Source organism: Lactuca sativa, chromosome 9, assembly GCF_002870075.4.
Source record: "Lactuca sativa cultivar Salinas chromosome 9, Lsat_Salinas_v11, whole genome shotgun sequence".
In the NCBI taxonomy this organism is placed as follows: domain Eukaryota; kingdom Viridiplantae; phylum Streptophyta; class Magnoliopsida; order Asterales; family Asteraceae; genus Lactuca; species Lactuca sativa.
Window position 1 is genome coordinate 33,769,365 of NC_056631.2, and position 72,089 is coordinate 33,841,453.

Sequence of the window (72,089 nt, forward strand, 5' to 3'; positions counted from 1 at the left end):
AATAAAACGGAATGTGAAGTTAGTACCTAATAATGTGCTCATAAATCCTCTCATCACATCCTCCAGTGCCACTACTGAGACATCCACACAATCACCTTCTTACACGCCTTCTACAATTCAAACGTATTATTCTATTACTAATGTGTGTTCTTAGTTTAGCTTTAAGCTCTCCGTTGATGGTTTCGAATATAAGATGTGTCATCGAATCTTTATGAATAAGTCTAAGGGTGTTAGAGTACTTGGTCATATTAATGGTAACTCCAAACTAGACCTGGAAATGGGGCGGGTTTGGAGCGAATTGACCTTGATCCAAACCCTTTTAACAAATTTCAAAATCCGATCCAAACCCACTCCATAACCCGCAGGGTTTTGAATAATCAAATCCATACCCTTATCCACCGAATCAACGGATATCCAAACCCACCCCGTAACCCATAGGCTTTTTGAATTATCAAACACATTTTACTAAATTCATAAAATAATATTTCTTAAATAAAAAAAAATGTTGATTTAGAAAACACATTACGTACTCGAGGACTTCCGATTGGAATTTGTAACATCCCAAAAATACGAGCCAAAAATTTCATTTTTAAAACATATTCTTAGCGAACCTTAGAAATAAAACGTTCACTGATCATATTATTTCATAAAAGTTATCGCATGTCTTGAAAAACATTTCAATAAAACATAATAAAGTCAGAGTACAAATTCCCAGGAGGATCTCATAGTGCGGAATACAAGGCGTGTGTGTGATGGGCCGCTACCGCGCCAGCTCCTTCCCCTTCGAAGAAGAGGTACCTGAAACCAAAATTTAAAACTGTAAGCACGAAGATTAGTGAGTTCCCCCAACATATCACACACCATACAATCACATAACATACAAATATTGTCAGGCATATCTGGGTGCCCGACCTACCCCTTCGGTCCTCTCGACCGGATACTGTCTAGTATGTCTGGGAGCTGACCTCCCCTTCGGTCCTCTCGACCGGATACTAACCAGTATATCTGGGAGCTTGCCTCCCCTTCGGTCCTCTCGACCGGATACTGACTAGCATATCTGGGTGATGGTCTCCCCTTCGGTCCTCTCGACCGGATACTGGGGACTATTTCACCCCTACTACTACCACGTAACACATATATCTCATAAACTATCTAGCATGGCTGGGCATGACCGCCCCTTCGGCCTTATCGACCGGTGTTCTGGGGGACTATCTCCCCCTACTATCACTAGCACATAACATCATATCATACTAGCACAATAACATATCACAGGTAGTAGCAACCCTAGATGAATATCACAGAGACAAACATCTATCATACAATCCTACTAGTGGGCCGGCATTGTGGCCGTAGACCCACCGCTACTGGAAGGTAACTCACCTCAAAGTAGCTGCTGATTCGCATGGGAACTGACTGTCTCCTGCTGCTGCTGCCCCGGAAATCCTCCGGCTATAATCCCCACAAAACACTCAGTCAAATGCTGCTAATCGACCTCAGGGTAAAATGACCATTTACCCCTAACTAAGCGAAGAGTCAAAGTCAAAGTCAACTTCCAGTTGACCCGACTCGCCGAGTTGGCCTGCCAACTCGCTGAGTCCCTATCCCTTTGTCTGACCACTGTCCCGTCTCTACTCGTCGAGTTTGGCATCGACTCGACGAGTTCTCCTTCTAAATTGATGTCCAAACGTCCTTCATCCTACTCGTCGAGTTGTATGAACAATTCGTCGAGTTCGTCTTCATCCGAAGAACACTCTATGCTGAGACTCGCCGAGTTGTATGAACAAATCGCCGAGTCTGTTCTTGAGGCAAGAAGAATGCCTTGGACTCGCCGAGTCAGGGCATTGACTCACCGAGTTTCTTCATGGGTGAGTCTGGCTTCCGACTCACTGAGTCACACCCCATGACTCACTACTCCACTCCGCAAACACGAAAAGGGGGAAAACTCGGGGACTCGCGACTCGACTCGCCAAGTCTGCCACATGCAAATACTATATACTCGATTCTACTTGAATCCAGCTCATACCATACATAGATCTGGGTTTCTAGGGCCTGATTAACATGTAAAGTTTCCAACTTTATGTGTAAATAAACACCAATGAAGGTTTTAGGGCTCAAAATGCACTAGAAGAGTAGATCTAGTATGACATCCCCAAATTTCACAGCCAGAAAAGACCGATTTGTTTATGCTTTATTTTTTTAAATCAGAGCAATCGTTTAAAGAAAACTGTTGCGGAATTTGTTCCCCAAAAACAAAAATATGATAACCATTGATCAAAACATTTCTCAAAGAGAATGTATTTTTATTAAATAATAAAACCTCGGGATGCATGTTCGATACAGACCAAAAGCATAAACAATATAAAATAAACCTTACAACAGTTATTTATAACTACTGATCTATAATCTAAAATCTCTCGTCGAGTCCACCAACTTATACCCTTGTACCATTACCTGTAATGCAAAGAAAACTGAGTGGGTCAGGCTTGGGAGCCTGGTGAGCATATAGGGTTTTCAACCCACAATAATACATTTATTATATTCAATTATCAAACAATCAACCCAAATACCCATCCCCATATCTCCTTTATTTTCTCAAGGGTTTACCCTAAGAATCCACTATCCTTCATTCATTCATTCCTTAGGATTTACCTAAGGAACGGGCACGAAGTCCACTGCTGCCAAAGTTTATCTATCAGGTACTAAGTCCATAGTTACCAACGATTTATCTCTCAAGTACTAATTCCATAGCTATCAGGCGCTAACTCCATAGTCACCAAGGTTTACTCAACAGGCGCTAACTCCATAGTCACCAAGGTTTATACAATAGGCACGAAGTCACATCGTCACCAAGGTTTACTCGATAGGCACTAAGTCGCATAGTCGCCAGGGTTTACTCAATAGGCACGAAGTCACATCGTCACCAAGGTTTACTCGATAGGCACTAAGTCGCATAGTCGCTAGGGTTTACTTAATAGGCACGAAGTCACATCGTCACCAGGGTTTACTCGATAGGCACTAAGTCGCATAGTCACCAATTATCCCATTTACCCTTGTTCTACCCAACATTTTTGTAGATCTAAATACTTACACAGTTTAAATCATTTAACACTTGTATAAAACATCAATTCCATGCCCATTTCAAATAGACAAATAATATATAACACACAGCACGTATTTCGTAGCTAATACTTTATATTTATGTGTTAGAAGAAAGTAACCACACACTGACACATATAAACAACAATATATATACACATAGCACATATTTTATAAAATACTTCATATCTATGTGTAAGATGAAAGTGACTATACACTCACTTGGTTAGACGATGCTCGGACAGCCCTACAGCTCTAAGAGTAGTATTCTTCGGTGAAATCAGGATCACTTCGCACACCGGGCTTCTCGTGGGCAGAGCTTCAGCTCGGAAACTCTTTTCTTCTCAGGATCTTCGGGCTTCGGGTCTCGGGGTTGATACCGGGGCTTCGGGGGGTTAAAATAAGGCTTAGAGGGTGTATCGGGAGTGGGAGAGAAGGGATGGAGCAACCATAGTAGGCTGGCCCTTCAAATCTATTTATAGGGAAAATTTGGCCCTTGCCACGTCGTGGCACCCTTTTTCCACGTTGTGGGCTTGGTCGTCACTGCATACGTCATTGCAAGTTGCATCTGGGGGACTCCCGGAGGTTTCAGGAGACTTGCCACACCGTGGTCTCTGACAGTTTTGGGGTTTCGCGCCCCAAACTTCAGAAATTCATAACTTTCGCATACAAACTCCGTTTTCAACGTTCTTTATATCGACGCGAAGGTGAGATTATGCTCTACAACTCTTGTTTAGACTCCATTGGCTAATTTTGACTTTATTTTTAATATATTATAAATATATTACTTATATATTTTCTTTAGTAGGCCGGGACAGGAAAACTCCGTTCGAAATTCATAACTCCTTCATCTGAACTCCGTTTTCGTCCGTCTTTCCGTCGTTGCACTACTATCGATGAGTTCTTCAATTCTCATTTAGATCACTAAGGATAGATATCTATATATCTTAAATTCACTATTTACGTCGCGCTGGGTCGCGTTGGGTCGTGCCGGTTCTGTCGCGAAACTTCGACAGGTCATAACTTCTTCGTTATAACTCGGATTTTGGCGTTCATTATATGCACGAAAACCTTGTGACATATACTACAACTTGGTTAAGATTAATCCTTCTAAATAATCTTCAATCAAAAAGTCATTTTTGATGCTTATCGTCTTAAAACTGACTAGCTCTGATCTACGGGCGTTACATCTAGGGCTTTCATGCAATATGGATCCATAAAGGCTGTAGATCTAAGCTCCTGGAGCTCAATCATGCCTAGATCTAAGGGTTAATCAGCTTATTACAAACCCTAATTCGTGATCAATCTTGGAAATGGCTCAAGGAGGACTTTAATGGAGCTATAAGGGACTATAAGCATGAAAACAGGGGGAAACTGAGTTATACCTCAAGGAAATCACTGAGATAACACAAGGATGTCTGGCCTCCTTCTTCTCTTCTTGATCTAATCTTCCCTCTTCTCAAAATCAGGAACCAGGTGCTACAAATTAATCAATTGTAGTGATAGAGAATAGCAATGACAAACTATCTTTCCGTTGATGAATGAATTTATTGATTTATGAATGAAATATGATGATTTCTTGATGAAATATAAATGAAATGACATCATAATTCTTAGTAGAAGACTGGAAGTCTAGATGTTGACTTCTTGATTCTTATGTATAAAAAGTTTGGACTTTGGCATTTTCCCTTTGCACTTTCGATTAGAATTAAAATTACACTTTAAGCAATATAAAATATAAACCAATCATTCAAAATTATACGGGGCGGGTTATAATGGGAGCGGATCAGTGATGATCCATACCCGGCCCTTTTAATAAAAGGGTTAGCAGGTATGGGTCGTTAATGGGTAAACGAATCAAAAACTATGCTCCAAACCCATATAATTCTTAAGGGTTTGGATCGGATCAGCGTCAAAACCTGCTCCATTGTCATGCCTACTCCAAACCTATCAGAGACAATGATGAAGACTGAGAGGCTATTGACTTTTGAATCAAATATCGGCTCTACTGTACGTCTAACCCCAATCTTCTCCAAATACATCAAATAACCTTTGTACTATGAAAGACTTATAGGACAGACACGATGAGTTTTTCCTCAACAAAAAGTATCTCACATGTTGTACAACTCCATGACCAATTCCACAACACATGAAAAAGTCCCCTCTTCCATCACATATTTCCACTCTCTAATTTTTTTTATGATGCCTTATTTAATGTCGACTCCCGTGTCACCAAAATCAAACTAGGAATGCAAAGACTATGTTGACTTCCATCTTTTTATCATAGCATCATAGACCTCATCACAAATATAAAACATTTCCCCTTATTCTTAGAATCCATAAACATGCTACTTCTACATGAATCTTGTAAAGAAACCATTGAACTGTCATTAAACACTCACTTAGCTTCCTCCAATGCCCTTAATCCAACGCTATGCAACCCCATAGGACAAACAATATATCACTAAATCACAAAATATGGTAAAAATGTTCCCGGGGGAGTAATAATAGTGTTTCTACTTCTACTAATCTAGTTACATGCAATAAAGGCATGAATCAACATACTAATGGAAAATTTCAAGCTTATTAAGGTCATTTTCATCCATAATGCAACATATATGGCCAACCTCAACAACAACAAGGCCTAATCGACCCAGTTTTGCAGCTTGATGCTACCTAGACACCTACATATAGGTCCAAAAATAGCTTGCTGATGACAAATTTTGCTTCAACAATAGCCATCAATCGGCCACTTTAATGGCTTTTGAGCCTCGATCCAACCCTTTTATCTTTTGATCCATAAATCATCTCATTTGCAGCCTTACTTTGCATCTCTTTAGCTTCCAAATATAGATTTTAGTGGTGACACTATAACCTAAGAAGGACCATTCCCTAAACTCACCTCAGTTTTCTAAGCTATGTCTATTCAACAACCTCAAGATGCTATTTCCCTACATGGATTCTAGAGCAATTTTACATATGTCCTTCAAGCAAGGTAACAAGTTTTTCATCATACCATGTAAATCGAAATATATCATGGTTGGTAATGTTTCCTTACTCTTAGTTAACTATGTTGGCAGCTCATTTTTTCTATTTTTAAAAAATCATTTAAAAAAAACCTTATTTAAAATCAAATGGGAAAATTTTTGATTTCGGTCCGCAAATTCTCTACTCATAACAATGTGTCTATCAAATTTGAGTCTTTTTGTTTTTCTGTTAAGGATTTTGACACATTTACTGTTATACAATGATGTGATAGTGTTTGCAAATACATTTTCTATTTGTGATACTTGTCAGCTTATAGAAAAATTCTCATTTACCATTTTCTTCTCCTATTTCAAAAACTACATGTTTATTTGAACTTATTCACTTAGATATATTGTCTTCACTAGTTACAAGCTTATGTGGTTACAAATACTATGTGTTATTCCTTGACGATTTTCTCTTTTTTTTTTTGGATTTTTCCTTTGCAAGCAAAGTTTGATATTTTTAACGTGTTTTGTAACTTTCATGCTTAGATGCTAAATCAATTTAAAACTAACAATTAACTTTTTCAATGTGATAATGGTCGTGAATGTAACAACCAAGCTTAACTAAACTACTTTTTAGTCATACAATCAAAATTTTCTTTCTAGTCTATACACACCTCAATAAAATATAATGGACAAACACACCATCCGTACAATCAATAACATGCTTCGCACATAGTTAATGCAAGCATCCCTTCCTCCAAAAATTTGGGTTGTGTCTCTTCTCACTTCTATACACATTCTAAACTTGCTACCTACTTCTACTATTTCCTATAAAAATTCCTTTGAGGTTTTGTTCTGTCTCTCCCGGGCTTACTTATACTTACGGGTGCATGGGCGACTATGTTATTCTAACACTATGTCAATAGCAGCCTACAAGTTGATGCCTTGGTCTACGGATAATTTGTACCTTGGTCCATCTTTTGATCATTATGGCTATAGATGTGTGGATCTTCTTACACAAATAGTCATCATCTCGCGTCATGTTGTCTTGATGAAGATCACTTTCCTTACAAAAGACTTTCACTCTTCCCTTAATTCTTTCGACTATGACTCATTCATTACTGGTTATATCCCTTCATCTTTCTAAGATAACTCAACTAAACTTGAACCCACATCTACAACACCACTCTTGATGCCTCAGTTGTATTATCTCCATCTCCCACTCTACAGAAACACTCCCTTCACTTTGACCTCATATTAACTCAATCTCAACTTCCTTTATTGTTCCTTATATTCCTACCCCTCTCACATGTCATCCTATGACTACTTGGCCACATACTGGATCCATAAATCTTAGGCAAATGTTCAATATATTTGCCATTTCTGACGTGTCCCATATTACACGATCTATTGTGCAATCATTGTTCGATCTAAATTGGGAAGTATCACCAAGGATGTCGAAATGTACACCCTTTCAACTAATCAACTCCATTGCTCTAAAAGTCAACTTGTAGGCGTTTTCACTGTCTTGACTTTGATGAAACATTCAACCTTGTTGTTAAACTAACAACCATTTACACTAGCCTTGAGCATTTTCATTTCTTGACATTGGCCTATCCATCAATTTGATGTGAAAAAAGCCCTTTTACATGATAATATCAACAAGGTTTTATTTAAAAAGCTTTTGGTTATTTGCATCCTCAAATGCCAACCCATGTCTGTCGACTTTGTAAGGTCTTGTATGGTCTAAAAAAGGCTCTACGTTCTTGGTAACAACCTTTTACTATTTACATCACGTCTATCGAATTTAAAAATAGCTAATCTGATAGCTCTTTATTCACATATCATCATAATTCATATACCATCTACTTGCTTTTTTATGTATATGATGTCATCCGTATTGCTTATTCCACCGCCTTGATCACTCGAGTCATATCCTGACTTGACTCATATCTGAGTTCCCTATCTATGAATTAGGATCTCTTTCTTTCTTTCTAGGAATTGAAGCTAATCACAATTCCTCTAACCTTTTTCTATCTTATTATCATTTTGTTTGAGAGAATAGTGATTGTGCCAATATGGACGCGTGCAACCCTTTCGTACTCCTACGGACTCGAAACCCATCTATCTTCTAAAACCAAGCCCATTTCGGACCTGAATCCATATCAGACTCTTGGTGGGGCCTTGCAATATTTTATTTTCACCCGTACATATATTACCTACGCGGTTCAACAAGTATGTCTCTACATGCATGACCCATATGAATCATACTTTCTTGCTCTCAAGCATATCTTATGTTACCTTGTATGGTCTTCATATTGGTTCATCTCATATTGATTGTTTGGTTTCTTATTCTAATGTTGATTTGCTGGTTTTTATTCCATTTTTTTGGTTCTGTGTGTATATCTTGGTGACATTTTTGTTTTGTGCCTCTAAATGTCAACCTGTCGTCTCAAGATCTAACCCTGAAGCTTAGTACTAGAGGATGGATAATATAGTCATTGAAGCCACTTGGATTCGAAATCTCTTACTCGAGTTATGTTTCCCTCTCTCTTGTGTTACTGCTTCGTAATTTACATACTCCCCACATGATGATGAGCCAGGTGTCGGGCTCGGCACGCCTGGTGAAATGATGCAGTTAATGAGTTAACTATTTTTTTTCTTTGTAATTCTTTTTAGCACCTTGCTAATTGTTTAATAAAATCATGACGTTAAAAATATTACTACAACATTTTTATTAATTTTATAGCCATTATACTGTAACATTATAATTACATGAAATCTTGGGATAAATTAATTGAGCATGTGCTCATTTTACAAAACTCGTAATTCAAATTATCAATTGTGTGTGTATTAATATACAGATATGAGAAGACGAATGATGTATTTAAGACTAATAATTACGTTTTGGCAATAAAATTTAAACATAATATCATTTAATCAGATAAATAATAGATCTTGCATCAGTGACAACAAGAATCTAAAATTTTCGTGGTGGCACCTTATGCTTAAAATATCTTATCCACAGTTCCACGCTGCTGTCTTTCCTTCAATATTTATATAGCACTTTTTCATGAATATAGTCTAATTAAATAAAGAAGTAGAAGAAACTAGACACATGCCTTGGTTGTAGAAAAAACATGAAAAGTGTACATATTTTATTTGTAGATCTTATTAGAGTGATTCATTTTGAAGGCATGGATAATAAGTTTAATACTTTTCATAAAATTAAATATCATCAAACGAATCTTCCCATCATCTCATAAAAGATCAAATAGTTTATTGTGAGAGTTAGAAATTTTGTTTTAACTTTGAATTACTAACAATATTCTTTTTTAAATGATAAATATATTTAATCAGATAAAACATAAGAATAAAATATTTTGCAAATAAAAAGAGTTGCGCCAAGCTTGAATATTAGAAGCATCAGTTATGTTTGTAACTAATAAATTAACATCCGAAATTTCCTTCACGTCTAAAGGTTCACATCAGGGTATGTAAACAAAATAACCGTCCAACCGTCTATTAATCTTATTTTTTTTCATCAAATTGATTGATGAAATATACTTTTTTCTTTTTAGAATTATATCTATTTGCTCGTAATTATATCATGAAAACCTTTACGGCGGAGATGCTACGCGTGGCACAAGACACAATGAAACAAGACGCGTTATCAGTGACGACTCTAGAACATAAAACCACATTATTCACTATTTAAATGAAACAGATAAAAAGTGGAAAACTAAAAAATAGGCTTCAAGAAACTTGATTTATACACGTATTTCTTTTGCCAAAAACATTAATATGGTTCATTTAAAATATTTAAGGTAGTTCGTAAATTTTATTTCTATATAATCTTTTATAAAAAAAATAGGTACGTAAAGTAACTCAACTTTCATCTATCTAGCCTCGCAAGTGCGTGTTATGCCAAGAGTTTTTCATAAGACGCATTTTTCTTTTTTTAAACTTTCGGGAAAACAACCACTATTTTTTTATTGAATTTTGGTAATTAGTTATTGATATAATATTTTTATAAACTTGATATATCTTATATAAATTTATAATTATATTTTTTTGGATGACTAAATCACACACCCCTTAAATCTATATAGTTGTCTCAAACCATACGATAAATCCTCTATTTCAACTAGGGGTGTTCGTTTGGATGGATCGGTTTGATCCGATCCAATCAAGTGAATTCAAATTGACTTCGGTTTTCAAAACATGGATCCGAATAGTCCAAACTAAATTCAAGTCCGATCCGATCCAATCCAATTACAATTCGGTTGGATCGGTTTTTATAATTTGGTTTTCAAAAACCGAAACATTTTAAAACGACAAATAATTATAATATTATCAACTTTACACAAGAAACAAAAATAAATTATTTACTTGTGGTTTGAAATTTATAAAGAATTACTACGAAGATATATTATAGTTAAATATTTTACAAATATAAAACTTTTGAGAAAAAATGCATATTAATATTTTTTTTATCGGATGAGACGTTTTGAACCTATTTCAAAAAATAAATTACAAAATTAATAAATAACTATAAATATATATGTTATAAATAAATAAATAATAAATGTTTATTCGGTTTTTTTGGACTATTCGATTCTTATTTTATAAACCAAAACCAATCCGAAATCCAAAATAATAATTCGGTTTTGTTGAAAACTAATCCAAAAATCTGAATATCCGAACCAAATAGTCCAATCCAAATTGTCCAATTGGACAATTCGGTTTTATCCAAATAGTGAACAGTCCTAATTTCAACAAAAAAAAAATGATACAACAAACTCTTTACCTGTGTTGTAAAATTCGTCAAGTTCGCAGATTACTCAACCGAGTACTCCTTATTCGGTCTCTTACCGAGGCAAGTTATAGAATCCGAGTACTCCCCGATTGACCCCTTATTGAAACGAGCAGTGTTGTAAACATCGGCTAACTCGGAGATAAATGTATAATATACTTAATGATTTATCATTTAACAAACATGTGTGTGATTATTACTACATATATATCTTAAATTTTCAGTAATTATTCACAAACTGAGACCATTGTGTGTTTTTCAATTTTTGTGTATTCACATTTATCTAATTTTGTTATATATTTCAATTAACTTATGATTTTGACATAAATAATTTCTCTAAAAATATTTCTTCATGAATTACCAAATCCTAGTATTCACCGGGTACTTCCGAGTACTCGCTACTAAGAAACCAGCCGAACAGGCACCAAATAGTAAGTTCTACAACCTTGCCAAAAACTTCCTATGCTTCTTGGCTATATGCTCTTTGGTAAATTTAAAGTTATGTGATTTCTTTTCTTGTTGTATGAATTTAAGGTGTTCAGCATGACTAAGTAATAGCAGCGAACATATATATGTATATGTAGCTATAAATTATATATAAAATCATCGTTGTAAGTTACGCCTTATAAAACGTAATGAACCTGCCTCCATATCACACATTCAAATTTGTAGATTAGGTTGTTCTTGATAGAATGCCCGAGTTGTAAGATAAAAATAAATCTAAATTAATATAAGATAAAAATTACACAAATGGTTTTTGTGGTTGGAGGAAATAGGGATGTTATTTGGGTCGGAATCGAACCGAACCGACGCGAACCCGAATAAACCGAAAACCGAATAAGGGTAATTATATGAACCGAAAACCGAACCAAATAAGCAATACAGGTTTGGTTCAGTTCGGGTATTATTCGATTCGGTTCGGTTCCGACCCAAATAATCCAAATAACATGTACAAGATGATTAAGGAGCCGAATAACCCGAATAACCCAAATAACATTTACAATGTGATTATAAATATTGTATTTTGTATGACTTTTATAGCTTATGATAAACACAAATAACACGGATAACACGGATTAACTATTCTTGATATATAAAGTGTAAAATCCAAATGCCACATTCTTAAGATATAGTTATTAAGCAACATATTAAACACTAAAACATTAAACATCTAAAACACCCAAAAATCTATCTATAAATATATAAGTTAAACATTAAACATTACGTGAGTATTTTGGGTAACGACCGATAGAACACAAGACCGAATAAACAATTGTGCAAGTGGAATAAAAATATGACTTTTCATATTCGGTTCGATCCTTTTTGACCGAATAAGTCCTTATTCAGGTAACCCGAACCGAATAACCCGAAAACCGAATAAGCTTATATAGATACCCGAAAACCGAATCAAATTGTTTATTCGGGTCTAATTCGGTTCGGTTCAGTTCGGTTTTCGATTCGGTTCGGATTTTCGGACCAAATTCTCATCCCTAGGATGAAGTATATATTCGTTTTCAGATTTAAAATAAACATGATGAGTCATTTTGACTAATATAGTTGGTCTTTTTCAAGTTTAACAAGGCACACGGTGGGTATTTATGGTTGGAAAATAGGACTCATCATGCGTTATAAACCTAAAAATAATCAATTATGTTAAAAATTTCTTAAAAGGATTTGCAATGGTATTTTTAATGGGCATAAAGGACCATTCATGTAATTTAGTCTTAATATAATGTCTGGGGTTTTCCATATTTGTAGTTTCCACCTTTGGGAAGAGCTTATTTCTAACTCGTCATTCTCAGATGCTAGTAAACCGTTGTTCCAAAAAATGGTCTTTCCATGTGCTACAGGTAGTCGGACATTTCTCACTTCCCCTATGTTTTTCTTTTTTAAGTAATACGTACGTGCATGTTATTATATGATCCCTTCTAGAATGGACACGAAGACAAAAATGGTCTTTCCATGTGATACAAGTTGTTATCCTCTTCTTTTTGAACTCCGCCGATATTTGTCTTCTCAATATTAATCCAAGTCCACTTCAGATTTCAAATGTTGTTTTTTGTGCACATGGACATGGGAATATTAATTTTTTTTCACTTCTGATGCCTTCTGATCATATTACATCAACTTCCATTCAAACGTTACACAGCGCAAGAAATAAGTTTTATTATCGGCTACTCCTATAGTGACAGTGTAAATTCTTTTACGTAAGTATTTTTTTTGCGACGACATGATTTAGGGGATGTTTGGATAAGAAAAAAAAAAGAGGTGTTTATTGCTTATTCCCACAATAAGCTAATTTGAGTGTTTGGATAAAATTCAACTTATTAAGCTAAATAAGCTAATTTTAATAAGCATCTCTCCCCATGCTTATTGCTTATTGCTTATTCCTACCACAAATAAGCTATAAGCAATAAGCTAAAAAGCTAATCCAAACATCCCCTTAGTTAATTGTTAGAAAATCAGGAGATAGAATAACAATAAATATACACTTTGATAGATTCAAGGATCGTGTTGATCAAACACTTTCTGAAATTTGCAATTCGTCCCTTTCGCCTGGGGTATACAAATTTTAAAATGGGATAATCCAAGAATTAATCAATCTGAATTACATGTCTAATTTAGATAGATAAACATAGAATATCTGTTAATTGTGTTCTTGAGAGATAGAATAATTATGATATAATTTCAAATACATGAATATCCAACATTTTTTTTGAAACCAGAGAAAAATTCTTATACTTGAGGGAAAAATGGTTAAAATCAGTTAAAACAAAATTGACGCCAAAACATGGTAGTTATTGGACACAATCGATACCTACATCATCATAAGGTCATCAGTGGATTTTTGGCGTGAAATTGCATGGCTGAAGTCATACCCAAGTAAAAATCCATTTAGGTTTTGGGACGTTGCCTCTAGACCCCACCAAGGGGCTGCAACCCCTTGGAACCCTGCATCCAGGGGCGCTGCCTACGGACCTCTGTATTTCCAAGTTCATATTTATCTCACCGAGTGTGCACTCCACACCCCAAACTAGCTTAGTAAATTGAGTTCAACCTATCTCATTATTAATAACAAATACACAAAAATATGTTTATAACACTAAAATCATCAACATTAATTATTTATATATGGTTATTGAAAAAAAATTATGAATTAATTAAACATACTTATTTGCCATCTAATTAAAGAGAACAAAATTGCAAGGATGGTCCCTGTGGTATATCAAAAATTGTCACTTTGGGCCAAACAAGTTTTGACTAGCATTAATGGTCCAAAACTTTCCATTTTGTCGCGAGTTTGGTCCATTTTGGTTTAGTTTTTTTAAAAGGACGATTTTGCCCTTTGTATTTTCTTTTTTTATTTTATTTAATTACAAAAATAAGAAAAGGTAATACTCTCTCTCTCTCTCTCTCTCACATTTTATCCATCTTACACACATCTTCTTACCCATTTTCTTCTTCCTCTTCAAGAACATCTACCATCACCAACACCATTCAACCACCACCCCCGTTCGACCACCACCACCGTACGCTACCACCCAAAGATGAACAAGCACACACGAAATCAGATGAACACATACACACATACACGAAATCAGAAGAATGCAGAAACATATCAACACAAACATACATCAATTTATCAACAGACTCAACACAAAAAAACACACTTACACAGATTAAACACACACACACATACAAAACCAAAAAAATCGATTCTATCTCTCTCACACACAGATATAAAACACCATTTTTCTTATTTTTCTTCTATCTCTCACAAATTAGAGATGGTCCTTGAAACCAGACCTGGAATGGTGGTGTTCGTTGTAAATCCGATTTGCCCAAGGTCTCATCATGGGTTAAAAAACCCTAGCTTCGCCGAGTAGTACATCGCAAGTGTCTCACCCTCGATTTCTAGTCACGAAATGCCTCATCTGAAAACCCTAGCCGCCATGAAACCCTAACTTCAGATCTTGATCTACTTTCTCTTGTCGTCGGCTGTTGAGGTCCAAAGGGAAGGCAGTAAGGATCGAAGTGGGTGTTTGGGGTGGTGTTACCTGGCCGAAAGGAAACTGAGGGGCAGCCTAGGCTGGTGACAGCCGCCAACTTCTTCTTTTTTGGCTGGTTGTAAGCAAGAAACGAGAGAGAGTGAGAGAGAGAATGAGAGAGAGTGTGTGTGTGTGTGTGTGTGTGTGAGCGAGAGAGAGAGAGAGAGAGAGAGAGAGAGAGGGTATTTTCTTTTTTCTTTTCTTACTTTTTATTTTACGTAATTAAAAAAAATAAAAAAATAAAATACAAAGGGCAAAATCGTCCTTTTATAAAAAATTAAACCAAAAAATGGACTAAACTCGCAACAAAATAAAAACCTTTGAACCATTGGTGCTAGTCAAAACCTGTTTGGCCCAAAGTGGAAATTTTCTACATACCACAGGGACCATTCTTGCAATTTTGTCATTAAAGAGCCATAGCATTTTGAAAAATCAACATAATAGCAACAACATGCCATCGTAGTTTCTAACTATGTTTGGAAGGCATGCCGCCTATATCAAAATATGTTAGTTCCTATTTTTCATGATATCAAATTGATTAGTGCGACAAATCTCGTCACAATTGGTTGAACTAAAACAATTACAAGTTATACACCTTCATCGACGATTTGTTGTAGTGACAACACGTAAACTTAGAAATAACTCGCTACTTCAGCATGTTATTGATCATAAGATTTTTACATCTAACCATCATCTATTATTAATTTCAAGGGTTTTCTCACTACAAGAAAGTGTATATGTGGAAGGGACAAAACAAAGGTCGCCCGGATAGGTTTTAGAGGCGACCAATCGCATGTATTTTATCCGGTGACTTTTGTTGCAGTTAATCCAAGCCTTGTCCCCTCCACAAATTTGTCTTTATTCTTTTTATTTTTCAATTGAAAATAATTTTTTTTGTTAGTGATTAAGGTTTAGGTCCAAGCCTTTTAGGGTTTATCCATTAGGCTTTAAGTATTCTTTATATATCCTTATGTAATTGTCTTTTGATAATCAATCAATCCATTATCTAACATGGTATCAGAGCTTTATGTTAAAACTCTGCTGCTGACCACAACCCACATCCACCGCCTTCCATCTTACGCGACCTTCTCTAATAGTCGTCAAAAGTGCCTTCATTATGTTTCTTTTCTTCTCCGCCTAAATAATAAAACCACCGACTGGCACCAAACTAGAGCTTTTTCATCGCTTTCTTCCACTGCCTCGTCTACTTCTACCTCCTCTTCATCTGACCCCTGTCTCTGAGCCTTCTGGCTCCTCCCCGGCTGGCCATTTCTTCATATCTCTTTTCTGATTCAGCCCCTTCTGATGTCGCTATTTCCTCCCTCCAATGGCACCTTCTTCGCTAGACAGCCTCTGATCCGTTGTCGTTTCTTTCTCTATCAACATTACAGTTGCATATCTAGCGGGAATTGGCTCCACCCGCCGTAACTCAAGCCCTCTTTCTTTCTCGCTTCCTTTCTCCAGACTCCTCTGCTGATTTTTGCATGATCATCGTCACCGCCAATCTTCTCTTTTTCTACAATAGAATAACATATGGTTACCGCTTCTTCTCTCTTCTTCTCTGATGAGCAGTCGATGTTAATCGCCATTGTTAGAGCTCTACCACCGCCAATGTCGCTATCTAACATCCGAATTTTCAGATATATATTAATGAATGCTTAACCTTGAGATTTAGAGAGTGACTCGATGAGTCGTGAGTCCGACTCGCCGAGTCGAGTCGAGTTGCTCGCGAGGATTTAATGAATGGACTCGACGAGTCGGAGAGCTAACTCGCCGAGTAGGTGTTGGGCAGAGAAACCCTAAATCTTCGGGTTTGTGACCTATTTAAGGGGATTTAGGCCCTCATTTCTGCCTCCACTCACCCTAGAGAGCCTAAGAGAAACCATAAAACCGTCTATCCTTTGTGGAGTGAGTGTGTGATCATTGTGGGCAATCTTGGTGCACTTCTTTGAAGGAGGATGAAGAGAAACATGATTTGGATCAAAGAAAGGCTGTAGATCTATGGTTTTGAGTGCATTAGCTGTTGTGTGGAGGTATAAAATTCTCATCTTGTCCATTCCTTGTGCTTGATCTCATATTTTGGGAGTTTTAGGGCTTTTCTCCCATTCTTTTGTACCTATGAGTTAAATGAAGCATGGTTTGAGGTTGAAACCTCAGATATGGAATGTAGGAGGTTGTGTGAGCCCTAGGACCTGAGCTTTATTAGGTTAGAAGTGAGACCTTGTGTGTCCAACCCTTATGAGAGCATGTAGTTAATGTTATGGAGATATTATACCATACATAAACGTAAAGATCGAAACTTTACGTGACTTTGGAGCTTAGGGAGGTTAAATCTAGGGATTGGGACCATAGATCTGACTTAAAACGTCTGGAAGAGGAAGTGGACTGATTAGACTCGCCGAGTCAATGAGTTGACTCGATGAGTCGGCTAGGGTTTGTCCCGATGAGCTTTATCATGCGATAACTCGGCGAGTTGGGGGTCAACTCGACGAGCTGAGCTGGACCTTCACGAGGCTTCTGAGGATATGAAGGGACTCAATGAGTTGCATGCATACACTCAACGAGTTGGGGGTCAACATGAGCTGTTGACTCGAGTTTTACTTATGTTGACTTTAGGGTTGGTCAAATGTGAGTAATTGAGACTATGGAGGGGTAAAATGGTCTTTTACCCATTTCAACAGTTTGAGAGAGAAAGAATAACCTTTGGTTATTTAGATTTGTGAATAGAGTATTAATTAGAGATAATTATCCTATGTGATAGGCGAACACTAATTCGAGATTCGTACACGAGGTTATTCATTTGCTTGCTTGTGAGGTGAGTCTTTTCACTAGACTTTACCATGAGTGGTATTTGTGTGTGATTGAAATGTTTTACGTGCTTATCTGTGTATTGTGATATCCTGCATTATTTCTTTGTGATTTATGTTGTGTATTACTCAGAGCTTACAGAGTTAAGACTTGAGGGTCAACAGAGTTAGGACCGGAGGGTCCATCAGAGTTGTGGGACTGGAGGGTCCCACTGAGACACATTGACCAGAGGGTCTTACAGAGTTATAGCCTCGAGTGGCTAATATGTTGTATGTGGTATTTTGGGGAACTCACTAAGCTCTGTGCTTACCGTGTTATGTGTTTCAGGTTTTTCTCAGGATCGTGGGAAGGCACCGGCTTGATTGTACACACCAGAGAAAGAGTTATGTTTTGAGGATCCTGGATTATTAATCAAACAATTTTGGAGTTACGTTTTGTAAACTCAATAAATGAGATTTGTGAAATGTGTTATGAGAATTATGAAATTTAAAATGAAAAATTTGTTTGGAAATTTACGGTGTTACATGTTGGTATTAGAGCATTGGTTTGAGGGATTCAAATGCACCTTCGGGAAAGTCTGGACTCAAACTGAGGATTTGAGAAGATTTTTCAAAAGAAATGATTTTCTAAAACGAGCAAGAGTTCCTAAGAGAAAAATGAGAAAGATCAGTGTGTATAATCAGCCAGATCCCAATTTCCCAAAATACCCTTATTTATTTGTGTTCTGAGTTATTATTGAGATATTAGTGATGCATGCTAGAAGATAAGCTAGGAATTTCATATATTAGGGATAGAGTTGCCTGATTTGTGATGCTTTAGCCTAGGAGTTGTTATCTGTGATATGCTTTGAGTATGCACGGTGTAATAGTATCTAGTAGGAATCTTTTAGAGAGAGTTCTGAGTAGCGGAGTATTCTAGGAGAGATACCTAGACGAACATTGGAGGAGCCTACTGAGAGAGTAGTTAGATACCCGTGTGGAGTAGAGTTGCTTGAGTTCGGTGACACCTTTGAGTGTGTGTAGAGTAAGTGGAGGTGTATCCTAAAGTAGTTTTACGTGCTGGTGGAGATTATTCGATGCCCGAATGTTGTTTGCTTCGTGCTTTGTGGAACTCTTGATGATGAGAGTCAACTACTAAGTGAATATGACGATATTCGGGAGGTAGACAGCTGGCATCATAAGGAGTTCTTCAACAGCTGATGGCAGAGAAGTGTGAGAACCTAGGAAGAGTCTAGAGAGTGACCTTTTTCAGATGAGTATGCTGATAGAGGAGAGTATTCGCAGGGAGCGACCATGTATGAAGAGATTGGTGATTGAGGAGGTGGAGCTGCTATTTAAGAAATCTGGTATGATCCATGTGGAAAGTATGGGTAGATGTGGCAGGTAGTATGGGCCCGTACTACTGAAAGCAGAGGACCCATACTCGATACAGGGAGAATTCCAGAGGTTCTAAGTAGCAAATTGGGAGGTGATCACATGGTTCGAGTACCATGATTCGTAGCAGATTGAGAGGAGATAGCATGGTTCGAGTACCATGATTCGTGGCGAATAGTGCTTTTAGTTTTACCAGTTATTCCGTTGAGATTGATTAGACTGGGATCAGATGTGATAGAATGTGGGGCCAGAGGACCATGTTGACGAGTTTCAATGGAGCGTACCTTGAGGGGAAAATCGAGTTGGTTTCCGAGAAGATTTTGTGAGAGGTCAGTTGGAGTCACAAGACTCAGGGATGAGTAGAGGTGATACTTTATGGAGGATTACGGTCCGAGCGGAGCAGTCGGCCGATAGCGGAGATGTCACTTTATGTGACCTGAATTGTGCTATTTTCTGTGAGAAGCAGAAGGGATATTTGAGCTTCTGGTTTCAAAGTTGGAGGTAGATCTGGTGGGGTTGCAAGGGGTTGCGAACTTTTCACCAGAGTATTTGTGCAATATGTTTTATGCAAGGTACTCCTATCCCATGAGAGAGTCATTAGTGGGACTAAGATGGATAAGAACAAGGAAGTGCCTTATTGAGGAAGGAGGACTGTTGTTAGCCGTTCCAGGTGGGAAAGAGGAGTATATCGGGGTGGTGGCCCTCGTGGTCTACGTTGTGTATCGACAATGAGAGTGAGGTCTATTGCTTTCATGATTGGGAAGCTGGTCGAGGAGTCAAAGTTGAAGTGGGTGATAGTGAATTATTTCCGGACCAAGATTCAAAACTAATTCGGAATAGTGGGATACCCAGCGGTGTGCCGGTCTGAGGCTTCGAGATGATTAGAGGCAGTCACGTGGGGAGAGTTTCGGGATTTTTGTCAGGGACAAGATATTTGGAGATTGCTTGGTTCCACCAGGAAGGACCTTGAGTGATTATGTAGTACGTTTCAAGACTTAGTTGTACTATGCTTGGTGAAGCAGTCTATGGAGTAGATTGGGGGTATGCCAATTGGTGATGGTTCGAACCCTAAGTGGGGGAGAATTGGGCATTCTAGTGAGGGGATCAGTGATCCATTCATGTGCGGTTAGAGAAATGGTCATGAGGATCCATGGTAGGTGGTTGTTAGTCGCATAATTTATTGTGGCCAGGGATTTTTCGGGTTGTGAATGTGGAGTTCGAGTGCGGCTGGGTCGTTGAATTTAGGATGAAATAGCAGGAATTTATAGGTATAGGTATAGATTGTGATCTATACTCCAGGAGGGGGCAGAAGTTGAATTGTGTTATGGGGAACTCACTAAGCTCTGTGCTTACCGTGTTATGTGTTATGTGTTTCAGGTTTTTCTCAGGATCATGGGAAGGCACCGGCTTGATTGTACACACCAGAGAAAGAGTTATGTTTTGAGGATCCTGGATTATTAATCAAACAATTTTGGAGTTACGTTTTGTAAACTCAATAAATGAGATTTGTGAAATGTGTTATGAGAATTATGAAATTTAAAATGAAAAATTTGTTTTGAAATTTACGGTGTTACAAGTTGGTATTAGAGCCTTGGTTTGAGGGATTCAGATGCACCTTCGGGAAAGTCTAGACTCAAACTGAGGATTTGAGGAGATTTTTCAAAAGAAATGATTTTCTAAAACGAGCAAGAGTTCCTAAGAGAAAAATGAGAAAGATCAGTGTGTATAATCAGCCAGAGCCTAATTTCCCAAAATACCCTTATTTATTTGTGTTCTGAGTTATTATTGAGATATTAGTGATGCATGCTAGAAGATAAGCTAGGAATTTCATATATTAGGGATAGAGTTGCCTGATTTGTGATGCTTTAGCCTAGAAGTTGTTGTTATCTGTGATATGCTTTGAGTATGCACGGTGTAAGAGTATCTAGTAGGAATCTTTATGACTTAAGTGGATGTTTTGCATCTAGATCTGAGCTCTAGACAAAAGATCTAAATGGATGAAGTGTTTAATGTAATGTTAGGTTCAGTTAGTGTATGTTGGGCGTACCTAGGAGTACGTGTGGCGTATCGGACTTGAATCGTGTACACTAGGCGTACGTGGAGTACGATGGGTGTACACAACTAGTCTTGGATTTTGGCTTTCATTCACTTTCGTTGACCGTTAACTTTTGACCAAGTTTGACCTTGGGTTAAACTTGAGGATTTGGGCTATTGATAAAGATTTTATCTGGTTATCATGTTAGTAGATTCACGGGTGCAAGCAATACAAAAAAAGGATTGTATCACAATGTTTCAGAGTTCTTCGATTCATGTGAGTTTTCCTCACTATACTTGTGGGTAAAATGTGCCAATGCCGGCCAACTAAGTTATGTATCCTGGTATATTAGATCTTGTTATGTTGTAGTGATCTGTTAGATCTGTATCCTAGTATATAGGATGTTGCTATGCGGTTTTGATCTGTTGATCTGTCTGTTTGTTTGCTGACTGGTTATATGTTTATTTGATGTATATGTTGATATCGTGTGGTTAGGTTAAGACTGTACCGCTTTGTGTTGCCATTGAACAAACCGATAGCAATACAACCAGTAGGTTGTGGGCCAGGGCAATCCAACCACGAGGTTGCGGGCCAAGTTTAATCCAACCGGAAGTTTATGGACCCAATATGTAATATGTATCGCAATCCAACTTGGAGGTTGTGGGCCAGGATAATCCAACCAGGAGGATATGAACCCAAGGGTAATCTGATCCGATCACTGATTGGACCCATCATGCATGAGTGTATATGTTATATGTTGTGTGGTGACACTTTGGGGGAACTCACTAAGTTTTGTACTTACAGTTTCAGTTTATTGTTTCAGGTACTTCAGATAATCGTGGCGAGACGAAGGTTTGATCGTGCACATCCTTCAGATTTTGTGATATTCGATCTTAGGATACTTTGATTTGTAATTATAACTTTTGGAAACAGTGTTTTGTAAACAATTATAGTCATTTGGTTGTTTTTGAAAAGTGAAAATTTTACCATAATTTTTGGGATGTTACATTTATAAAAACATAGTTATATAAAATTGCGTAAAATACACTTATGTAAAACACGTTATTATACCCATTTATAAAAACACATTTGTATAATTACATGTTTTTATACAAATACATTTTTATAGTAAACGTATTTGTATATATTTATGCATACAAACATGTTTTTTAAAAATAAATGTTTTTATACAAACACAATTTTATAAAAAAAATACAAACACAGATTTATACCAACATGTTTTTTATACAAACATATTTTTATACAAACACATTTAAAAAAAACAAATGTATACAAACATGTATTTTAGAAAAATATATACAAACAACTATTTGATAGTAACCATAAGAGTAAATTATACGAATGGTCCGTATGGTTTGGGGTAATTCGCGTGTTTTGTCCATAACTTATTTTTTTAACTTGGAAGGTCACTGTTGTTTGTTTTTATTACGCGCTTGGTCCCTACTGTTTGTTTTTGTTATGTGATTAGTCATTGTCTTACCTAAAAGACTATTATTTAAATAGAGAAAAATGGTGGGATAGGTAAGGTAAGGTGATGAGGTGGGGTTGGGGTTGGGGGTGTGTTTATTCAAATAAATTAAAAAATCAATGGAAAATACTCTTTTTAGTTAAGATAGACCAAACATGTAATAAAAACAAATTATTGGGGCCTTCCGAGTTAAAAAAAAACAAGTTAGGGGCCAAACACGCAAAGAACCTTAAATCATGTGAACTATTCGTATAATATAGTCTAAACATATATGTATATATTTATGTATAAAAACCTGTTTGTATGCAAACGTGTTTACATATTACGTATGTTTATAATTACGTGTTTATATATATATATATATATATATATATATATATATATATATATATATATATATTGTTGGGTTGAAGATTCGTTCAAGGGTTGCGTCATTGGGCTCGGCTATTAGTCTATTTATTTTGTACTCCGGTTTGGGCCTGTCCAACCGAGAGCCCGTTAGGTTTATTATATAAGTATATGCTTGCATGCATATTAGGTTAACGATTGTGATCGATCTAGAGTATAACGATAGTATTACAGATTTCTTTGATCGTTCTTGTAAACCTACTAATCCTCTACAGTTGATGTTCTTAATCGAGCTCTTCTGAGGGTTTTGTTTTAATCATTCGACACGTTTGATTCATTCTTGACTTGTTCTTATTTTCGTGTTCTTGCTGTTTTATATTTACTTACCTGTTTAAGATCTAATCGATCTTCAAAGATTAAAGTTTTAATCTCATCAATTGGTATCAGAGAAGGAGGCTGTGTAATCGATACACATCTTTTCTGTGAAAAGGTTTCAATTAGGGTTTTTCCGCAATTACTGATATTTATTGAGCCGTCATCTCATTATTGACGTATCTTGATATTTATTGTTTTGCCCTAATCTACTTTATTACAAGTCTGATCTTTGAACAGGTTTTTCGATCATAATGGACGAGTCTCAATCAAATCCCATCAATATTTCCAACAGCATCGGTTCAACCACGAAGATTCCAATCCTATATACCCATGACTATGAAGTCTGGGCGCATCATTTCGAAGACTACGTGATAGGATCTGAGGATAATGGATACCTCATATGGGAAGCAATCATTAATGGACCTTTTTCTCATTCTGCAACGTCTAGGATTATTAAAACTCAAAAGGAGTACAATGATCTGCTGAAGGATGTCAAAGATATTGCGCAAGATGAGAAGGATAAATTCCAGTGTAATATCAAGGCGTTAAGATTGATAAGATTCGCCCTTCAGTCCGACACCTTCTGGTTGGTTAGCTCATGCACAACGGCAAAGGAAGTTTGGGATAGACTTCGCGAACTGTACTCTACAGACGAGGATCTTGAACATTCTATCCAAACCTTGCTCTTATCTGAGTTTGGAGAATTCAGGCAAGGAGCCGAAGAAACAGTGACCCAGACATTCGATCGCTTCAATCATCTTCTCAGCAGGATGATCAAACATGACATCGAAAGGAAGCTTATCGAGCAGAAGGTTACATTCTTAAATGGTCTGAGGTCTGAATGGAGAGCAGTGGTGTCTACAGTCAAAGCCCATGAGCAGTTTAAATCATACTCTTTGGCGAAACTGGTGGGTATTCTCAAGTCCCAGGAGAAGATTGTGCTGCAGGAGAAGAACGTTGTTTCAAGCCTTGGTTCGCTGGCCCTCCTGTCAAAAAGTAAAGCTGTGATGGAGGATGAAGACCTCAACTTGGAGGAGTATGACCTCACGTCCGAGGATTATGCTATGATGGTGTCTAACCCCAAGAGGTTCATAAAGAAGAGATTCCCCAGCAAGAAAAACCGAAACTGGCAAGGGAGTTACAGTTCAGAAAAGGTTAACAATGAACCGAAGGTTGAAGAGCCCAAGAAGGAACCGAAGGCGGATGGTGATTCTGGAGTAAGCTGTTACTACTGTGGTGGGAAAAACCACTATGCTAAAGATTGTGTCCTTAAAAAGATGGCTGAAAAGGATGATGAAAAGGATGAGGAAGCCTTGTTGCAGAAAAGGCTTGATGAGATGAGAAAGAAGAAGTCTACCGCTAACCCTTCCATGAATGCTCTTATTGTGCAGGGTTCGGTTGCTGATGACGAGTTCGGTAGCGTGGAAGTTTGGTCAACCGACTCAGAAGACGACGAAGTGAGAAAGCCTTCTCATGGAAAGGCTTATGTGGCAAAGGAGGAGAGCAGTGGAGGAAGATGCTTCATGGTGTCCGATGTATCTCAGTTGAGAGGATACAACACCGATGGTGGAAGCAATGATCCGAAGGAACAGCAGGATATGTGCTTTACAGCCAAACCCCTTAGCCAGCAGTTCAATGAGCTTGATGAACTGATCAAGAAGGTACAATCGGTTTTCGTTTCATTTAAAGTACCACAATCCTCATATGAGAAAGAACTAAAAAATGTTAATACAAGAATTTCTCATCTAGATAGTAGTTTAACTCAAACTCGAGTCACCAATTCTAACCTAACTGATCAATTAAGCAGGGTGTCTTCGAAGAGTGAGGCAAAATGTAGCCGCCACGTGAGGTTTCTTGTGTAGTGATAGATTCTTTAGTCTATGCTGAAAGTGTAATTTATTCCTCTTATTTGAATAAATCGAGTGATCATTCGACCTAATCTTCGTATTTGTGTTTGTTCTTATTTTCCGCATCTTGTTCATCAAATCTCAATTAGGGTTTTAACCTAACAAGTGGTATCAGAGCATTAAAAGGAAAGATGAAACAACACTTATAAAACGAACATATCTTGTTGACATCTCTCTTACTATTCCTGTTCCTGTGAAAAGCTCACGTGGACCCAAGAAACTTTGGGTTCCTAAATCTGCTTAATTTTTGCAGGTTATAAGTGACGAGCAGTTCGACGAAGAATGGTACATCGATAGTGGCTGCTCGCGTCACATGACAGGAAGGAAAGAGGAGCTCAGGGAATACAGATCTCTTTCAAATGGTGGCAACGTCAAGTTTGGAAACAATTCTTTCGGCACCATAAAGGGATACGGAATGATTACTAATGGTGATTTCACTATAAGGAATGTGGCTTATGTGGAACGACTCCAACACAACCTCATCAGTGTATCTCAGCTTGTTGGAGGTACAGGTCTCAAAGTCTCATTCGATGATGAAGGTTCTGAAATTATTGAGAAGAAGACAAAGAAAGTAATTCTCAAGTCGGAGCGAAAGGGTGAAATGTTTCCTCTAAACCTTAAACCCATCAAAGGAAACCCAGCTATATGCTTGTTATCAAAAGCTCAATATGACGAAAGCTGGTTGTGGCACCGAAGACTCTCTCATCTCAACTTTAAAGATATCAACAGACTTGTCACTGGAGGTCATGTTCGAGGCCTTCCATTGCTCAAGTTCGACAGAGATCATTTGTGTGCTGCATGCGAAATGGGGAAGCAGAGTCGTCAAAGTTATCCATCTGTAATTAACACAAAAGTTGTTGAACCACTCGAATTACTTCATATTGATTTGTGTGGTCCTTCATCTATCGAAAGCATCGGTGGTAGCAAGTATATTCTTGTTATTGTTGATGACTTTTCACGATTTACATGGGTGTTCTTTCTAAAGCTCAAATCTGAAGCGACTCATAAGCTGAAAGTGTTCATCAAGCAGATTGAAGTACAGCTCAAGAAGGTCGTTCGCAACATCAGGAGCGACAATGGTCTGGAATTCAAGAACAGGGAATTTGAAGACTTTCTAGCAGAAAACGGAATAAGTCACAACTTCTCAGCTCCCTACACACCTCAACAGAACGGAATTGTCGAAAGACGAAACCGATCTTTGTGTGAAGCTGACCGAACTATGCTAAGTTTCGCTTCCTTACCTCTTTATTTTTGGGCTGATGCTATTTCTGCTGCTTGTTTTACACAGAACAGGTCTTATCTCAACAAACGATTCACGCTCACACCATACGAGATTCTAAACAACAGAAAGCCCAATGTGAAATTTTTCCATGTGTTCGGCTCACGGTGTTTCATCTTTAACTCTAAAGAACACCGCAACAAGTTCGATGTCAAAGCCGATGAGGGAATCTTTCTGGGCTACTCTCTCACATCCAAAGCATTCAGAGTCCTAAACAAGCGTTCGAGAAAAATCGAAGAGACCTATTACGTGACTTTTGACGATAGCTATGTCAAAAGGCTACAGGCCAAAGAAGACACAGCTGGGGAAATTTTTCCTCAAACTGGCCAAGTCACAGTCTCGATCGCTAATCTATACGAGAAATTTTTGGAGCTCTTTGACGAACCAGAGAAAGCTTCTCTCTTAGAAGCAGGTGCAGCAGACAACAAGGTTGACCACATGAAGCAAATTGTCGAAGAAGCTGCCAGGAGAATGAATGAAGGAGGATCGACTTCTGATGAACCTCCTGATGGGTTTTGAGCATTCTAACACTTCCTAAGTGTACATGCAACCCTAATAACCTTGGATCTATGTTTGTCTAATTATCATGCTAAGTTGAATTCCAAGGCTATATTCCTATCTAGCATACATGGGGAACAATTTTAACTTGAATAATAGATAGAATAACTTACCTTGTTGTTGCTTGTGTTCCTTGAAACCTTGTGAGCCTAGCACCCCAAATGTGATGCCTCAAATGCTTCACACAACACCAAATGCTCTTAGAAAGACTTATGAGAGAACACAAACTTCTTGAAATCGGCCAAGCCCTCTTGTTTTCTTAGTGTAACCGATTTTGGTGGAGAATATGATTCTTATATAGTGTTGACACATCTAGGGTTACACCATGTAAACCCTAATGTGTCATGACTCTTCATTTCCATGACCCATGGGTTTGTAACACCCATGGAGCATCCATGGAGCATCCTATGGGTAGAACCCAACTTGATAATCCATGGAGCCTCTTAGCCCACTATACAAGATATGGATGATTTACATAATCAACCCATATATTTAATTAGTTCTCTTTTGACCACTTAATTAATTCTAAATTAATTATTGATCAAACTAATCAAATAATATTATTAATATATTAGAACTTATAATATATTAATAATCTCCAAGTGTTATTTCTCTCATTTAGTCTATCCAATTGCATGGTGCCATGCAACCCAAATGGACCATGCCGGGTCGGGTCAAGTACATACCAGAAATAGTTATGGACTTAGACACCTTATCCAACAGTCTCCCACTTGGATAAGTCTAATAACTATTACTGCAAGTATGACTTCAGGAACCGATCGACAATCGTAGCTCTTTTCAAGGATTCTCGGAACTGAGAAGATGATGGTACGCCATTTAAGATAAGTGATCATATAATCCTCTGTTCTAGATATCAGCCGGACAAATACATGGAACATTGTCTTGCTTATTGTCCAACATTTGTTTCCCGATTTCCGATTTGTTTGACATAGAACTTAATTGAACACATCAACTTAGTTCTGACCGGGCCCGGTACATGGGTCAAAACAAAATCATCGAGGGGCCCATATATCAGCTTCTAATCCAAGAAGGAACAGATAAACTTCGACTCATATGTTTGTTCTACCACTCATTGAATTACACACAAGAGCACGATTTATAACATCGAGTTACCAATGCGCTTTCGTACAATCAATGCATAACCAACTTGTAAGTAACAAATCATATCTCTAGGTTTGAAGACTTATACGATATTACCGTCTCACGATCACTCGAGATAGAATTCCATGAAGTGATTCCAGTGAGCGTGGGTTGAGTCCAATGCTCAGGACTTATGAGCACTCATGATTGCTGTAACCTTGTCCAAGACCTCTATAACCAAACATGACAGTCTTGATTCATACCTACTTCCGACATATGACCGACTGTGGAGGTTTGAATAATATGTTATACCAAACAAAAATTATTCTGGAAGTCAAAACATGCAAAAGAAATATAGTAAACGATCGACAAGAGATAGCAACACCTTACTCATAAATAAAACATTTTTTATTCATCATCAAATGTCAATTACACTTTACAAATTTCGAGGTTATCTAACTACTAAATCTAATATCATCCTTCAGCCCTATGCTCCGAGCATGCTGAAGATGCTTAACCCAAGTCAGTCCCTTTGTGAGGGGATCTGCCGGATTCTCATCTGATGATACCCTCTTTGCCACGAGGAGTCCTTCTTCGATCCGATGTCTGATGAAATGGTATTTTCTGTCGATGTGTCTGGATCTCCTGTGATCCCTTGGTTCCTTGGCTAAGGCAACAGCACTTTCACTATCACAGAAAATTTCCATTGGCTCTTTAATAGCTGGTACAACTCCAAGGTCTCCAATGAAGTTCTTCAGCCATATCGCCTCCTTTGCTGCCTCGCTAGCTGCAATATACTCTGATTCACAAGTAGAATCTGCCACTGTCTCTTGCTTGGAACTCTTCCAAGAAATTGCTCCTCCATTTAGAGTAAAGACCCAGCCCGACTAAGAGCGGAAATTATCCCTATCGGTCTGGAAGCTGGCATCACTATACCCTACAACTCTCAAGTCATCACTCCCACCGAGGGTAAGGACCCAGTCCTTAGTCCTCCGTAGGTACTTGAGGATATTCTTTACCGCAGTCCAGTGTGCCTTGCCAGGGTTCGCCTGATACTTGCTAACCATGCTCAGAGCAAAGGCTACATCAGGTCGAGTACACGTCATAGCATACATGATCGATCCTACAGCCGAAGCATAAGGTATTCGACTCATTTCTGCTATCTCAGCCTCAGTGCTAGGGCTTTGTGACTTACTCAATTTGGCGTTGCTTTGGATGGGCAACTCTCCTTTCTTGGAGTCCTGCATGCTGAATCTCTTCAGCACCTTATCCAAGTAGGTACTCTGACTAAGTCCAATTAGTCTTTTACTCCGATCTCTCAAGATCCTTATCCCTAAAATATAGGCAGCTTCACCAAGGTCCTTCATAGCGAAACACTTCCCAAGCCAGGACTTTACTTCCTGCAGGGTTGGAATGTCGTTTCCTATGAGTAGTATGTCATCCACATATAATACCAAAAAGCTAACTATACTCCCACTAGCCTTGACATACACACAAGATTCATCTTCACTCCTAGTAAAGCCAAATTCCTTGACCTTCTCATCAAAGCAAAGATTCCATCTGCGAGGTGCTTGCTTTAATCCATAGATGGATTTCTCAAGCTTACACACTCTATTAGGGTACTTGTTGCTGACAAAACCTTCTGGCTGACTCACGTAAACATCTTTAGCCAACTTTCCATTAAGGAAAGCGGTTTTGACATCCATCTGCCATATTTCATAGTCATGAAATGCAGCTATGGCTAACAGAACCCGAATAGACTTAATCTTGGCTACCGGAGAGAAGGTCTCATCATAATCCACTCCAGGAATTTGAGAGAAGCCCTTTGCAACCAGTCTAGCCTTATAAGTGTGTACTTTACCATCCATGTCGGTCTTCTTCTTGAAGACCCATTTGCACCCTACTGTCTTACGACCTGGTACATTTTCAACCAAGTTCCAAACTTGATTGTCATACATGGATTGTATCTCGCTATCCATAGCCTCTTTCCATTTAGCAGACTCGGGGCCTGCCATGGCTTCCTCGTAGCTGTTAGGGTCATCTTGACTTACTAGTGTCCCATCAATAATAAGTGTCTCACCTTCTGCAGTAATATGGAATCCATAGTAATGCTCAGGTGCACTCCTAACTCTCGTGGAACGCCTCAAAGGTACAGGTTTGTCAATTGGCTCAACAGGAGTTTCCTCCTCAAGTTGAGGGCTAGAGTTTGAAGTTCCTTCACCACTTGATTCTTGAATTTCTTCAAGATCAATTTTCCTCCCATTGTCTCCTTGGCTTATAAACTCTCTTTCTCGAAAGACTCCTCTTGTTGCTACAAAGACCACATTGTCACTGGGTCTGTAGAAGAGGTAACCAAAGGATTGCTGTGGGTAACCGATGAAAATACACCTCACGCTTCGAGGTTCGAGCTTATCATGAGTCTCGCGTCTCACGAAAGCCTTGCAACCCCAAATCTTGATGTGGTCTAGTTTGGGTACTTTACCAGTCCACATCTCGTGAGGAGTTTTGGCAACTTTCTTTGTAGGGACTAGATTAAGAATATGGGCGGCAGTCTCTAAGGCATACCCCCATAATGAGATTGGTAGCGAAGCTCGACTCATCATGGAACGAACCATGTCTAACAAGGTTCGATTACGCCTCTCAGCCACACCATTCAACTGCGGTGTCCTGGGAGGTGTCAATTGTGAGACAATCCCACATTCCCTAAGATAGTCGAGGAACTCTGAACTAAGATACTCACCTCCTCGATCGGATCGAAGCATCTTAATGTTCCTGCCCAATTGATTCTCGACTTCCTGTTTAAATTCCTTAAACCTCTCGAAAGTCTCTGACTTATGTTTGATTAAGTAGACATATCCATATCTACTGTAATCATCAGTAAAAGTCAAATAATAACGATTAGCATCCCTTGTGGCATGTTTGAATGGTCTACACACATCCGTGTATATAAGGTCCAACAAACCTTCACCCCTTTCACACGAGCCTGTGAAGGGTGACTTTGTCATTTTTCCAAGTAAGCATGATTCGCAACTATCATCTGACTTAAGGTCAAACGACTCCAAGATTCCATCCTTTTGGAGTTGGCCTATGCGTTTCTTGCTTATATGTCCAAGGCGACAATGCCATAATGATGCTTTATCCAAGTTATTATTAGTAGTAGAATCAATACACAAAACATTATTTCCTAAGTTATCTACAACAGACACAGCTTCATACACACCATCACAAGGTAATGCTTTAAAATAAAGAACATTATTAAAGAAAGCATCAATAGAACCAACTTCATTATTAAACGAAAAGGTAAACCCTTGTTTGTACAAAGCATGAAAGGAAATAATATTTCTTGCCATTCCTGGCGAGTAACAACATTTATTCAAATCTAAACTAAACCCACTACTTAGCGATAAAGTATAAACTCCAATCTTGGTGACAGGTGAAGCTTTCCTATTCCCCATGATCAAGTTTATTCTTCCTTGCTCCACATCCTCACTTCTTCTTAGTCCATGCAAGTCACAACAAATATGAATACCACAACCGGTATCAAGCACCCAAGATTTAGAATGGGGTGAGTTATTAGAAATGATAGTGTAAATACCTGCATGGTTGGGTTTGACTTTCCCATCCTTCACATCCTGCTGGTACTTTGGGCAGTTCCGCTTCCAATGAGCCTTTTCATGGCAATAGAAGCATTCAGCCTCTTTTGGGTCAGAAGAAGGAGTAATGAAACCTTTCTTGGTTCCACTTGAAGAAGAGCCATCAAGGGTCCGAGCCTTGGTACCCTTCGAAGATCTCTTTCTCTTCCTCCCTCGACTTTTCCCGATTGCCAAAACCGGAGTTGAGTTTGGAGTAGGAGTGATAGCAACCGACTTCCCCTTAAGACCTGATTCTGCGGTCTTGAGAAGTCCCTGAAGTTTGCTGAGGGTGACTTCTTCCTTGTTCATGTGATATGTCATGCGGAATTGATCATAACACGATGGTAAGGAGTGCAAAATGATATCTATTGCAAGATCCTTAGGGAAGTTCACATTAAGCTTCAACAAACGATCCACATACCTTTGCATTTTCTGCATGTGGCTCGTGACGGATTCCCCGTCCTTCATCATGGTTGTTATCATGGAGCAGATGATTTCATACCTCTCTTGTCTTGCACTTTGATGGTATCTTTCCATCAAATCTTGGTGCATTTCATAAGGGTAGAAATCCTCATAAGACTTTTGGAGTTCCGCTGTCATCGTGGCCATCATGATGCAAGCCACTTTCGTAGCATCCCTTTCATGTGCCCGAAAGTCAGCGATCTCCTGAGGAGTTGCAGTGGTCTCATCAATCTCCTTAAGCTCCTTGTCAAGGACATATTCTTTGTCCTCGTAGCGGGTAATCATTCTGATGTTTCTGATCCACTCATTGAAGTTGGATCCATCAAAGGTGACTTTCCCACACAAGTTCATAAGGGTAAAGGAGCCATTAGGATTAGAGCCAGAAGCATTGTTGAAAGACATCTGAAGAAAAGAGAACAAGGTTAGTTTAGATATAAGAGAGTCCTTAATAAAACACCCAAATGTAATATTAAGGCTAGTATCCAATCACAATATAATATAACTTAGAAGAGGTATGCCGTAATCTAAGCTATATCATATTTGAAAGGTAGGTGAATGACGATTCACCAATTTCCACCACGAAAACCGCAATATTTAAGTATTAGGTTTTTGAATGGTTCTTAGAAATTCCTAGATTCTTTGAGATTCAATGAACTTTTCAAAGGCATGTTTCAATCTCGAGTGTGCCCTCCAAGTTTTGTGACTGGGATACCGAGGATCACAAACGAGGTGTGAAGTAACCATGCAAATCACTTGGTACCCTTAAAGTTTATCACTCAATCGATGTGCCGGTAAACCACACACGCTCCATCGATACTATAATAAACCCTAAGTCACCCTTTACCTACCTTGTTAAGTCCAAGTTAGTGTGCCGGTTAACCACACACGCTCCACCAACGACTTAATCAAAGTGTAAAGTGTAATTTCATGGAATAGCACCTTATTCACATTTTTCCTAAAGTAACTAAGATTGGGAATTTAATAAAACATTTAGTTACTTTATAATATTCATCATACTTTGAATGAGAATTTGTAAGTCCTTGTCTTACCCGTTCGGCTAACGACCCTCCACCGGTCAAGCAAGCGGTGGGTGAGAGTGGACACCCATTAAGTCACCATTTTATAGGCAACAACCTTATACCCACCTTATAGACCGGCTTCGTGAATGAGGCGTACTAGCGGTAAGACGACTTTGTTCTTATACATATATATAATTATTAAATCATAATAATATAAGTATAAGGGTTGAATTTTAACTTTTAAAATTCTAAGGGTTGGAACCATAGTTTTAACTTAACTTTACTTGTTCCAAAACTTGAGGGCAAGTTTTGTAAACTTTCAAAACTTTTCATTTCTTGTAACTTATGAGTTTAATAGAGTAATAAAATGAGGACTTTTCATTTTTCCTAACTCTTGTGTTCTTTTAATGGTTTTTAATCCAAGAGACTTTTGGTTTTCCATAACTTGAGGACAAGTTATGGCCTCCATTAAAACACATTATGATCAAGAATTAAACTACCACATAGGTTACAAATAATTCCTATGATCATCTAAACATCATAAGAACAAGAATATGAATATGATCACCTTCAAGAATCAAAATCACATTAAACTTTGTAATTTTGATAACTAGTTGTTGTAAATGAGTTAGCAAATACATTACACCATCTAAAACAAGTTTTCAAGTACCAAAACAATTTAGGGTAATGTATCCAATCCATTTCCAGCAACTGAAGTCGAAATTCTGCACTCTGTCGACCCTACTCGCCGAGTGCATGAACCTACTCGACGAGTAGGTTGAAGATACAAGTGGACTCGGCGAGTCCCCCCATGGACTCGGCGAGTCCATCAGTCAGACAGCAAGATTTCGACTTTTTTCTTCCAACTTTTAAGCACAAATAAAAAGCAAACAAGCCTAGGCTCTGATACCACTGATGGGTTTTGAGCATTCTAACACTCCCTAAGTGTACATGCAACCCTAATAACCTTGGATCTATGTTTGTCTAATTATCATGCTAAGTTGAATTCCAAGGCTATATTCTTATCTAGCATACATGGGGAACAATTTTAACTTGAATAATAGATAGAATAACTTACCTTGTTGTTGCTTGTGTTCCTTGAAACCTTGTGAGCCTAGCACCCCAAATGTGATGCCTCAAATGCTTCACACAACACCAAATGCTCTTGGAAAGACTTATGAGAGAACACCCACTTCTTGAAATCGGCCAAGCCCTCTTGTTTTCTTAGTGTAACCGATTTTGGTGGAGAATATGATTCTTATATAGTGTTGACACATCTAGGGTTACACCATGTAAACCCTAATGTGTCATGACTCTTCATTTCCATGACCCATGGGTTTGTAACTCCCATGGAGCATCCATGGAGCATCCTATGGGTAGAACCCAACTTGATAATCCATGGAGCCTCTTAGCCCACTATACAAGATATGGATGATTTACATAATCAACCCATATATTTAATTAGTTCTCTTTTGACCACTTAATTAATTCTAAATTAATTATTGATCAAACTAATCAAATAATATTATTAATATATTAGAACTTATAATATATTAATAATCTCCAAGTGTTATTTCTCTCATTTAGTCTATCCAATTGCATGGTGCCATGCAACCCAAATGGACCATGCCGGGTCGGGTCAAGTACATACCAGAAATAGTTATGGACTTAGACACCTTATCCAACACCTCCATCCAACGATGCTTCAGTCGAGGGGGAGCCAAGCTCACAAGTAGAGGGGGAGCCAAGCTCACATGTCGAGGGGGAGCCAAGCTCACATGTTGAGGGGGAGCCAAGCTCTACAACTGCAACCGAAAGTGCTTCTCCAACTGAAAGTGCTTTTCCAACTGAAGGTGCATCAACGCCAGAAAGTCCAGCACCACAAGAAACCTCTGAACCTCAAGTTTCTAATAGCTCATCAATCGAGGGGGAGCATGGTGATATGTCACTTGACTACGATAGCCAATCCGAGCCAGAAGAAATGATCAATGTTGAACTAGACCCAACCTTTGATCCAAACTATCCTCCACTGACCAAATGGACCAGAGATCATCCTATCTCTCAAGTGGTTGGTGATGTCTCCGAAAAGTTTCTGACCCGATCACAACTGATGGCAAAACAGACATACTTATTTTCAAAGGTTGAGTTTTGTATGTTTAACTCATTCGTATCAAAAGTTGAACCGAAGACAGTTAACACTGCTCTCGATCACTCTGATTGGGTTCACGCAATGCAAGACGAACTGAACGAATTCGAAAGGAACAAAGTCTGGCGCCTCATTCCAACTCCTCCAGATGCCTCTGTTGTTGGTCTCAAATGGGTCTTTAGGAATAAAATGGACAAGGAAGGGAATGTTATAAGGAACAAAGCTCGTCTGGTTGTAAAGGGATATTGTCAGGAGGAAGGGATTGATTATGAAGAGACTTTCGCTCTTGTAGCTAGGCTGGAATCTGTAAGAATATTTCTTGCTTATGCTGCCCACAAAAACTTTGAAGTTTTCCAAATGGACGTCAAGTGTGCATTTCTTAATGGAGAACTCGAAGAAACCGTGTATGTGGAGCAACCTCCTGGGTTCGTGAACGAAAAGTATCCAAATCATTGCTATATTTTGGATAAAGCTGTGTATGGCCTTAAACAAGCTCCGAGAGCCTGGTATGAAACGCTAACTAAATTCTTAAAGATGTCTAAATTCAAACAAGGTTCGGTTGACCCAACCTTCTTTCGCAAAAAGGAAGGTAACCACCTTATGATAGTTCAAATTTATGTCGATGACATCATCTTTGGCTCTACGAATCCCAGCCTAACAACTGAATTCAGAAAGTTGATGGAGACTAAATTTGAAATGAGCTCAATGGGTCCTATTAACTTTTTCCTTTGTTTAAATATTAGACAGGGACCCGAAGGCATCTTTATCAATCAGGAAGCTTACACGAAGACTCTCCTAGCAAAGTTTGGTATGATGGGAGACTCCAAAGTCAAAGTCCCAATGGCATTCGGCACCAAGCTAACTCCATCCCTAGACAAACCGGCTGTTGATATCACGCTCTATCGTCAAATGATAGGCTCTCTAATGTATCTTACTGCTAGCAGGCCTGACATCATGTTTTCTATGTGTTATTGTGCTCGATTTCAGGCAAACCCACGCGAACCTCACATGCTTGCAGTGAAGAACATTTTACGTTATCTCAAGCGAACCACCTCCTTAGGTCTATGGTATCCTTCCAACTCAGGCTTCTTCGTTCAAGCCTATTCTGATGCTGACCTTGGAGGATGTGGACTCGACAGAAAAAGCACTACTGGTGGCTGTCAATTCCTTGACGGGAAGTTGGTCAGCTGGCAATCCAAGAAACAAACGTGCGTGTCGTTGTCTACTGCCGAAGCGGAATACATAGCCGCTGCATCCTGCACCTCTCAAGTGATTTGGATCCAGAGTCAACTTCGAGACTATGGAATCAATATGAAGAAGATCCCACTATATTGTGACTCAGAAAGTGCAATTAGGATCTGTCATAACCCAATGCAACACTCTAAAACCAAACACATAGCACTAAGGTATCACTTCATCAAAGATCACGTGGAAGATGGAAACGTCGAAGTTCACTTCGTAAGAACCACTGATCAACTGGCTGACGTCTTTACCAAAGCTCTTCCTGAAGCATCATTCAACAGAATACTGCAAGGGCTAGGTATGATGGAATCAGAGTCAGTACCTCACACTACCTCTCAACCTCAAACGTAAGAAGCGAAATTGACAGAACGTTCAGGTTCGGTTAAATAATCTGACTCGCTCATAACAACAAAGGTAGTTTTATTGGTTGTATATTTCTTGTACATAGTCATTTATCTTATTGTTAAAAGTATTTTCTGATTCCATGTCTAAATTCCTTGGTTTTCTAAAATTTTCCAAAACCGAAACCTACCGAAGGTTCGGGTTCGGTTTCTTAAAATTTTCCAAAACCGAAACCTACCGAAGGTTCGGGTTCGGTTTTTCAAAATTTTCTGGAACCGAAACCAACCGAACGCTCGGGTTCGGTTTTTCAAAATTTTCTGGAACCGAAACCAACCGAACGCTCGGGTTCGGTTTTTCAAAGTTTTCTGGAACCGAAACCAACCGAACACTCGGGTTCGGTTTTTCAAAATTTTATTCAACCGAAACCAACCGAACGCTCGGGTTCGGTTTTTCAAAATTTTCTGGAACCGAAACCAACCGAACGCTCGGGTTCGGTTTTTCAAATTTTTCCCAACCGAAACCAACCGAACGTTCGGGTTCGGTTTTTCAAATTTTTTCCAAAGTTTTTTTTTTACTCTTTCTTAGTCTTATTTTTTTTTTCTTACTTATTTTATTATTATTATTTTTTATTTTTTTCTTTTATTTTTTTTATTTCTTTAATATATCTCAAAAACTCCAAAAATATTTTTCTCTTTTATTTTTTTTGTGTGTTCGTTCGTTTATGGGGGTATAATTGTTGGATTACTTAAGTGTCCCTAGAAGCATGCTGCTGTATGTGTCCCAAGCCTCATAAGATTTTGAATAATAGCCTTCATGACCTCGTATAAACAAACCTTGTCTTCCCAATAAGGCTACCACATTTATTCTAATCGTGAGCTACCTCACTCTCTTCTCACATGAGTTAAGAGTTTTCTGCTTGGTCCTTCTTTTCGCAGCAGAGGTACTTTAATTTCTTACACCATCTCCACTACATTTCTCCATTACATTCGTTTCATCAACGTAACCCTTGAGACTCTCAGAAATTACCACTGAGGTTTATGGTTACACAACATCTGTGTTTATGATCTTAGTTTCGTGTCATTACGAGCTGAGTGAAATCCAACATTCAACACCAAATCTGAATTGACGGTGATCAATTAATTTGCTCAAGTTTTCACCAAAGAATTGACGGATGTACCTTCATGAAATCTCAAATTTTATTTTGTGTGATTCCTATGAAATTGTTAAACACCATAACATTTCTTCCCTTGGGATCCAGTTTTTATTTTTTTTGAGATTTTATATTTTCCAAGCCAATTTAATATTAATTCTCACCTACTTGTTCAACAAACTACACCGGTCTCACAAGTACTTTGATCACTTTCTTTCTTATTTCAAGATTAGAATTGTTGCATCAAAGCGAAAGCCACCCTAAAGTAGCCTAATTAAAAGAAGTCTTTCAACATTTATTAATAAGTGTTTGATCGTAATTCAACGGGAATCCACATTAACACTTTGAGGTCTCTCTTGATCTTGAAGGAAGAGATTCGTGCCCGGGATCAGTAGTTCGTGTCATTATTGACATCACAGTCATTCCTAAAAAGAGTTGCTTTATTTCTTTTCTTTTTACACTCTTTGCACGAAAATCTTTGATTTTCCAAAATTCCGTTACTAATTAATTTCAGGCTGATTTATTGCATTGGTGGTTAATAATTAAGACGTGGTCAACAATCATCCACGTGGGCAATTTATTCAAAAGATGCGATTCAAAAAGATAAGACGAAGGGTTGCTGACTCAGGCGGGAAATAAAAGGATTGAATTTCAAACGACGGTACAAAGGGGCGCGTGTGAATTTGAAACGTCCACTCTTTTACTGACAAAGTGGACGTGTGTGCGAATTTCAAGCGACGCCTCTCTGGCACTTAAAGGCGCGTGAGGATTTGAACCGGTTTATTCTGAAACGGCGCTTGTTGGGCGGCGTGATCCTAGGAATCTGACACTCTCTCTCCTACGTGATCATCGCATGCCTTAACTGTCACGCATAGAAGATTTGAACAGACTTTTCTCTCTCCTTTCACCCACTATAAAAGGCAGTCTTCACTACCATTTACCTCTTTACTGCTTCAGAATTTACAAGAGAGCAAAAACTCGAAAAAGCTTTACTGTTCATCTTCTTCTTCTACCTTCAATAATGGCAGAATCATCTTCCGTCCATGCTACTTCACACATCCTTCCTATTCGTCCACAACAATGCTTGGTGATCGATCTCAACCCTCTGGCGTACGACTCTTACATGTCGCCGATCATCGAGTGCCTGAAGTACTCCCAAATCGCTCCAGCTCTCTCCAGGATTGAGTGTGTTCCAATGGTGGTTCTCTCGCAGGTGTATGCGACTGCCTATTACGACAAAGCAGTCGAGCGGGTGTTCTTCGAGGTTGCTGATCACAAGACCTCTATTTCTCGACAGCGGTTTGGTACTTTGCTTGGTTTGGCTGCTGACCCATCAAGAATTAATCCGGAGACGATTCCGATTGGGCATCTTTACAACATGTTCTATAACATGGGGTACACGGAGGCGCTCGTCTCTGTCGCAAAGTTCAAGAAATCCTGCTTGCCGCCGCAGTGGAACGGCATGTTCACAGTCCTCTTCAAGGGCTTGTCTGAACGGAGCTCAGGATCTGACGGTGCTAGTCGACTGTTCTTGTCGATTATGTACGCAGTTTACAATGGAGTCAACCTAGACTTTGGGTTGGTCCTCTGGTAACAGCTCATCCAGAGCCTTTCTTCTTCATCACGACATTCTGAGGTGTCGTTTGCCCGGTTCTGGATTCTTATCACCAAATGGGCGATGGATAAGCTGGATATACCCACTGCTGCTGGTGCAGTGATGTCTTCGGTCGGTACTTTTCATACCACCAAGATAATCGTTTCTGATGCATCCAGGTTCTCTTTCATTGGCTCTATTCCAGAGACAATGTATGGCGACGTCCCATCCGACAGCAGGATCATCCAGACGATTAAAGAGTTCAAGGCATCTGGTCCTAGGGAACTTACACTGGAAATGTTAAAGTCCATTCATGATGCTGATAAACCGGTTCCCAGGGGCAAAAAGGCGGACAAAGGGAAGCAAGCGACCAAAGCTCCTAAAGGTCCTTCTCCCAAGAAAAGGAAACAAACAAAACCTGCCCAGTCACCGCAATCGAAGAGAAGGAAGACACAACCGAAAAGCAAACTTGTCATCCCTTCCTCTTCAAGTGACTCTGAAGGTGAGAGTTCGGACTCGGACGGCTCTCAAAGAGGCGAAACCCCTCCAAGAGGCAACACCCCACCCCGATCTCCTACCCCAGATATGGAAATCCATAACTCACCCATTCCTTCACCCACTCAAACAATCCCTACTTCCATTCCCACCATAAACCCCACTACCACTATTCCTCCAACCTCTTTCCCTATACCACCACCCATTTTCACAACTGCAACCAAAACACCACCTGTAACCGAAACCCCACCCGTAACCGAACCAACTCAAACCGAAACCCAGCATACAACCGAACCTACCCACACTCAACCACCACCCGAAACTACCCCACCCCACACTCAACCTGAACCTACAAAACCCACAACACCCCCAGCTTCACCACCCCCACCATCTCCAGATCATGCCTCTGATGGAGATAACCCGTTCCTTGGCGGTGACAACATGACCTTTGATTCGGTCTACTTTAGTCCGTTTCAGGTTCAAAGCGATGAAGAGGATGATGCTCCAGTGACAAAGAAACATTTTAAGGAGCTCAACGAGAAGGTTGATTTACTTCTTGCCTCATCTTCCAACCACCAGTCCTCTCTCTCTGAAGCCGCTCTTCAGAAGATTGTTGATGCCTTCTCCAGGGCTCAGCATGATTCTGTAGCTTCAACCACTGCCACCATAGACGCCTCTACCAAAGCCTGTGCGGCTGCGACCACAAAAGTCGATAAACTATTCTCAGACGCCTCTTCCCTGTTGAAGTCCTTACAGGAGAGTGCGGATTCTACCAAGACAACTTTGGAACCGATTGTTCAGCAATTGGCAAAGTTCGTCTCAACGGAGTTGGCATCGTTCGCTACACTTCGCCAATCCATAAGCGACGATAACTCGGTCCTTCGTGCCTCCATTGATGAGCGCCTCGCTAAGCTTCAGGAGGATCTCGCAGCTGAAAACTCATTGATGGACGTTCTGGCAAGCAAAACCACCGCCCTAAAGGTCAAGAGCACTTAGCTATCAAACTCACAGCAACAACTTGAAGCTCTTCGATCCGAAAGGGAGGTCATAAAGACATGTGTTTCAGATGTACACGCTGCCCTATCCAACATCCTAGAAGCACACGATCCAATTCTAAACCATTCGGTGAGGCGAACCCTTGCTGAAAAACTTTCTCCTGCCATGGACCTTCTCAGCAAAATCGAAGGCTTACCTAGTTTCGTGTCCAATCCGAAACAAGGGGGAGAAGAGAAGAAGACCGGATCGAAACCACCTCCTTCCTCCAAAGTTACTCACACAACCGAACCACCTCCAACTGGTCAAACTTCGGGTTCGGGTGTGAAGGATAAAGGGAAGAATATAGCTGAGGAAGAAGATGAAGATGAAGACAAAGAAACCATTGCGGACATGTTGAAATGAAAGAACAGTCGCAATGTTGATGAAGATGTTAATCGTGTGGCGCGAGAGGCTGAAGAAGCCGAACGCAAGAAGAAGGAAGCCCACGATCTCCTTGAGAGCAGGAAGACTCTCTTCCCTGCCTGGACTCGGGAGCGAATGATCAAGGAGGCCATAGATACTCCCAGCATCCTATGGCTCGAGCCAGTGATCTCGTTCGACTGCTATAATTATGTCGATTCGCAGTTCGACATGTCGCTGACTCGAAAGGCGTTTATCTTCCACGCCTTCTCAAATATTTATGAAGTCCCTCATCCGAACCCTGAGGTTGATAGGGAGCTCATTGACTTCAATCTGAAGGCTGCTCGTCCTCAGTATCTAACATGGAGCGCCCAGAAGATAGTGAACGTTCGGGTATTGAAGCCTTACACCGAAGGAAGATTCATCAATGTTCGGTTCAAGGTGATTCGAGGATCTGTAAAGTCTGAACATCTTATATCCCTGGCAGATCTACCGAACCTAAATCCTCATGATTGGATTGTTTTGCATAACATCCTCTTGACGAATGAAGCTGAATATGGTCCGATTATAGACCATCTCAAGAGGATGATTGTATGTTACATCATGGAGGTAGCCCTAATGGATCAGGAGGTAGCCACTGTCTTCAAGAAGAAACCGAAGATAGCTCCTGTGGGATCGGCCAGTGATCTCAATCAGATGAAAATGGGCAAGATCGACCCGAGACGCAATTCGGTCATGTTCACTAGAGCAGAAGGACATAAATGTCTCTTTGCTTTAGCTGACAAACATCTTTACACCACATCTTGTCTCGAGCACGTGTTGTCGATCGTTCAAAGGTGTAAAGAGAATGCAGCGGATGATGTTAAGTACTTCAATGACATGATCCAGTGGTACATCAGGTTTAGACAGACGATACTGGCTCTTATCTCGCGTCTGTTTAATATCGTGAAGAAGAAAGTTCCTGCCGCTGCTGGCCCAAGTAACAAGTGAAGGTCTCGCTCCAATTGACGCAAAGGGGGAGATTGTTGGGTTGAAGATTCGTTCAAGGGTTGCGTCATTGGGCTCGGCTATTAGTCTATTTATTTTGTACTCCGGTTTGGGCCTGTCCAACTGAGAGCCCGTTAGGTTTATTATATAAGTATATGCTTGCATGCATATTAGGTTAACGATTGTGATCGATCTAGAGTATAACGATAGTATTACAGATTTCTTTGATCGTTCTTGTAAACCTACTAATCCTCTACAGTTGATGTTCTTAATCGAGCTCTTCTGAGGGTTTTGTTTTAATCATTCGGCACGTTTGATTCATTCTTGACTTGTTCTTATTTTCGTGTTCTTGCTGTTTTATATTTACTTACCTGTTTAAGATCTAATCGATCTTCAAAGATTAAAGTTTTAATCTCATATATATATATATATATATATATATATATATATATATATATATATATATATATATATATATATATATATATATATATATATATATATATATATAAACATGTTTGTGTAAAAGCACGTATATATAAAAATATTTTTGAACAAATACGTTTTCTTACACATTTTTTTTTAATAAAAGTGTTTGTATAAAAACATTTTTTTAATGAAAACGTGTTTATATACGTAAATATATATAAATATATTTACTATGAAAACGTGTTTGTATAAAAAAATGTTTTTTTTATAACTATGTATTTTGCATACAAAATGTTTTAAAAAAAAACGCTTTTATATAAGTATTTTGGATAAAAGAATGTTTTTAAAAAATCGTTTTTATATAGAAAAAAAGTTTTTTTACATGAAAATATTTTTTTTTTGTATAAATATGATTTTATACAACAAACAAACATATTCGAATCAAAATTTTGAAAGAAAACATAAAAAACAAAATTTAGGATGAACTTGTAAAAAAAATTGAAATCTGGGCAAAAAATGTAAACTTTGAATCAAATTTATAATAAAATTTAAAATCTAGACTAAAAGTGTAATTTTTAAAAGTTGGATAATGGGTAAAAGGTCAAATTGAATACAATTTTTGGTTTTTAAGACTTAATTAAATAAAAAATATATAAAAATTAAATCGATTACGAGTTCAAAACATAAAGACTTTTATGAAGTTTTTCCTTTTATTAATAACTATCAATGCTAAATTTAATAAAAAAAATGTCACTAATACATTCATCATTTTATTTTGCACTAGGCGAATGCCCGTGCATTGCGCAGAAACACCTATATAGTTAAAATCTTTACAAATATATGTTTTTTTTGTTAAATATAACAATAACATTGTTATATTTGATATAATAATTTGTATACTAAATTGATATAATATATTGATTATTTTAAATTATATAATAATATATGTACATCTATTATAACTGCATAATCTCAACCGTTTGAATGATTTCTACCCGTAAGTTATTCATGAATAAAATGAAATAATAAGGTTTAATGTTATTTATAGTTGTTGTTATTGCTAATTAATTTTTTTAAATTAATTTTTTTAACGTTTTAATTTCTATCATTATAATTATTTAAAATATCACATTGTTTTTTGATTTTAAATGTAACAATATTATCATTTATATAGAGTTATTTTTAACTATTGTTATTGTAAGTTATTTTAAGCTATTTATTTGAAAACATTTAACGATTACACAAATATATTTAGGAAATATTTATGTTAAATTGAGATTATAATTTAGTTTTTGCATTTTGCACTACAATTTATTACTTTTAACTATTCAAAAATATTCATGGGGTTTTTTAAGTGCAACTGGAATTTATATTTAAGTTGACACTGTAATGTCATATTTAAATTAAAAATTTAAGTATTTTGTCTAAACTGTTCAAAAGTTATAGTTTTAAATTTATAATGATTTACATACAACATATTAAATCTAATAAATTAAGTATAATCCGTTAAAAGTTAACGACATAACTTTATAAGTAGAAATAAATATATTATTTTAATATTGAAATTTAGTTTATTTATGTTTACACTTTAGGTTTGATATTTATTAAACCTTATTAACGAACTTATAATCACTATAATCACTATTAGAACGATACTGCAATTTATCATTTTAATTATTTACAAAATACTCTTTGGATTATTTAAGTTAAACTAAAATTTATATTTAAGTTGATCCTGTAATGTCATATTTAAATTTATAATTTAAGTATTTTTTACAAATTGTTCAACAGTTGTAGTTATAAAATGATAATGGTTTACAATAATATATTAAAACTAATAAATTAAGTATAATATGTTAAAATTTAAAAACATAACTTTATAAATAGAAGTAAAGATATATTCTTTTAATATTGAAATTTAGTTTATATATGATTAAACTTTAGGATTGATATTTATTTAATCTTATTAACCAACTTATAATCATTATTAAAAAGAAATTGAAAAGTCATAGGAGTTTCAAATGAATGTGGTGAAAAGAAAAATAAATGTGAGTTTCAAATGAATGTGGTGAAAGGAAAAATGCTAGCTTTATAAGGGGCTGTTTGGCAGGATCTGAATATTTAAGATCTGAATTTTTAAGAGGTCTGAATTTCTAAGAGGGTCTGAATTTTTAAGATCTGAATTTTTTAAATACTGTTTGGTTGGAACCTCTGAATTATAGTGCTGAATTATAAAAATGACCATTTTACCCTTATATAAACACCATATAAAAACCATATTAAACATAATTCTTCCATGGCCATTGGACTCTGTATGCAAGTACTCAACTTGGTTATTAGTTATCCTCATAGAAGTTGATTACAACTTAACCAACCCTATATCCATTTCTCCAGGATTATAATCCCAACCTGCCTCAACCAGCAAACAGAACAGACATCAACCTAAATAGCCTTTTCAATGTTTCTCTATGAAAAAGAGGAGATTTCAAAAACATCATTTACCACTCCCTAATTTCAGCAAAAATGTAACTATCCGAAAAACAATTTCAGAGGAAACACCTAAAATCATCAACATCATTTATCACTCCTTGAATTTCGTTTTCACATATGCACTGATAAACACCTAAAATCCCAAAAGCGATTTACGAGGAAAATTGATTTCAACAATAGGGGTCGGGAATCCTAATTTTAACAAAAACAAACAGAAAACCCCAATTGGTGACTGCCATCCATGGAGAAGACAACAATAACATATGATTTCAATCTGATTTCAACATGAAGACAACAACATCAGATTTTCAAACGATACCCTGATTTAAAAAAAAAAAAAAGTGAAAAATGGTGCTCTGATTTCACACACAAAAAAAAGCTAATGATGCTCTGATACTTGAATTTTAGGGGAAACAACTATGATACTCGATTTTCAAGAATTAAACTCGAATCCTAGAGCAATAGAAAAATAAAAACTTTACCTGTAGAAGATGCTGGAGGCGAAGGCGGCATAGGCGAAGCAAACAGAGGCAAAGTCGGCGGCGCCGGTGGCAATGCAGATCAGACGGAGGCAGACGGGATCGAAGTTGGAAGATAAAGAGGTGGAGTCAAAGAGAAGAGGCATGCGTATGAGAAAAGAAAAGAGCGTGTTTTTATCCGGGGCACAATCGTCCTCTTTTTAATTCAGATACGAGTTTATGTCTGGTTTTTTAAGAGGCATTTGTTCAATTAAGAGGTATTTTATAAGTGGCTACCAAACATCACACATTTGAAATTTTAACAGGTTATCTCTTAATTTTTCAATTAAGAGGTAAACAAACAGGACCTAAGATATATAAATATAGATATAGATATAGATGTGTTAGAATATGTTATACTTTTCTCACTTCACTCTAGGGACGGTTTTAAGGGGTTCTCGGTGTGGCACTGGTAACCCTTAACTTTTCTAGCCGCAGTGTAAAAAATTTCAATTTTTCGATTTTTTTTAACTATTTTTCATGTATCGGCAACACCTATTCATCCCGGCAACACCTACTATGTATTCCTGCGTCCGTTCTGCTTCACTCTCATCCATAGTTTGCATTAGTTGTTTATGAACTTCTGTAGATTAGTTCAAATCTTTTAAAACGAATATTAAACATGTTTGTCTAGCTTCTTCTTTTTGTTTTCTTGTTTTTTTTTGTTTTTGTTTGTTTGTTTTTTTTCTCTTTTTTGAACACTTTGAAACTCGGTTATTCTTTTACAAGTCCTATAAAAATACTATGTGTGGAATTGTGGATATTCATCCACCAATTTTTAATTTTTATATATTTTATAATAGATTGTACCTATTTATACTTATCTGTCAAAAAAGTTAATTTAACAAACATAACCGAGCATAACGATAGAAATCTAGGACTAAACTGTAATAAAGTTAGGATTAAGAGAAATAATTTTTTTACTTGAAACGTAAATAGCAAAATGTAAACAGAATTACATGTAAAAAAGGGTAAACGCTACCCCTAGGCATCCCTCCATACAAGTCTAATAATGGCTTCGAATGAGATTTCACTTATAAATTTTTATAAGGATTCTTACCTCTCCATTGGTAGACAAATACATGAAAAAAATTTAAATAACATGTATCACAAAAACACAATCGCCATCAAATTATACTAGATTTTTTAAATTATACTCTAAGTAAAAATATACTGAGTTCAGGCCCTCCGTTTCCATCCATGTTCATCATATAATAAGCTTCCGAGTCACGACTCCCCACGACTCGCTGAAACCTCGCTCTCATGTACAGGAACTCGCCCTCCGACTCTCCGCAACTTCCTCCGGCGCTGCTCTTTCTGCCGCCTTCCAACACCGGTAGAACACCAGCTCCCACAGAGACGCTCTGCACCGTGCTCAGTGCATACCAATCGGAGTCCGAGCACGCCCTTGCCGACGCGTACCCACAATTCCTTCCGTTACAGTACATCGTCCATGTGGGCTCGTTGAACAGCTTGATCTCTCCCCGACGACCAGACAACCTGGAGTGTTGTTTTTTCTCGCACTCAAGCGCGATCCGTACTAGCCCTGAAGACATCTCCTTAACGAGCGCCGCCGTAGATATCGATAGTTCAATGATCAGTACTGGTGCGGATCGTGGGTCATATTGCACTGCAAAGCTGACATGTCCTCTCCGGTTTCCAAACAAAGTTCCGGTGACTTTTCGACCGAGCGACGGCGTTGGTGACAGCTGAATCGGCAAGCTTAGCCGCCGGAAGGTGGGAATGATTGCAGGGATTGATATGATGGTTAGAAGCGAGCGTATAAGTGTGGAGATTCCAGTGCGGGTTCTGGAAAAACGGCTGTATGATAGAGGAGAACTTTTTCCGACAAGGGGTTTGTTATCGTTAATGGAAAAGGGGTCAACGATAAATGCAGTGCAGGTGATGTAATTTGATGGGGCTATTTTGCTGGAGCTGTTCCTCGATAAAGAGAGAAGACTTTGATCATGCTTCATTCTATAAGAGTTTGATGATGATAACATGATGATAAACTTTTGAATGGAGGGAAGGGTGGTGGTTCATCTTGTTCATTTGCAATGTATATATATAGACACAGCATGAACGATACATTCGATATTTTTTCATTTTCATAATATATTTTTGATTTTATTTAATTAAAAATATAAGTTGTAAGTAAACAAAAAAAATTTGAAAAAAGAAAGTAATAACACATTAATCGCCAATTTGATAACCATCATTTTATGTAATCAATAACAGATTTTTATAATTTTGATATTGTCGATCATTCTGTATATAGTAACAATCGGATGTAAAACTTTAACATTTTCATGTTTATGTCTTTGGTAAATTTTAAAAGTGATCGACGTCGTTGTATTAATCAAAAATAAACCAACTAACCTACGTAGATAGGGTAAGTCGGATCGAATCCACAAGGAGTTCGTGGTCAAACTATGTATCAAAACAGTCAATGGAAAATAGATTACTTGTAATCGTGACAAAAAGGTTTAAACAAAGATTAACCAAAAACATACTTGAAACTTTATTAGCTAAAACAAAACATTAAATGAGAAAAGTAAGGTATTTCCGGTTCATTTGTCGGACAATTCGGATTCACACACTTTCTTCCCTAAAATCCTAGTTCAATTACATAGATGTAATTGGGGTTTATGATCTTGCAACACATAATTTTGGGTATACAATGTGTTCATTCAACTAGTTGTCTTACTCCTTATGTCTATTTGGATTAAGAACAATAAGTGAATTGACAATAAAGTGTCTTGTAACTACCTATTACAATATTAAAATTTAATATCACAAGTTGGAATAATACATGTGGATTCAACCAATTGTCTTTGTTCCTAAACTACTTGAACTTGGAACAATCGGTGAATTGACAATGTACTATTTTAGTTATGAAATCAAACAAATTCATACAACCCAATTTCAATCATTGTTACCAAAAGATTATCATATGAAACATAAAAGAACAATTGAAATTAACTAGAACTAAGTAATAATCAAGTGTGTTCGTTCAAAAGTCCTAAACATCTCCGGAAGTAATCCTAATGATTTAGCCTTCCATTGAGTTCATAAAAACACTAACTTGGATGAAATAAATGAAATGCATAATAGAATTCATAATCAAACTTAGAATCATCAAACAAATGTAGCCTAATGATTATCAAAGTACGAAACAAATAAACCTTGGGAAGAAATAATCGTTTTTGAAAATTACTAGAATTGATGAAAATCACCAGTTGAATGCTCTTCAAATGTTGTTTGATGATGAATTGTATCGAATCTTGCCTTGAATCCGGATTAAAATGGAATAGATTTGTGTTTCCTAATGTTTCCAAGGGTTTTAGAAGCCTCAAAAATGCAGGAAAAACTCTGAAAATCGGAGGTGGTAACCTTAAAAACGAATGCATAGGTTACTATTTATAGTGTGTGACAAAAAACAATGAAATTGGGTGATGTGGGACGTTGGACGTCCTAAGAGATGTCTTAGACGTCATGTATAATGCCCAGACGTTTTTTGTACGTCATTTCATGCCTTTTGTCGTCCTTGAAATACAATAAAGAATGGCCAAAAACGTTAGACGTCTTAGACGCATTCTAGGATGTTCATCTTTGAATACTATGCTTTCCGAAACACATCGTTCCAACACGAGACTCCCCTAAAACGCCAAGACGTCCTAGGGGACGTCTTAGATGCCTGGAGGCGTCCTTCATGTTCCATGCAAGTTTTGGTGGTCAAAAAAACAAAAGTAGTAGAAACACAAAACACGAAAGTTGTAGAAAATCTTGTCTAGTTTCCAGAACTTCTTTCCTCATGTCAATTGGAGGCCCAAAACTTGAGATATGACCAAAACATTGAAGCATGGTCAATTTTCTCAGCAACGTTTCTTCATTCCTTTAGCAATCCGTTTTACTTGCAGGTTCCGCCCACTTTTAGTACGATATATTGACCTGCATATGATGTTCAACAACTCATCAAAGTAATGCCATTCTTGGACAATTATACATGAATTCAACAGATTTATGACTATTTAGTATATTTATAAAATAGACTTATCAAAAAGATCTGGCCAGAGAAGACACTTCCGACGATGACTAGAGAAAGTTATCAGAGGTGGAGGTCGGCTACAAAAGTTGTGGTCAATAATACATGATTTTAACCTAAAGGTTTCATACCATGATATTGAATAACTTGTTTGATTACTCGATGATAATTACATAAAAAATATATAAAAATGCATAAACCATAAGAGTTTTGGACTTAAACCCTAACCCTAGACACTAATAAAGGAAATATTTTTAGTAACGATTTCTTAAAAGCTAAATGTTAAAAGATTTCAAAAGTTTTTTGCCAAACATATCCTCATCAGTGAAATATAATAATATTAGATTACATGAAATGTTGATATAAATTAATTTTGCATGTGTTTATATAACCATTGATATAGAAAATATTTGTTGACGTGGTTAAAATGATTAGTTGGTGCGAGTATCGAACTATACCAATAATTATCAACATAAAAAATATCTTCATTTAATGGCACAAAAAAAAAACCACTACCGTGTCACACCTCCGGTTGCCGACAGAAAGGCCGAGGCGAACAACATAAATCAATGATCACAGTTATTGAAACATACATTGAACAGTACAAATATAATATTCTATTATAATCGAAATAGAAATTACATTGACAATGACTATTACTAGATCAGAACACACGCCTAACTATTTGGCGTTTTACAATGGTAGAGTGAAAAGATGGAAAGTATTCTATACAACACTTCTTACCTGTTAATAATTCTGAGAATAAATACACTAAGATATGTCAACAAAAGATTGTTAGTGAATTATACAATTTTTGACACAAAGTATTATTATAACCAAATATATTTTATAAAAGTTTATGTAGTTGACTGGCTTTTATAAATACACACTTTTCTATCAAAGTATCAAAATAAATGAGTTATAAAGATGTTTTTGGACTCATTTAGAAATATTGTTTGTTCATATCCAAAAGTATAAATTTTAATAAATGTACAAACAATTCATACTTATATCAAATTTTACCATTTCTATAGACAAATTGCATTTTATATAAAGATTTTGAATATCAAGTTATATAAAATTGTGAAAACCTAAAATAACTACTTCACTCTTGTGATTTCATACCAACGATTGTATGGTTTATATGTATAACTCGTAAATTTCAAGTTCATAAACTTTTTATGGTCGTGTCTTAGCGTTAATTAATTGTTATCTTACTTCATTTGGGAACCAACACCTAATCAGTGGGAAAAACTCCTCCCAGGTAAACGTTGTGTGTTCGTGTTGCAATAATTATTAAGTATCATTTTACTTAAATTTGGAAAACGATATTTATTAGTGGGGCAAACTCCTCCCACATGAACGTTGTGTTTTCATGCAAGAATGAAGGGTTAATATGAGTTAGTTATTAATGTAAGTTAATAAGCCTTGACTAATCATGTCATGTTCTTAATTAAGTGTTATATGAATTATTTTTGGTAATGACTTATCATTTTGAGTCACAAACTATCCCACTATATAAAGTCTCTTTCAACTAGTATAAGTGAACAAAAACCCCATATAAAACATATTTCAATTCTATACGGTAACAAAACAAATCTAGGATCTATAATTAGCTCATAACTAAACTGCGACACAAGACCTCTGCACCAGCACAAGAGAGAGCATGCTGAAAATCCACACCAACATTTTATCATCATCGTAGGTTAAGTAGTGTAGAAACCTCAATGCCTAAATTCGACTCGTCAGACAATGATTGTAGCTAGCAACCGTTGGCGGGTTGTGTACTCGTATAAATCAGTATTGTCGATCTATACCTAGCATTCCATACAGATTAACGATTATAACGTAGAGGATTTTACTAAGATATATAATCTTTTGTAGTGATAAACATAACGCATATAGATTAGGAAATGATCCTACCTCTTATCGCTTTTAGAAGCGAACATAGCTCATATAGGAAGTCCCTTGAGTGTTGGATCCTAACAATGTTTTTAGGCATCCTAATCCTAAGCTTTTCATTATAAGTTCATTGAAAACCTATAATTCTTTGATATTTTGGAATAATCATTGATGAAAGTCTTTTAGTGTTTTAGATTTGTAAGACTTAACATATTTCCAAATTTTATTGTCTGTCATGATGAAATTTAGGTCGCATAATGACTGCTTTTAAGACAATTTTCAGGTTTCAACCAATGTGAAAGCAAGATTTCCCATGAAACCAATAAGTAATATTATCCATATGATAAATAATTTCATAATAAAATGAATCTTTAATACGGGGGTCAAATTTTATTGCCTCTTAAATCATGGCCTACCTCCCCCCCTTCCAATCACAGGCTATGTCTTTCAGAAGATAATATGCAAGTCTGACTTTAACCTCCTCGGGACATGAGCTAGTCCGAAAAGCATCCGTGATGTCCGCCAACCATCACCTGCTAATAATGGGGCCCTTCTTCCCGAAGAACTCAGGAGCCCCACATACACAAAACTCTCGGAAGGTAAGAGTGCATGCTCCCACTATAACCACTATCTCAGTACGGAATGCGCCAAGACGATCATCCAACATCTCCATAATGACCTCCTTGATTGTACCAAAGATCACCGGAGTCTGCTCATGAATGCCGCGAGTGATCTCTGACGAAATGAACTCTCGCATTTGATCATCAAAGAGTCCGGCTATAGGGCTCGAACCCGATCCCACACCAGGATCTGAACCACCTCGAGTGACAACCATACTGAAAATAAACAATGCGGTCATCGGAAAACACTCAAAAAATTTCCACACTTGGCAAGTTCCCTTAGTATCCTCGTGGCTTCCCTTGTTTCATGTATGGATCTTGTGCTACTAGTAGTACCCGCCCAATAATACCTTTCACGCCTATCCATACTTTCTTCAAGGACTTCCTCAAATCCTCTAAGTTACTTCCTCACCGAAAATACTCTCTAAATCTGCTAAACTACACATATGGCTTGCTAACAGACTTTCTAGGTTCTCCTAGGATTCCCTTCACACCACTCCCCGCCATCAGCTGCATAAGAAACTCCCATTAACACCCGATAACTACCTTACGAATATAATTACATGCAACAGACAGTAGATAAGTCTTTTACTGCAAGGTGTCGCACTATAACAGTTGGACTCAAACAAGAGCTGTGCAATAGAGTTAAACCTAAATTTATAAAATTATCTAATTTCTATAAAAGGTAACCCATCATATTCGCTTAATATTTAACTGGTTTTAATGGTAATTCATAAAAGCCCAAAGCAATCAACATTCGAGCATCGAGTTCTAACCAGTGTGCTGCCTAATTAGGCCATTATATCATATGGTTTGTAATCCATACTAGCATGCAGTTCTAGATGTTCATACAGTAGACATACAAAGGCATCTCTCCTAACATACAATTTTGAGTAGATCCTTAGCCCTAATCTAACATGCTATACACATATACACATAATGAAACAAGTAAACATCTATGGGTATTTTGTGAAATACTTACTTGAGCTTGGCTGATTACACACATCACACCCCTTATTTTTTAAAACCTTTTTGGAAAATCTTTTTCTTTTTACCAATTCCCCTGTTTGAGTTTAGACACTCTCGAGAGTGTGCCCGAATCCCTCAAACCGAGGCTCAGATACCAACTTGTAACATCCCAAAAATACTAAGTAAAAATTTTTAAATTTTAAGTCAACCAAAACCATCAGTATTTCATTCAGAACCAATCAAAGTAGAAAATGTAGAAAATAGTTATCAGAGTACTAATCAAAATCATAGAATGCGGAACACTGGTGGATGTTGTGCGATTGTGCCAAGCCCTTCCCTTTCGAACCAGAGGTACCTAAAACCATAAACATAAACTGTAAGCAAAAAAACATAGCGAGTTACCCAAAATACCACATACCATACATACATTGGGCCCTATCCAACATCCATCAAGCCCTTCCCGGTACAGATCTGTCAGTAACATGTAGTAGGTTCCTCACAACACATATTGTGGGTCGCACCCAAACATACATACAAATACATGCAAGAGTCACAAAGACAGCTAGCATTATATAAACGTAATCTAAAGGACTGACATTGGTGCCTTCGACCCGTAATTACTATAATGAGACTCATCTCTCAGACGAAAATCAACCGTTACTTCTCTCACTGCTGAATCAAAGATGTTATGCCCCACCTAGACATTCATTCAAGGTAAAACCTAAATCTACCTTTCCAAACCTAAAAGTTGACCAAAAGTCAACTTAGGACAAAGAACCAACGATCAAGACAAAGTCAAAATGTCATCAGCACCTCTCCACGTCATGGGCACAAAACGACGAAACAGTCGACTGGTCTCTGGTTGCCTCGTCGTCGCGAAGTAGTGTCATGTTGTGGTGACCACTCTAAATAACTTATTCGAGTTAAGCTACCATTAACTAATTTTTAGGGCTTAAAATCCCAAATCTAATCCTTCCCAACATCTTGATGGATTAAGCTTCCAACTTTATCCATTAAGACAGGATCTCAAAACGTAGGTTCTAAGGGTCATTTAAGAGGTATAACTCATCCAATATGTCCTTAATCACAAGAGATGCAAGTCTAAACTTACTAGAAAGGGGTCTTATTGATCACAAAAAATGTAAACTTTATAGTAAAACCTAGAATCTTGAGGAATAATTGTTGGGAATAAATCCCCTTTTTAGGGTTGGACACGACATGTTGGAGGAACCAACACGGCGTTTCTAGGTTTAAAGAAACGCGACTTTCACTAAGGACAACAGGGCGTGTTTATGCCATAACACGGCGTGTTGGCGGCTAGTGGAGAGAACCCTAATTTTAAGGTGTTGCACCCTATATAAAGGACTTAAGTCCTCATGGTTGGCATCCTTACCAGCCTCCATTGCCACTAAAACCTAAAAATTAATCTTTAAGTCTCTTGGTAGTGTTCTTGAGCTAGTAAGAAGTTCTTGGTGCTCCTTTTTGGTTCTTTGTGAAGGAACATGAGATCTTGAAGTTGTTTTGCTTGGTGGAAAGGCTTTGGATCTAGAATCATCTTCTTTTGATCTGGTGAGATCGGCAGTCATATATGGAAGAACTTTTGGGGATCGAACACTACCCTTGCTAGGTGAGGAGCGGTAGCAGGAAAATGGTGGTGTAAGTTGCATGATTTGTTTGGTCATTCGAACGTCAGGGGAAATTTGTATTCACATACGTTGTAGACGGTTAGAATTCAGTGATTCCTTAAGAATGGAATTTGGGGTGAAGATTTGTCAGTTGAGGGCAAGGGTTATGGTTTTTAGTCGCCAACATCAGAACTCAAGGAATTGGTTTGGTATCATGTATGTGTGTGTGTGTGTGGGGGGGGGGTGATTTGGATTATTAGACTGGTTAAGATTTCAAGAATATCCTTCAGGAGTTAGGCAATCATTAAGCTTGGCTTGTAATAGAACGACAATATTGTTTAACGCAGGTCATAGGTGGTTCATGTTATATGTGGTTGATGGGTTGGTAATCCATCGAGTTTAAGAGATGAGAGAGCTTCATCGAATCCAAGTGGGGGAGAATCGATCAGGATTTTCGGGAGTTAGGAAGGGTGTGGAACTAGGCAAAGTTTCACATTCTGGCCAGGAGGAGAGACGATGCAAGTGGCTGTTTAGATTGAGGTTGTAAAAGTGGGAGTTCAGCAAACTTCCAACCATTGGTCGACGTCTTCTTTTCTATGCATAACAAGCTTGTGGTTGAGTCCAGGTTGAGGGCTTTGCAATTCAAAGCATGTCCCGATCACCTGATTGGATGCAGTCAGATGCATGTTGCGGCTCATGATACGTGGGGTTGTGTTGGTTAGAAGTGTTGTAAGACTGCAATGGGATCGTGGGGTTATGTTGGTTATAAGTGTTGTAAGACTACAATGAAAAGTGAACCTCTAGCAATCACAAGCAATCAAGTTCTGATGTCAGTTGAGTCCGAGATGAGTTGAAGTTTCGATATGAAGGGCAATTTTGAGATTAACAATATGTTCAAGCATTTAATGTATTTTGTCTTATTATTGATGTAACATTTCATAGGACTTACTTTTGTGTATCTTTTAAATATCAGTTTTTCAAAGACTGATTACTATCCAGTCCTAGGAATGTATCTTAGTTTGTACTATTTTCCTCGTTGCACTATAAAAGGAGTGATTGTTTCCTCATTAAATGACAAGTGAAAAACTCACGTTTTACTCCAAAAATAGCTATTATTCTCTTTACATCACTTTCACTTTTCCTTCAAGTCAAAGTTCTTTCTTAACATTCTTCTTGTTATTTAAATATCTTTGCATTGATTATACTCTAAGTTCTCTTCATTTATTACTTGAAGTCTTAGTTGAATATCTCTTTCAAGTCTTAACTGGTATTATCAGATTTGCCTGGAATCATACATTAAGAGAAGACGTTGATCTTAAAGATTAACTCAAGGTTTGAGTTTTAAAACCTTATCCTTGAGCATTGATTACTTTCTCTTACAGTTGGTATCAGGGCTTGAGTGGTTGTCCTTTGAATCCATAAGAACATATTATAGTTGATTTGAAATTACCTAGGTATTTAAGTCATTTTGTGTTCAGGATAAAAGTTCTTCTATATACCACTTCTGCTCTAATATCTTAACTTCAATGGTTGATCCTAATTCTCAACAAATGTATTCAATACAAATAACAAATAGCTTGGGTTGCCCTTCTCGTGCACAATTGCTAGTTGTTGAAGAGTATGATCATTGGAAAATCAGAATGGAAAGATTCTTACTTGATAGGGAAAGAGGTGAAGCAATATGGAGATTCGTGAAAGAAGGTCCACATGTTCCAGTCAAACAAACTGTGAGATATGTTGTTGCAACTCTTATGGGTCAGGAAGAACAGCGTCCAACACCTCTCACTACTTATGGCATCGAGAAACTGCATGCAGATTAAGTTGCATTTTCCTAGATGGTGTTTGGTGTTCCTCTTTCTCTCTTTGAGCACATTAAGTTGTGCAAAACTGCTAAAGAGATTTGGGACACTCTACAAGATCTGTTCGAGGGATCAGAAAATATGAAGGATAAATGGTTGACTTCGGTCGTTAATGAGTTCGGTACTTTCACCACAACTTCTGGTGAATCAGTTGCCCCGGCTTCCATCAGATACCAAATTGTCGTCAACAACATGAAAACTCATGGGATTGTCCGAACTCCACTAGAATATAATCTCAAGTTTAGCAATAGTCATGGTAAAGGATGGGGAAACGTGAAATTGTGTCTTCAGAGTAATGGATCTCTAAAGAAGCTGAAGCTTTACCAGCTGTTTGATGAGCTTCAAGGACATGAATCAAATATTGCTCAAACATTGAGAGAACTCTCAGGAGGTCCTCTAACTCTTGCTAGTTTTTTTGATCCTCAAGTCTCAAACCCCTCTATTTTGGACCCATTCAAAATTGTTATCTCTCCTATTCCATATGTTCAACCCTCTCCACCAACTTTACATGTCCTTGCTAATTCCAACTATCAGTTTGATGGAGATCTCGACCCTAAAGCGATGGACTCCAAACTTTGCTTTCAACAAGAGTTTGATTTGCTATCCTTGAAATACAAGCGACCATGGAACCCCACTCAAAAATCATATCACAACCGTTTCCTAGCTCCTCATTAAAGTAATCCTCTACCATTTCCCAAACCCTCAGAGAATCCACCTGCTTACAAACCAAACATCTAGACACCAAATCATTCCTTGGAATCCCGCGAGAATCCGAAGCCAGACAAACCGAAGGTCGTTTGTCACAAGTGTGGTCATGGAAATCACCTTGCCAAGGATTGTATGGCTGAAGCCACACAGAAACCAAAGATCAAGGACTCTGTTTACTATGCCCGTCGAGCCCAAGAAATGGCTGCAAGTGAAAAAGATTTCGTCACCACCATGTCAAGAGATGTGGAAGGTAATTGGTCTTCTAGAGATGAAGATGATGTAAGTTCTGAAAGAAAAATGTGTCTTATGGCTAGACAAAAAATCGAATGCGATGAAGGGTAGTGGTCATCTAGATTAGAAGGTGATGATGAAGATGTTGAGCCAAATTTCTACTACATGGCAACCAACGATCCTCCAAGTCGAAGCATCGTTCAACAGATAAAATGTATGATTACTGATAATAATTTTGATTTATCTCTTTGTGAACCATATCTAACCTAAATCCAATCAGATATGAACATCATCCATAAATCCTATGAGTCTTCCATAAAAGCGAGTGAGAAGATGGAAATCGAATTGAGTCGTCTTAAATTACGTTTCGAGGATAGGAAGCTTAAGATAGAGTCGTTAGAACGAGAACTTTTAATGTCACAAGATGAATGTATCCTTCTTAAAGACAAATGTGAAATCAATTATTCTGAAAGGAATGTTTTAATTTCTAATAACAAACATATGAATGCCAAAATTGATGTTTTGCATCATGCCATATATATTCTTGAAGCCACTGAATGGATGACTCATAATTTTCGTCATCATTGGTCCAAAGTACCTGGTCTCGGAGGTGAGTTTCCGAAAATTATTGCTCGCCCCTTGAAGGAGTTATGGAATCTAAATTTTATAGGAGACATTCCGAACCGCAAACATTCGGATACCCCTGTCTCACCATTTTCACCCCTTCCTAAGACCTCAGACCGATTTTCATCTCTGATTCCTGAGTTTCAACCAAAAGTTGTCAAGTGTCCTGATTCCATGCCTCTTCTGCCTCTGATACCCCTGGACCTGAATCAGACCTCGGAGTCCCTCCCTAGCGTTACCCATAATGTAGTTTAAATTCTAAACCTCGGTCCTCCTAACAACCATGGAATTGAGGAAATAATTCCGGAGACAACTGGACCTGAATCAGATAAATCATATTTTATCTGGGCATCTTTTGATAGTGACGCAGAAGAAGAAATATTAGTAGATTATTCATCTGAATCTTGTGTTTCAAATTCTCAAGTGATTTCAAAAACAACCTTATTACCAATCAAGCCTACGTTTAACAACCCATCTGCATGCCAATCTTCCAAGTCATCATCTAACTCCAGGAAGAAACCATCGTTAAATAGTAAAGATGTCATCAATCCTAAGATAGAAGCAAAAAATGCCCTAAAAAAGGAAATTAGGTCAAGATAAGATTCCAGATTCATTGAGAATTCTAAGAATAAAGCATCTCGGACTGTGAGCCCATCCACTAGGAACCACAACACCTTTGTGCCTGTTAAGATTCTTAAGATGCCTTCTAATCCTCCTCGTTTGGTAGATCAAAACAAGGTTATCAGTTCCATTCTAAAAAAGTTTGTTGATACACATCCCACTAATACTAACTCTTATCGGACCGTTTCTACTATGTTCATTTCTATATCTGATGGTACGATTTTCAAACCACAACTTTCAAAACCAAATTTTACATCAAAAGTAGCATACAAAGAACGAGTTGCCGAAAACATTGTTTCTCAAAAAGTTTCAAATGATTCAAACCAAAAATTTGAGTGGAGATTTAAAAATGTTAAAAAAGAAACTGCAATTCCAAGTAACATTGTGATTCCTACAGCTCAAAAAAACTGTTGATCTGAGAAAAGTTGTTCCGAAACAACATGTTGTTGAATATGATTTTTGGATCAATGAAAAGACCATGGATTTCTACTTATTTCCAAAAGAATCTCGGAACAAGCCCTTCGAGACATCTGTTGCTTAAAAGTCATAACATAAGTCCAAAGCCCGTGCCCATGTCCCAAAACATAACTCAGAGCCTAAAAACTCGAAAATTCACTAATTCTTTCAGGCACTCTGTGCTTCGGAACAAGATAAAATATGGTATATTGATAGTGCTTGTTCCATGCACATGACAGGGCAGAAAGATTTTCTGCGTGATCTTAAACTCACACCAAATGATGGATATGTGATGCATGGAAACAACTCCAACTCTCAGATCCGAGACTATGGCATCCTTACAAATGGCAATTTCTTTATCTCAAATGTGGCATATGTAGCTGACCTGAAGCATTATTTGATAACTATGGCTCAACTCATTGAATCCAACCGAAGAGTTGAGTTTTGTAAAAAACACGGCTACGTCATGATAGAAGACCGGAAAGAATGTATCATAAAATCAAATCGCAACAAGAATATGTATCCTTTGGACACCAACATGATCATTGGAAAACCTCAACTCTGTTTACTCTCAAAATCCGTTCCTGACGTCAGCTGGTTATGGCATCGGAGGCTTGCTCACTTAAACTTCCGATATATGAATGATGTTGTTTCCAAAGAAATTATCAAAGGTCTTTCACTCCTTAAGCTTGAAACTGATCATTTGTGTGCCGCGTGTGAATGTGGAAGCATTCCAAGAAATGTCATTCAGCTATCATTTAAAAAATCAATTTCGAAACCATTAGAACTCCTTCATATTGATCTTTGTGGACCTTCCATAGTAGAAAGTTTACATCACAAAAAGTGTATTCTTGTGATTGTGGATGATTTTACAAGGTTCACTTGGGTCTTCTTCCTTAGGCTGAAATCTGAGACAGCCTCAGAACTTATCAACTTCATCAAACGAATTGAAGTTCTTGTCAAACTACCTGTAATATGGATCTGAAGTGATAATGACTCTAAATTTACCAATGTCACCATTGAAAAATTCCTCTCCGACAAAGGCATTGACCATAATTTATCAGCTCCCTACACTCCTCAACAAAATGGTGTGGTTGAAAGAAGAAACATAACTCTTGTTGAAGCTTCTTGATCGATGCTTAACTTTGTAAATCTTCCACTTTATCTTTGGGCTGAAGCCGTGTCCACTGCCTGCTTCACTCAAAACCGGAGCATCATCAATCGACGCCTCAACATGACAACGTATGAAGCCATGAATGGTCGTAAGCTGAGTATCTCATTTATCCATGTTTTCGGAGGTGCTTTATCAAAACAACCATGATCAACTCATGAAATTTCAGCCTAAAGCTGATAAAGCTTCCTTGGACACTCAGCAAAATCGAAAGCTTACCGAGTTCTGAATCGTCGGACTCATGTTCTTGAAGAAAGTTTTATGTCACCTTCGATGACAACTATGTTCAGAATACTAGCCCAACTCATGTCACAATACACATCATGGAGTCCGATGCTCCATCACCAGGATGTCTGAATCCTTAAATCATTCATGAAGTTGACTTTAAAACCATGTTCGGACCATCATAAATAGCTCTTGATTCAGAATCTTGATCAAGATCGTCCACAACTGCAGCTCAAACTTCCTAAAATGTTTTTGGTCCGACCCCCACCTTTCTTCTATTTGATTCTGATACATTTCAACCTCCTCAGGTTGAGGGGGAGAATGGTGTTCCCTCTCTTGAATCAAATGTTGAAGGATTCCAAGATGCAGTGGATCAATTTGTTGAATTCGATCCTAATCCAAAGAACAACTATGGAGACGATGACTTCTTTGACTTTTTGAACAAAGAAGACGTAAATATCTCTAGTTCAGAAGTTCAGGGTGAGCATCATCCTCAAATTCAAGTTGTTCAGGGGGAGCAACATAACCCCATTATTGATATCGGATCATCAGCTGGACAAGAGCTTCCGAGATTACATATCTGGACAAAGGATCATCCTCCAAACCAAGTAATAGGAAATCCCAACACCAGTATACAAACTCGCTCTGCCACTAACAACCAAAATGAATGTCATTTATCGGAACTTATATCAATCCATCAAGGAAGCATTAGAACTTGTTGAATGGATTACAACCATGCAAGAAGAGTTGGCAGAATTCGACAGAAATGAAGTATGGACCCTCGTCCCTCATCCTCAGGATCACCCTATTGTTGGTACAAAATGTGTTTCCTAAAACAAGCTAGACGTCACTGGAGTAATCATTCAAACCAAATCAAGATTGGTGTCCAAAGGATTTACTCAGATTGAAGGACTTGATTATGACGAGACCTTTTCTCATGTTGCCCATCTTGAAGCCATCAGAATCTTTCTTGCTTATGTAGCTCATAAAGGTTTCAAAGGTTACCAAATGGACGTTAAAAGTTCTTTTCTTAATGGTGAACTAGATACTGAAGTGTATCTTCAACAACCTCCTCGTTTTGTCAATCCTTTTTCCGAGCTATTGTTACAAACTCCAAAAAGTTGTTTATGTCCTCAAGCAAGATCCTCGTGCCTGGTACGAGATTCTTAGCGATGTTATCAAGCATTCCGATTTTCAAAGAGGAATTCTCGTTCCTACCCTATTTCGAACCTCAAATGGAAAACATCTCATGCTAGTCCAAATCTATGTTGACGATACCAACTTTGGATCCACGGATTCATCAATGGTTGCTGATTTTGCCAAGTTAATGATTAGTTGATTCCAAATGAGCATGAATCATGAACGAAGTTTCTTCCTCGGTCTCCAAGTCAAACAAACCAACAAAAGGAATCTTTATTCACCAAGAAAAATACATTTCCAAGCTTTTTAAGAAATATTCAATGGACACCCATGCCTCTGTAAAAGTTCCTATGGGTTTCAGACATAAGATATTCTCGGACCCATCAGGTGTTTCTGTTGATGAAAAAAAGTATAAGGGAATGATTGGATCACTACTCTACCTAATAGCAAGTCATCCGGACATCATTCTTTCTACATGTTTGTGTGCCAGGTTTCAGGTCAATCCAAAGATGTCTCATCTTTTGGTGGTCAAGCAAATACCTCAAAGGTACAAAGAGTCTTGGAATCTGGTATCCAGCAAATGAGAGTTTCCTCCTACAAGCTTACCCTGATTCAAACTATGGTGGTCTTCAATTGGAAAGAAAAAGCACCTCTGGTGGCTGTCAATTTTTTCGGTGGAAAATTGGTTAGTTGGTCATCTAAGAAGCATAATTGCATTGCTCTTTCAACAGCCGAAGCGGAATACATTGATGCTGCTAGTTGCATTTCTCAAGTTCTTTGGATGAAATCACAGCTTCTGGACTGTGGTTATCGACTTCAACAGATTTCAATCTACTGTGACTCTCAAAGTGTCATTGCGATTTCTCACAATCAAATTTAGCACTCGATGACGATGCACATTGATATTCGGTACCATTTTATTAAAGATCATGTTTTAAAATGAAGCATTGAACTTATTTTTGTTCCATCTAATGATGAAATTGTTGATGTCTTTACTAAGGCATTAGAAAAAACCAAATTCAATGGGTTTCTGAATAAAATGGGTATGATGTTGTCTGATCCTCAGTTCTTCCAAGAAGCTTGTACTCTCTAATGGAAACATCGGAAAGTAAATTAATTACGAAGTCAAAATATTTTTCATCTCGGAATAATTTCCTCTCGGAACATATATGATCATTTTACGTGTCTTTTTGTCTAACCTCTTCTTCTAGTTTAAAGTTGTACAACTCTCCTCATCTTTTGAAGTTAATATGACCAATATAGTTACATTGGTATTTTGCTTTGATCTTGCCTCAGATTCTATCTCAAAAGGATGTTATGAAGTTCACCTTGGAATTCAAGTCCAAAATGGTAATGAGCCTTCACCTCTTACCCCTGTCTGAGCTCTAACTCTTCACGTCTCGGACTCTCAAAATCTGTTTAAAATAAGTCCTCTAAGATCTTCGTCTTACGTTTTACCTCTGATATTCAGTATGAGTCTATGCAATCTCAAACTCTATATCATGTACAAGTGTTTTCATTTTCACCTCGGTAGTATCTTATGACAATTCATCTCAGAATTTCCCTATCCCGAGATCACTCGTTTAAAAAGAAGTTCAAAAGGTTTTACATTATTTTCTTTCTGGAATGTTTTCTTTAATAACTCAAAAGGTTATTTTTTAATGATTATCCTTTAATCCTAAATTATCGCGCTTTTTGTACACGTCTCAATAAAGTGCACATCCTTTCAACTGAAATGACGGTTTTCCAAATTGCACGTACTGCCGTTGCACCTTTCGTCTTTGCAGGTCAAATGCATGCCAATTTTGTCAACACATTTAATGCGAACCATTTGCAAATCGGGTATAATCATTACACCTTTTCTCAACCCGACCCGATTCTCCAGCCTATAAAAGGATTTCAAAACCCATCAGTTACTTTTTTACGCTCTCATCATCTTCTTCCCTTATTCTCTCTGCAAAAGTTGTTCCCCAAGCTTTAAACCTGCAACAATGGCTTCATCACGAAATTATCCTGAAGTCTCAAAAACCATTCTAAAGAAGAAATCCTCCAAAGGATCTGCCTCATTTTCTTCAACCGATCCCTTTCTTCATGAAACCACACAACTCTTCTCCCTTGATCCTATGGACTATATCAGGGTAATAAATGAATTCATCTCTCGTCATCCAATCGCGATTCCACTCACAAAAGCCCCAAATCCCTAAATTCCTCTTAGGATTCTTCTTAATGAATTTCAAAGGATCAAGATCGAAAATGAAGTGCTAGAAACCAAGATCACTAGAGATCGCATTGTTCCTGTGTCAAAACAAACGTTTCTCAAAGCGATTGGCATACCAGAAACCCCAAGGGTATACAAAAGACTTCAAGGCCAAGAAATTCAAGAAATCTGCAGTCCTTGTCCTTTGGACGGTCCTTATGCACCTTATTCTTTGAGGTCTCTTTAGAAAGCATGGAGGCACTGATACGATGATCAAGGATTGGTTTCATGTGGTGTATAACATCTACCCAAGGAGAACCAACATTGTGGATCTGATCGAGGTCTTGTGGCAAGACTTTTGGAAATTTGTGGTGAAGAGGAAGCAAGCATCTTTCGAACCCACACGTAGACTACCCCAACATATATTGACCACTATACCATCCGAGTCCCCTTTCTTGAAATATCATTTAGAGAACTCGATTGTGTATGACCCAGCACAGTCCATCCCAGTCTCTAATGAGCCCATCTCAGATGTGGTCAAACCAGTCTCGGCTGGTGGCAAGAAAAATAAGGTAGCCAAACGAAATACTTCTCCCATCAAGCCAAAAGCAAAATAGAGCCAAAGTTGATGTTTCCTCTCAACAGGGAACACTCAATGACATTCCGACTAACTTTGGTTATCAGCGCACCCCCCAAGCCACTCTTCCAAAGTACCCTTTGGAGTTTTAATACCACTAGCACACACACACGGGAAGTCTCTTCACAATCCACCCTCACCTTCCCAAAAAGGTGATGCCAGTGTTGATGAAAGTTCCTTGCACCCCCTTGAACACCCTCACGAGTCATCTCGGATATCCCCCCTCTTTCTATACATGCATCATCAAAGACCACTATCTCGGATCCTAATATTTCCAAAGTTGGGGTTGTCCCTACTATTTCAGGAGTCAAAATTGGTCTAATACCTGGCTTAGGTAAAGGACGACCAAGTACTATGGATCCGAATTGGTTATATTTTGTTAACAGGGCTCACACAATACATCCATAGCTTACTCGTTCCCAAGTCGAATCAAATCTCATCTCTATGAGAAATCTAGCCATTCAGAGCAATCTTCCATTTATTGCTCCCCCCGATGAAGTCACAGATCAAGAGTTTGCATCAAGAGAAACTCATCAAGACACCATCATCTCGGATGAGCCTCTGAAGTCCACTCATCACAATGCCCTCCATCCTGATCCAGAAGAAGAACATTCATCTGAGTTCCTGTTCAATGATGACAGTGCATCCGTTGCAGCTCCTCCCGTCTTCTCTTCATTTCACTTTCTGCAAAAACATCATCATCAAGACCCATCCTTGATTTCGGAATTTCATCATCTTCTTCAGAGCCTGTTGATGAAGAAAACCACATTGATGACCAAGTCTAGAATACGCTTGGACGTGAAACTGAATCGAACCTGTAACGCCCAAAATTTCAAAACAATTAAAACTTTTTAAAAATCACTCATTTTAATAACGTTGTTACAGAAAGGTTTTCAATAATACATTATTTAACATAGTATTTTCCCAGGTTCATATCATAAAACACCAACGCGAGGAACGGTATGATCACGCCTTTGCCTTGTCACAGACTCCTGAGAACCTGAAAACATAAAACCACAACTGTAAGCCCGAAAGCTTAGTGAGATACCCCCAATATACCAACCACATATACGCCCTTCCAGGCTACGACCTTCCGGTCCATACATATCGCCTTCCGGCCCATAACATATTGCCTTCCGGCCCATAACATATTGCCTTCCGGCCCATAGCATAAAACGCATACATAACATAACAAATCATAGAACGACCCTGCATACCGGGTCACACCCCAGATCTAGCAATCATACGCATAACACATAATCATATAACAGTTCACAGTTAGCAATTGATCAACAGATCACATAACGTAGCATTACTCTAATCAAGATACCGGACTAACCCGTCACTAGCATAACATAATCATAGGAATCAGTCAATATACTAATTACACACATACGCCTTTCCAGGCCATGACCTTCCGGTCCACATAGTAATGCCTTCCGGCCCATAACATGTATTGCCTTACGGCCCATAACATATAACAACTGACAACTACCCGGATTTCCATCCGATAAAAGGGTTGGCATTGGTGCCATAAACCCTAGCGATATAGTGAGGATAACTCACCTCGAAACTGCCAACTGAACAGATAGCTCAAGCTACTCCGATCACTAATACGATCTCCACCTCTGGACAGCCACCAATGCACTGAACTCAAACAATAATCAACAATTACCAAAATACCCCTGGAACCACTGGTCAACCCTTGGTCAAAGACAAGGTCAAAGTCAACCCCTGACTGACCCTACTCGCCGAGTCAACCCTATGACTCGCCGAGTCCCCATACTCAGAACATCACTCAATCCGCGATCTAACTCGCCGAGTATCCCCCTTGACTCGACGAGTTCCTCCTGGAAGAATCGCGGGGCCACCCCGACTCAACTCGCCGAGTCTGAAGAACAACTCGACGAGTCCCAGTTAATCTTCAAGCTACTCGCCGAGTCCATGCCATGCAACCGCTCAAACTGCTTTCTAAGGTCAGAACTGCTCCGACCATTCATAGGTCTGGCCTTCCTAGACTGATTCATCACGTAAGGTCCTCATTTCGGTGCTCATAATACACTCCATGACTCATAATTTGCATTTTGACCTAAGGCATAAGGATTCCAATCCAAAACCTCCATTGATTCCCGAAATGCTCAGGCATGGGACATTCTGGACTTCCAAGGGTCCCAATATAAGGTTCCAATCGCATGGGGGACCAAGGAAACACTCAATCTAGCCACAAAAGGGTTCGATAAACCCTAAATCCATCTACACATCAACATAGAAGAATGCAACTCGAAATATTACCTGAATAACGTGCTCTCTGTGTCCCCAATCCTCAGAATGTGGCTTCTCTTGTTGTTCCTTTAACCAAGCCTCCTCTTCCTTGCAAGACAATACTTCCAAAATCAACAATGGTCTTCTACCTTGCTCCAGATGCTCACAATCGAATTAGGGCTTCACTCACAGGACTAGGGTGATCAATGATGGCCATAAGGCCCCTTATATATGTCCCCAAACCTGGACGGTTAGGGTTTCGCTAAACAGCGTGGACTCGCCGAGTCCATATCCGGACTCGTCGAGTCCAGTCGGGAACCCGCGACTAGATCTGCGATCCTACTCGGCGAGTCTGAGCTCCAACTCGCCGAGTCCCCTCTTAAAACACCCAAAATCATAATTATAGCAATATCTGGAATTCCGGGCTGTTACAACTCTCCCCCACTAGGACTAGACTTCGCCCTCGAAGTCTCACTCTGAAAATAGCTCCGGATGCTGCTCCCACATCTCACGCTCCGGCTCCCAGGTCATTTCCGATCCCTTCCGGTGCTGCCACTGAACTAACACCAGAGGTATCTCTTTATTCCTCAGAACCTTGGTCTTCCGATCTCTGATGGCCACTGGTCTCTCGGCATAATTCAGGCTCGTATCCACCTGAATGTCTTCTAATGGGACCACTACCGACTCATCGGCTATACACTTTCTCAATTGTGACACATGAAAAATGTCGTGGATTTGTCTCAAATCCGCTGGCAACTCCAAACGGTAGGCCACCCGGCCTACCCTCGCAATCACATGAAAAGGCCCAACATACCGGGGCCCTAACTTGCCCCTCTTCCTGAATCGAATCACTCCTTTCCAAGGAGAGACCTTCAGGAGTACGAAGTCGCCGACCTGAAACTCAAGCTCGGACCGGCGTATGTCTGCATAACTTCTCTGTCGGCTCTGGGCGGTCAATAACCTCTGTCTAACCTGCTGAATCTGCTCTGTCGACTGAAGCACGATCTCTGTACTGCCCATCACTCTCTGGAACCGAGAATTACCCAAGATGCAACTCTGCTCTAAATCTCAACGATCACTTGACCCATAAGGGTTAGGAAACCATGAACCACCGGATCCCCGATCCAAAGCCCACTTTGTCCATTCCGGACCGACTGAGAGACCCATTCTCACTCTCAGAGCAACTCTCACGAGTTCTCCTCTTGCAATCACATACACATGCTGAACTAGCCCCAACGCCCGCAGGTTGGAAGACCCGATACACTGATGATATCCTCGAACATCTCCCAGGATGAACCACTAATATCCACCCTATACCCTGATCAGAATCACACTGAGAATTCAAGATTCTCTCTCCCCCTGCATCCCTTCTGAGTCTCGACAGTCATCCTAAACCGGATGGGTTCCTACTTCACTGCCGCGAACACGATGCTCAAAACCATACTTGAAATACTCTAACCATAACTCTGCTCTGCAGCTTTCACTTTCGTGAACTTGCACCCCCTTCGGAGTTACACACCTTCCTCTTTTCCTTTTCCAAGGAACCCTCTTGGCCATAATGCCACTCCAACCGGTGCCATGGTGCTCGCCCCAAGCGACACCACCCTTTTTGCGTAACCGCTATTCACATACTCTGGCTCTCATTGCAGGGGCTCTCAAGCCCATGCACTCTCTCCACTCCACCAAATCACTACCTCAACTAAACAAAATCACTAACCCGGGGCCAGACCTTCCAATGTAATCACACTGCAACATACCAAATCTGAAATCTCAAACTGATCCAACAATACCATCATAGTCCCCAGCATGACTGGACCGACTCTCATAACACACACTAGCCACTCGAGGCTATATCCCTGTGGGTCCGTACACCCAAACTCTGTGAACCCTCAGGTTCTAACTCTGGGAACCTTCCGGTTCCAACTCTAGAAACATGCACAACATAAATCCCGTGGGATTAATGCAGTACAACCCATCACGTACATCAAGCATACAAATACTCTGATCGCATAATCCCGGTTACCTACTCAACTTGATCCCGGCCTGCTCCCAGGCCTCTACAATCAAATGCCCTAGGTCTGTATCCCGCCCTGCATACCTGACACTCGCTCTTGTCAGCCTATACTCTGAGCTGACAGAACACTGCTGAATCCCAACAGCTAAGCACCCTCACATACTCATCGATCTCCCGGAGAATTCTCCAATTCTCCCCCACTTAAAGCACTGACTAACAGCCACCGATCGCCATTAACGACCTTCTAGAACAACCCCGCACAAAGAGAACGCTTACACACTGACTGCTTCCCACAAGCATAAGCAACCCTCAGCAAAACACATCTTCCCCCTGATCAATCCGCTCAAAAGAATCCGGTCTTTCAATTATCCACTCCACGACTGTAGATGCTACCCGACATTCAACTCAGTGCCGCATCTCCACTATCAACCCTCGCGAATGATAACCAACGGAATTCCCAAACAATAACCCATAACCAAACCCACAACCTGCAAAAGGATGAATATCGCATCGAAAACCGCACAAGGATACCGGCACCAAAACACCAACTGTAACCATACCAAACCATCAGGGAACAACGAATGCCAAAGCGAAAACCTAAAACACCAATCCATAACCATGCCAAACCCGCGAAACAACGAATACCGCATCGAAATCCACACAAGATACCAGCACAAACAATACACCACAATCAACGCAAGATAATCAAGACATCAAGAAAGCATCGTACCCGCAGCTGCCTCCGGCACTGTTCCGTCTCCCTCTGCCGCAAGCTGATAAGCACGACTCTGAGCCCTTGGGGCTCCGCTCCATCCTGTCCTCCTCCTGAACTCCTCAAGGTGGCCGGTGCTAGAGCCTACACCGGTCCTGCAGAAAGTCGTGGACAGTTGACCCTCAAATGTCCAACCTGCCGACAATGATAACAAATCCTCAAATCCCGAATCGGCACTGACTGCCGACAATCCCGCGCATAGTGCCCCTCCTTTCCGCACTTGCGGCATGCACCACCGGACCAGCAAACTCCGGTGTGACCTCTCCCACAATTTCCACAAGTGTGACCGCTCCGATCCCCCACTCTAACATCAACGGTCCTGGACCGTTTCAGCGTCGGCTGCGACTGCATCGGGGCCTGCCTCAGCTCACGCAACTGCAACTCAACCTCTAACTCACGCCGCATGGCGGCCTCCTGCAACTCCAACAAGGTCTCGCACCTCTGCGCAGACACGAACTGTCTGATATCCCCCTTGAGCATACTCATATATCGGGACATCTGAGCCTGCTCCGAAGCGAACTCAGGGCAAAACATCGCCCTCTCAATAAACATCCTGGTGATCTCAGTCACCGACTCCGAATCCTGCTTCAGCCCAAGGAACTCCCGAGCCAATCTCTCCCTCTCATCTCGCGGAACATAGCGAGTACTGAACATCTCTCTGAACCGATGCCATGAAACCGCAGCCCTCTGCGCATCGAAATATGACCCCGTGGTCAATCTCCACCAATCCTTCGCCCCGAGCCTCAATAGGTTCAGAGCACACCTCACCCTCTGATCAGCAGGGCATAAACTCGTGGAGAAACACCCCTCCATGTCTGATAACCATCTCATAGCAACAATCGGGTCCTGAACTCCATCGAATGTGGAAGGCTTCGTATAATAGAAGTCCCGATACTGAAAACCCTGACTAGCTCTTCCCTTTGCCGCTGCTACAGCTGTTGTAGCCGCCGCGGCAGCCGTCTCTGCGAGAGCCGCATATCGCTCATCAAAATACTCAACCATGGCGGTCCTGATCTACCCAAACAATTCCGGCAACTCAGCCCGTAACAATGCAGCAACCTCATCACGCAGGATCTCGCGAACCTTCGCGTCCAACTCGTTCGTGCTCGTCTGATCGATAACCTCAGACGGTACCGATCCACCCGGAACTCGCTCTCCAGCTCCCGATCCTGATTCGGATCCACTATCATCATGCCTCGAAATCTCCATACCGAAAACACCATACCAAATCCCAGACACTTCCTACAATCCTGGGATCCAACTCTCGCAACCCTACCCTAGAGATCATGGTTTCCCTGATACGCGTATGGGTCCTGTGCTTTCAGTAGTACGGGCCCATACTACCTTCCACACCTACCCATATTTGTATGAAGTACTACCACAATACCCTAGAGAACATGCATAACAACTATCAACCCTCACCACTAAAGAAACACTGAGAATCTCCCATAAGGGACCCTAGGCTACAGGCATCACAAATCAGGCAACATTATCATGAATTCCTGAAGATCCCTAGCCTAACTCTAGCATGTTGTTCTATCAAGCTCAAATAAAACAAATATCACGTATGGTATCTTGGGGTTACTTACTGGCTCTGGCTGATCGTACCTCCGCATCCTCCTTTTACTTAATTTGAAAACCATTTTAATTTCTCTTTTTAAAATCCTCCTCGATTTGAGACTGGGGTCACACGAATGTTTCCCCAATTCACTCAAACCAAGGCTCTGATACCAACTTGTAACGCCCAAAATTTCAAAACAATTAAAACTTTTCAAAAACCACTCATTTTAATAACGTTGTTACAAAAAGGTTTTCAATAATACATTATTTAACAGAGTATTTTCCCAGGTTCATATCATAAAACACCAACGCGAGGAACGGTACGATCACGCCTTTGCCTTGTC

At 38.7% G+C, this 72,089-nt stretch overlaps 1 protein-coding gene across 1 annotated transcript; it reads right to left on the reverse strand.

Moving 5' to 3' along the window:
• Window positions 1-47,036: 47,036 nt before the first annotated feature.
• LOC111879483 (protein MIZU-KUSSEI 1) lies at window positions 47,037-48,159 on the reverse strand. The gene has a single exon (XM_023875952.2). The coding sequence runs from the start codon at window positions 48,108-48,110 to the stop codon at window positions 47,259-47,261; it is 852 nt and encodes a 283-aa protein (XP_023731720.1). The 5' UTR covers window positions 48,111-48,159; the 3' UTR covers window positions 47,037-47,258.
• Between the last annotated feature and the right edge of the window lie 23,930 nt (window positions 48,160-72,089).

Bases quoted from the DNA above. Each gene is read 5' to 3' on its own strand.
- LOC111879483 (XM_023875952.2), bottom strand. From the start codon at position 48,110: ATGTTATCATCATCAAACTCTTATAGAATGAAGCATGATCAAAGTCTT.